The 62,873-nt window shown below is 40.7% G+C and overlaps 2 protein-coding genes across 2 annotated transcripts in view; one reads left to right on the top strand and one right to left on the bottom strand.

The window, feature by feature from the left end:
* Positions 1–4,367: 4,367 nt before the first annotated feature.
* Positions 4,368–34,044, bottom strand: col6a4a (collagen, type VI, alpha 4a; the record flags this gene model as incomplete). The annotated part of the gene is made up of 38 exons (XM_080857798.1): positions 4,368–4,557; positions 8,972–9,086; positions 13,475–14,152; positions 14,452–14,548; positions 14,715–15,208; positions 15,575–15,586; positions 15,789–15,825; positions 15,915–15,950; positions 17,336–17,398; positions 17,519–17,581; positions 17,722–17,757; positions 17,943–17,993; positions 18,245–18,307; positions 18,942–19,004; positions 19,472–19,534; positions 20,027–20,089; positions 20,624–20,659; positions 20,759–20,812; positions 20,974–21,039; positions 21,464–21,526; positions 21,817–21,870; positions 22,072–22,116; positions 22,333–22,359; positions 22,453–22,524; positions 23,302–23,355; positions 23,786–23,878; positions 25,276–25,421; positions 26,162–26,240; positions 26,885–27,234; positions 27,351–27,920; positions 28,377–28,952; positions 29,292–29,849; positions 29,973–30,533; positions 30,649–31,254; positions 31,665–32,219; positions 32,424–33,005; positions 33,228–33,836; positions 33,969–34,044. The coding sequence occupies 38 exons, from the start codon at positions 34,042–34,044 to the stop codon at positions 4,368–4,370; spliced, it is 7,956 nt and encodes a 2,651-aa protein (XP_080713924.1).
* Positions 34,045–48,935: 14,891 nt separating this feature from the next.
* The window catches only part of LOC308380080 (collagen alpha-1(VI) chain-like), a gene marked incomplete at both ends in the record, with an annotated part of 33,417 nt that continues 19,479 nt past the window's right edge, over positions 48,936–62,873 (top strand). The window contains 16 exons of the mRNA XM_080857359.1: positions 48,936–49,098; positions 49,454–49,583; positions 51,767–51,973; positions 52,256–52,412; positions 52,819–52,932; positions 53,290–53,310; positions 53,421–53,428; positions 53,528–53,548; positions 54,029–54,073; positions 56,152–56,205; positions 56,691–56,735; positions 56,884–56,910; positions 57,076–57,130; positions 59,132–59,185; positions 59,941–60,003; positions 60,352–60,414. Of these exons, the coding sequence (XP_080713485.1) occupies positions 48,936–49,098; positions 49,454–49,583; positions 51,767–51,973; positions 52,256–52,412; positions 52,819–52,932; positions 53,290–53,310; positions 53,421–53,428; positions 53,528–53,548; positions 54,029–54,073; positions 56,152–56,205; positions 56,691–56,735; positions 56,884–56,910; positions 57,076–57,130; positions 59,132–59,185; positions 59,941–60,003; positions 60,352–60,414 (1,227 nt within the window). The remainder of the gene's footprint in view (positions 49,099–49,453; positions 49,584–51,766; positions 51,974–52,255; positions 52,413–52,818; positions 52,933–53,289; positions 53,311–53,420; positions 53,429–53,527; positions 53,549–54,028; positions 54,074–56,151; positions 56,206–56,690; positions 56,736–56,883; positions 56,911–57,075; positions 57,131–59,131; positions 59,186–59,940; positions 60,004–60,351; positions 60,415–62,873) is intronic.

Below are 62,873 nucleotides of genomic sequence, written 5' to 3'. Positions count from 1 at the left end.
GGGTAACAAAGGTCAGACTAAACTTAAATACAGGAAGGGAGACATGTAATTGGTGGGGAGCAAACAAGTGGCAGGAGAAACTAATCAAGACAATGAATGAACTGATTAACGGACAGGTGTGGTAAATGGTGACAGGGAAATCCAGGAAGTGACAGGGCAGGTGGGAGCGGAGTCTTAGAACAAAACAGAAAACACAAGGCATAAGAAAAACACAAGGAGCACATGTCAAAACAAACTCAGGGAAACACATGGCAAACACACACAAGAAAGAGCAGGATCCTGACAGTACCCCCCCCCCCCCGTCTCGGCTGGGTCGTGGTTCAGGAACTGGTTGTGACGAGACCAGAGGTGGTGTTCTGAATGGGGTTGGCCGGCTAGCCAACCGACTACCCTCAAGAGAGTCTTGGCTGGGTCCGGGTTGGGGCTCAATGACGCCGCTCTCAGACCACTCACCCTCTGAGAACTCGTCATCGGTAACCCAGTCCTCTCCACTTGCTGAATCACCATCCCAAAAGATCTCCCACGGGAGCAGATGTATGGCCTCATTAGCTTCAAAATCAAACAATGTGCAATATGGGTCAAACTGTGTTTGTCTGTTCTCCATCAGGTTCGGGTCTGCTGGGTCCATCTTGGTCTGATCGTCCTGTTAGGTTCGGTAGGGAAAAAGAGACCCAATAGCAGACCAAAATTGCGAGCAAAAATCTAGTCTTTATTTGTCCACAAATGATACTCAAAAAGGCTCAAAAGTCAAAACATAAAAGATGCAAAAAGTCAAAGTCAAAAAGGTAACTCACAAAAGACCCAAAAATCAAAGCAGGCAGAGCAAAAGAGAAAAAATACAAAAAACAAGAATTTATCTCACACCGGCAGATAATCAGGGAAAGCAGAAGAGTTAAACTCTAGTATCCAGGTCAGACAGACAGAGTCTTTCATACAGACTTTAAGTGACGATCAGACAGGGTAACAAGGTCAGACTGAACTTAAATACAGGAAGGGAGACATGTAATTGGTGGGGAGCAAACAAGTGGCAGGAGAAACTAATCAAGACAATGAGTGAACTGATTAACGGACAGGTGTGGTAAATGGTGACAGGGAAATCCAGGAAGTGACAGAGGGCAGGTGGGGGCGGAGTCTTAGAACAAAACAGAAAACACATGGCAAACAACACACACAAGAAACACACGACAAAACAGGCGAACACAAAATGGAAAGAGCAGGATCCTGACATTCCCCTTATGTAATTGGAGTGATCGACTGCACACACATTATTATGAAGGCTCTGCCAGAGGAAATATTTGCTTATCGTTGTGCAGATAGTTGGCTGTCGGAACGGAAGTCATGTGTGTTACCCACTTATGGCGTGAGATACTGGGTTGTTCTGGTGGTCTGAGGCAACTGACCTGAATTTGGCAGTTTGACATTCACAGGGAGCCAATAGACAGTTCTGCAAATTAATTTACTACCTCATTTTAGTTGTAGATCATCCAGACTAAATACACTAACCCTGCAGTCACACTACTGGTTCCCATTGGAAACCCAGAGCAGTTCATATCATGGAGAGTAGAAATCAACTTTTGTCTTTATCCAATAACAAAAGACAACAGAAAAATGACAAACATAACAGAGTTTGAAGCTTTTATTCTCACAACTGGCAGTTACAGAGTAACAAAGGAAGGAAAAGAGATTTTCTTGGCACTGCTCACAGTGAGGTCCTTTCATACCTAAGTCTGACCCTTTTCAATGTACAGTATGATGAATTCGGACGTGATGTCATCCTTTTGATTCTTTAATTGTTTTCTTTTAATCAATCAGATTAGCAGAGCATAAGCAAGAGCACATTCAATCAGCACCAAATTATCTCACTCAATTATTTCTGAATGCATCTCTACAAAAGTAGATAATTGCACTTTTTATGTTTCAGATGACTGCAAAAATAAAAACAGCAGTTAACAGTCAGTCATGGAACACTGTCAAAAAAGTGTATACACTGACAGGGTGGAGATTCTGACAGCTCTATAATATGACATTCATGATTGATCATTTTAACATGAGTTAATTAATATGCTCGTCACGGTTAGAGCTGCTTTGAATTGAACAGCCTCCAATACTTTTTTGAGGTTTTTTTTTAAAGATTGGAGGTCCACCACTTTTCAGTTGAGGTGAGGAAAGACATTTACTTGTCACTTAGGCTTGTTAACCAGTCCAAAAACCCATGGTCTAAAGAAATGATTTACTACAACTGTAAAAATTTAAAACTGTAAAAATGACCAGTTAAACTATACACACTTGGAATAGCACCATTTGTAAGGGTATTTGGGTAATGTTGATTATACAAGTAATTATTTTGGTTTAAATCCTAAAGGGGTTCATTTACTGCCATTAACGTGTCCTCACACAACGAGCCTCACAGTCTGTTTTAGTTTCAAAACGGTTTCCATTGCCATTACACCCGCCGTACCAGAAGCGAAGGCATTCATTTTGCACTGTGTCGTAATACCACTTCAGAGTGAACTCTCTGCAGCTTCCCTCATCTTGCCTAAGGGTGCACTCGTCTGCAAAAGAGAAGTAAAAGAACACAGCAAACAGTTACATCTCCAGTTGAACTCTCAGCTATGTGAAAAGGTGACATTTTAAACCACTGTAAATATTACATTGATTGTGGACATCATTTATTATTGGATGTTTAAAACGTTTGGATATTTTCAAGTCATTATTTTATTGTTATTCATTTATTTTTAATTTTTTAGGGATTTTTGCTTTACCATTCTTGTGGGTAAAAATTGACTTTTAGTATATTTGGGTTGAATTAGCTTTTGCAGAGAACAGGAACAAACTGGGATAGAGCTGAGATGTTTTCTTACTACCTTGCACTACTGTCGGATCCTCTTTCTGTTGGGGTACATCTAGGTCTGTGAGCACAAATCAAATACCAAAATCATCTCATACGCCAATGGAGCAGAAATAAAGTAGCCAAACACAATTGACTACAGAGTATAATCAAAATTAGATATTGGCCCCTAATATCATTGATGGGCAAAGAGTAAAGCAACAAGTAAAGTCTGCCGTGCATGAACTAAAGCTATTGTGTGACGTGTGGGAGCGCTGTGCTGACCCACTCATGTTTGCGCTTAGGCTGTTGCTCATGTTATTAAATAAGTTGAATGACTTTGCCAAGTTATTAAAATAGCTTTAGATCATGCACAGTGGGCTGTGATCATTGCTATTTGCTGTACTTGTTGGCAGTTGTTCGTCAATGAACTTAGGGCTTGATATGTATTGAATTGCTTTACATCCTGTTTGGTGAAATTGTAGTATACATTGCCTAACAGTTTAGATGATGTCAGATTGTATTTACAGTATTTACTGTTCCTTTATTTTAACAGTTTAGGAAAGTGTTTTATTTTATTGGTGTTAGTTTAGAGGAATAATCTCCATGCAGCATGCAGTACGTTTTTATTACAATTTAGTTATTGAGCATATTGTTAGTGTGTTATTATGAAGTAAAATGATTATTTACAGTCTTTGTTTAGTTAGTGTGGACAAACTCATGTTTGTGAGGGTTAGAGGTAGTCAACTTACTGTATGCCCCGCACGTCTCGAAGCATTCATTTTCCGTGCTAAACTGGTTGCTGTTACCGTCACAACCGCCGTACCAGAAGGGTGAGCATGCACCAATCTCTGAATTATAATACCACTTCTGCTCATACTTTCCACAAAATCTGCCGGCGTCCATACTGAGTTCACACTGAGCTGAAAGCAAGACAATCACGTTTACGTTCATCCTGATACCATGCAGGGGAATAGACTAGTTTGGGTGTTAAGACAAACAGACATGCTAACTACAAAAAACTAGCAACAAACTTGCATCTTGCTCATTCAAAAAAGGACTTAAAGGGTTTGTCTTGTTTGTAAAGTATGTCATTTAGCTTTTACATCTTTTCTTAAGTTCAATTTGTTTTTTTTTATTTTAACCTCAAGAATTTTAGTTTTCATTGATTCATGATTTCAGAAGATGGTTATACTATTTCAGATTTATGCCATTCGCTTGCATCCAGGTGATGGCCGGCCTACATTTCCTGAAGTTGAGTCATATGGATAGTTTATGTGAGGAAATGAGCTGAAGTTGAGTCATATGGATAGTTTATGTGAGGAAATTAAGTTGAGTCATATGGATAGTTTATGTGAGGAAATGAGCTGAAGTTGAGTCATATGGATAGTTTATGTGAGGAAATGAGCTGAAGTTGAGTCATATGGATAGTTTATGTGAGGAAATTAAGTTGAGTCATACGGATAGTTTATGAGAGGAAATTAAGTTGAGTCATATGGATAGTTTATGAGAGGAAATTAAGTTGAGTCATATGGATAGTTTATGTGTGGAAATGAGGCTGAGAGCGATGAGCAGAAAGGGTACCATCGGTGTCTCCGCGGCCTATGCTCTGCTGAACTCCATCTCCGGTTTGGGTGCTTCCTGTCTGGTCAGTAGGCTCCACTCTCTCCTCCTCCTCCGTGAATTCCTCCACAACTGGCTGGTTGGAGTTGGAAGTTGGCCAAGGGACACTGATGAAAAAGAGCATGAATTTAATTTCATCTTTATGAAGTTTTATTCTGAAGGGTTGTTTGCAATCTGGAGCCTCTCCACTAGATGCCACTACATTGAACATACTGTACCTTTAACAAGGATCTGGGAATCGCACACCTGGACATTATAAGCATACCAGGGCAGTGGTAGAGGAACTAATTTCTTTGAGGCAGACAGGAGATGCACTGAAATCTCGATTAGTCATTCTTGGGGCCTCTAAACTCGGACAATTCTTTTAAAAAGAGCCAAGGGTGGCTCAATGCTGAGGGCTCAGTGGAGGCTGTCTCTGGATCCATGTTGAATGTTAACCATTCTGGGACAGGGACCCACTGGTGGGATATTTTTTTCAAATTGTCAAAACTCTGCAAGTTTTTGTCCTACAGACAGGGACGGACTGGCCATCGGGCATACCGGGCGTTTGCCCGCTGGGCCGGGGTGCAATATGGGCCGATGGTCCCGAATTTTAATTTTTTATTTTTTTCCCCATATAATGGTCTGACCGGCTGGCCCACGAAATTAGTTCATCAGCGGCCCTACTGACACTGGGCTGGCCCAATCACATCCCCTGGGCTGACCCAACACAAACCCCTTTCGATTTGGACCTGCCTACATAATGCATTAGGACGGTAAACAGCGTGGCCCATGGCCTTGACATGCTTGACACGCGCACGCTAGTCTGCGGCCCATTGGCCGTCTTCTTGAGTGACTAGGGTCTCGTCCAATCATATCAGCAAACACCTTCTACCTTTAGCTAAACTTTGCCATCAGCTCCCGTGGATGACAGTGCTGGTGGCTACAGCCAGGGAGATACGATACAACGACCTACGGTAAGCTTACTGATCATGAATTAAAACGTCTCTAAAATATGTTTGACTTAGAACCTATGTTCTATGGCCAAGTTCGTTTGCATAGCTAAATACAAGACAAGTCTGTAGCTGTAGTTCAAACGTTAATGCCACTGTCAAGCTAAAAGGGCACCGGATGCCTAAAAGAGCCCGGGTGATGTAATGTTGACTTTCGAACGACTCTTGAGTGACAGTTGCTATGCCAACGCCAATACGTCACCCTAACGCGATTTACTTCAGAGCATCTTGCATTGTACTTTGCTACCTGAGACCAGCTTGCTTGTATTTGACCTACAATAAACCAACCAAAACAACCAAAACAACCATGTGCTTGATGTTTGACTTTGGTAGGAAAGTGGTTGATTCGCTAGTTGGTTATAGTATCAAAGTAAGCACATTTCATTAGCTAGCTCGTGCTAGTGTAACGAGCTATCTTGTTAGCTTGAAGCTATTCATCTGTTGTTGTGCTTAAATTAAGAAAGTCCTTGAAATGTGTTGTGATTTTAAGACATATCTGACGGCACCCACAATTAAATTTGAACAAAACAGGGCATTGTTTGCACAACATTTTACTAAAGAACAACGGGGGCTTGCTAGCTTTGACATGCTAGCGGACATTGCTAACTTACAGGTTACCAGCAGGCAGGTGTAGCTTAAACTTTTTATTCGCTTAATATTGTGCCTAAACGGATACTATGTACCCCGACACTTTTTGCCTATCAGTCAGAGAGTCTCAAGAGTAGTTCGAAAGCCATCAGCTACGTTTTAGTCGCTTAATATTGTCGCACAAAAGGAGGAATTGCTATTAGCAATATAGATGCTAGCGCGCGAAACCTGTTGATGTGTGCTTACTTACAAAAGACCGGCAGCCAATATTAAGCGTGTAAAAAGTACCTGATGGCTTTCGAACAACTCTTGAGACTCTCTGACTGATAGCTAAAAAGTGTCTGGGTGCGTAGTGTCCGTTAAGGCACAATATTAAGCGACTAAAAAGTAGCTGATGGCTTTCGAACGACTCTGAGACTTAAAGCTAATAAGCGCCCGGCCTACGTGGTGACTGGGTTACGTAATGCTAACGTTGGCATAGAAACTGTCACTCAAGAGGCGTTCGAAAGTCAACATTACCTCACCCGGGCTCTTTTTGGCATCCGGTGCCTTTTTAGCTTGACACCACCTCATCAAGCGCGTTTCCTACAGGAGGAAATACACTCCCTTCTAGAAAAGGGAGCAATACAGCCTGTCCTCTCGGTGACGAGAACAGGGGGTTCTTCAGTCGCTATTTTCATGGAAAATATCGACCGATCTTATACCTCCGTATTCTGAACAAAGCTTTAAAGTGTATGATGTGTATTGCATTTAGATTAATTAAGACCACCACCTTAACACACAAACTCTTGTTGAACTCATACAGTAGTAGGTTCAGTGACGTGCGGTGAGACAGCTGTCTTCTGGAGCTTCTGCGAGCCCGTGAATCAATGTTTCGTTGGAATCATGATGTAACGTTGTTGTAGCGGGAATACAGCAATGCTATTTGTATTTTCTAATTGGCAGGTCATATGTATGATTTCTAGACTTCGCTAAGCACTGAAGCGACTGAAACGGTGAATTTTGATCACATTCAGCGAAGTTAACAGGTAAAACGGGAGAAAAATAGGGCGTCTTTAGGCCGTCCTGCCTAAAAGTAGGGCGTCCCGTTTCTTCTTATTTTTTAGTAGACTAAAGGGCAGACGCCCTGCTAGCTATAAGCCTGGTTGGTGTAGACATTCAAGATTAAAAATGTGTGTTATCGAATTTAGTGGGCCGGTCTGGTTCAAAATGCCCGGGCCGATTTTTTGTCCCAGTCCGCCCCTGCCTACAGACAACCCACATGAACCTTGGACCCTTTTCTTTTAAAATATATAAAGTTTGAAAATAAAATATAAATAAGTACTTTGTAAGAAGAATATAGTTGAGCAGATGCACTTTTCAGTCTGTCAGTGAGTTTTCTGCTCCTAAGGACCCACCCATTAGCAAATGACATGATATTGATATGATAAGTAATGGTGATTCAGTGATCTCCATTGGGCCATGGTGTGGCGTGAAAACCTTTGGGTGAAGTGAGCCACAAAGACATTCCAGGGCCATTATGCAATGGCCATTGTCTTTGTCTGAGGTCTGCCAGGTAACTCATCAATATGCATTTGTAGGGAGACACATTTGGGAGAGAAACAGGTTACTCTGCTATTATAAATATGTAGTAGTAAAACCACACACAGTTTCTGAATGCTAAACTCACATATGTAGAGCCAACACCTATGTTTACAAGTTTCAGAGTTCAAAGGTCTTAGCTCGAAATCTTTACAATGTTTTTTTGTACAAATTCTGAGCACCTCTGAATAAAGGTATTTGTAAGGGTGATTAAACATTTGATTTAAATACAATTTGATTGTACTACATTCCTTTTACTCTAATGTTGTTATTGCTGATGTCCTCTATAACATAGTCATATAAGCCACTTGTGCATCAATACTTATAGCTAAGGGAAATATACAAAAACATCAAGGCATGTTAGACTTCCTTAAAAAGTCAAACAGGCCTCTGTCCCTGAAGGGTTAAGGCTACATATGCAAAGGAGGCAAGTCTACTGCTCGTGCTGCCGCCAAATGTGGGATCTGCTATCGTTGGAGCTGATAGAGCCACCTGATTGGTTTAAGCTTCCCAGACAGCAACACAATCCATATTTTTGCATAGGCAATATTTTGGCGAAACCTATTCATAAAATGTAACAAGTAACACATATTGTACAAATATAGTGGAGCAGAAAGTATACGTAGATAATAGCTGCAAAATGTAATGGAGTAAAAGCCAAAGTATGCACTGTTATTTTTACTTAATTTACTTAAATACAGTAACAAATTACAAATACTTTGTGTCATTCCAGCACTGTAACAGGGTATCTAAATATGGCAGCCAATATACAATATAAAACGGAGAGCATGCGCAAACAAGCTAATGTAAAAATATATGCTATATGTTTTGATTGTAAAGACACTTTTCCTGAGGCACATCTTCTTCTTTTCCCCTCTTGATACCCTACTGCGCCAGACTTGCCTTAATCCTTGGACTAATTCATGCAGTTTTGATCAGTTCAATCAGTCATTGCAGTGTTAAGTGTTTTAACACATTTTTTTATGTCTAGACTAGATCTAGAACACATTTTAACATCAGACAACTGGATTCTGACAAAGCTAAGTACATCATCTACACTTTGCCTTTCTTTAAATTATTCCATAAAAATGAAAGAGACAGTTTTGAATAGATCAAAATAATCACGGCCAAACACACTCTCTCCTGTGGACAATGCATAACATTGCTGTTTTTCACAACCTCGATTCACACCTTAATTTGTCAGCCATCCTTTTTAAGGGATGACTTCTTAATGTTGGAGATGTTGCAGATTCAAAGTTACAAAGTGCCTGGGGACTATCTTGATTTGGCACTGGGCAAAACCACATTTGCTATGATACTAAACTATATTTACCTTTAAAAGTCAATGTCTCATTCTTACCTTTCAAGAGGGCGTTCTGCAGCTTCAAGCGCACTGCCTTGGCCTTGATCTATTTGTCCCTGGAAATCCCGACACATCCGCTTCATGGCTGGGGAAGGGTATGTGTTCACTCCCCCTGTGTAAATGGAAGCATGCACACCAGAATGATTGTAATGTAACACCACATGTTGCTGCAAGGAGTCATCTGTATTCCATGTACACAGCAAAAACAAACCTTTGGATAAAGGATTAGTGTTGGCACACACATTTTAACTGAGATAACACCAGATATATTGATGATGTGGGCCTAACAGAACATGAACAGAAGTGGAAGTACTAGAGGAAAAGGTTACTGTCTCATTCACCCACCCAGCCCCTTGGTTCTCCCCTCACCTACGTCAGCTGAAAGCCAAAGGGCGCCAGCTGGAGCGGCTTTCCAGAAGATCTGGACTCACTATCCACAAGCAGATCTATCATGCCCACATCATCAAATACAAAGACGCCCTCTCCTCAGCCAAATCCCAACACTTTACAGAAAAAAAATCACTGCTGGTGCTGGGAACACTAGGGCCCTGTTCTCAGTGGTCAACAGCACACTGCGCCCCCCAGATTCCCTTCCCCCACACTTCTACTCCGCTGACCACTGTAACTCCCTGATGTCATTTTTTGATACAAAAATAGCCACCATCCACCAGCAACTAACCCCTCACATGTCTAGTTGTCCACCCCCTCTAGTTCTCCACTCCCCCATCTCTGTACCACTCTCACGCTTCAAACTCCCCTCTGCCGCTGAGTTATCAGATGTCATCTGGAAATCCAAACCATCCACCTGCCAACTCGACCCCCTGCCATCCTCCCTGGTTATAGCCTCCCTCCCCTCTCTACTGCCTCTGATAACTGCCATTATCCATTCTTCCATGACCTCTGGTTCAGTCCCATCTTCTCTTAAATCTGCTGCAGTGACACCGACGCTAAAAAAACCTGGTTCAGACCCCAACAACTTCAAAAACCTTCGTCCCATCTCCAAACTGCCATTTCTCTCAAAAATCCTGGAAAAGGTAGTGGCACAGGTCCATGCCCATCTCTCCAACAATAACCTCTATGAACAATTCTAATCCGGTTTTCGCCCCCGCCACAGCACAGAAACGGCCCTCATCAAAATCACTAATGACCTCCTGATGGCAGCTGACTCAGGACTATTATCCATCCTCATCCTCCTCGACCTGAGCGCGGCTTTTGACACCATATCCCACATCACCCTCCTTGACAGACTAGCCTCCATTGGCATAACTCACACACCCCTGGACTGGTTCCGCTCATATCTCTCTGGACGTACTCAGTTCATCCAGTTAAAATCATTGTCATCCCACCCATCCCCCCTCTCCACTGGTGTTCCCCAGGGCTCTGTCCTTGGCCCTATCCTATTCATCATATACCTCCTCCCACTTGGACTGATTTTCCGTAAATACAATATTCATTTCCACTGTTATGCGGATGACACCCAGCTCTACGTTTCCACCAAACCCACTTCCACCTTCCCACCCTCCTCCCTCTGTGCCTGTTTACAGGAAATCAAATCCTGGTTTTCTTCAAATTTCCTAAAGCTTAACAGTGAAAAAACTGAGGCAGTCCTTATTGGCTCCAAACACACCCTCACCAAACACCCCAGTTTCGCCCTCACCATAGATAACTCCTTGGTTACCCCCTCTCCTCAGGTTAAAAGCCTGGGTGTCGTCCTCGACAGCACCCTATCATTCAATACCCACATCAACAACACCATCCGATCTGCCTACTTTCACATCCGCAATATCAACCGCCTCCGCCCCTCACTCACTCCCAACACCGCCGCAATCCTGGTTCACTCCCTTGTCACTTCCCGCCTAGACTACTGCAATTCCCTTCTCTTTGGTCTCCCACACAAACTCCTCCATAAAATTCAACTGGTACAAAATGCTGCTGCCCGTATCGTCACTAGGACGCCATCCATCAATCACATCACCCCCGTTCTGTATCAACTCCACTGGCTTCCCATTAAACACCGCATAAATTACAAAATTCTCCTCCACACATTTAAGGCAATCCATAACCTCGCCCCTCCATACCTCTCTGACCTCCTCCACATCAATGTCCCTACTCGGTCTCTCAGGTCTGCCTCCTCCATCACCCTGACCGTTCCCCAAGCCCATCTGTCCACCATGGGATCCAGAGCCTTCAGCCGCTCTGCCCCTCACCTCTGGAACTCCCTCCCCCCTGACATCAGGAGCATTGACCCTAACTCAATCGCTCTTTTTCAAACACAAATCAAAACACACCTGTTCAAGCAAGCCTATAACCTGTAAAGTTGTTGCTGTATTATGTACTGTATAATTCAATGTTTTATTCAATGTTGTAAGGCGACCTTGGGTGTCTTGAAAGGCGCCCTATAAAATAAATGTATTATTATTATTATTATTATTATTGATTACACTGAACAGTGTATGCCTCTTGGGAAACTCCTTGGAAACCTTGTCCAGAATCCAGGGAGATATTTCCATCTTGATCTACGTATATAGAATAATGTTCTGACACATTCAGTTTAAAGGGATTGCTTGTCAAAGCTATTGGTCGGTTTTAGTCAAACCTTTCACTAATTAACTTTGGCCTGGCTTTGGCCTGATCTGACCACACCTTTCTGAAGTGCTTCTTTTTGTGCAAAAGTGCGCTAGCTGTTTTCACTCTCAAACTAGGGGCCTAGGGCCTGGTTTACTAACATTGCGACCACAGCTTAATCTGCGCCTTTGCCAAGGCGCACATTACCGTACAGTGTTTTTCCGCATTTTCCGTGGTATTTATCAAACCAGATCCGCGCTGGGCAATCTGTGCCTAGTCCGCCCTTTAGTGTTAATTTGCGCGCCGTTAAAAGACGGAAGGAAATCGCCTGCATGTTACTGCCCATGGTGGTGGTGATTTGAGGAAGAGAAAACAAAGGTTCAGCGAAGAGGAGATACAGATATATTGGTTCGCGAAGTAACAGCGAACATTAACCTTTTACAAGGAAGGAATACACTGCCTCATCCGGCTTTTTAGGACACCACACGTTCGCTCAATCACTGCCATTGATTCAATGTGCGCGCGATTATATTGTTGTTCTGCTGCTGATGCTGGGTTGGGTATAGGTGTCATTATCCATGGCTGTTGGGGATACCCGCCATCACCTACAGCGAGATATAACAAGATTATAAAGAATATGCTATAGGGTGGCATTAATGCATAAACTGTCTAATACTGTATAACAATATACAGTAGATACATGGCGAGATTAATAATTTCTACAAGGGACATGGGTTCACTACAATATATCCCCACTGAAACAAATACATTTACCAAGTAGCCAGGCCTCTCCAAAATCCCCGTTGCTCAATCTTGGATAGACGGCACTATTCCGGAAGATAAAACTGTCACGGACAGATCCAGGGTATTTGGCTACCACGTTAGAAATGGTCATGTTGGCATCACATATGACCTGGACATTCATTGAATATGTGTGCTTTCTGTTTCGGTAAATGTGTTTGTGGATTGAAGGTGGGACTGTTTGGATGTGGGTGCAATCAATGGCTCCAATTATGTTTGGAACATTTGCAATTTGAACAAAGTCCTGTTTGATGTTTTTAATTTCAGCTATCGTAGTGGGGAAATGTATATTGACCAGTGCGCCGTAGCAACGCGTCGAGTACGTGGGTGAATATTTGGCTGAGTGAAGGCTGAGATATACCAACTGCTGATGCTATAACTGTTTGAAATGATCCGGAGGCCAATATTTGCAATGTTGCCAGGAGTTTAACAACTGATGGAATGGAATGTGATCGCCAGGTGGAGGGTTCGATGTCGTCTCTGATCTGGTTCAGTAATTGTAGTATTGCATGGCTGGTTAACCTGCACCGTCTAATGATTTCAGGTTCGCTTAACTGAAAAAGTGTTATTCGTGTTGAAAAAATTCCTTCTGCGCGTTGTCTTTGTCTCCGCCTTGTTCTAATAACTGCTGCAATATCGAAGTTTTCAGACTCAATCAAAGTAGCGCTTCCTGGTTAAGACGTGCTTTTATGAAGCGGAGAATTATCCCGCAAATTAGAGACGCACTCTCACCAGGCAGTTTTAGTAAATACCACGCAATACATCATTAGACGCACTTAACTTCTCTACTCCCATATATTAGCGGCTCACACCCACGTTTCCTTATACCCTCCCACCTCTTTGCGGCTCACACCCACAAAGCGTTAATATGCGCTTCTACTCAAATGCGCCTTCTTTGTAAATACCGTTTTATGTTTACACCCGCTATTTTACGCCTAAATTGGGCGCAATACTGTTAGTAAATCAGGCCTTTAGTCCGTTAAGTGCATGTCTAAAATTACAAATCAATACAACCTTCACCTCGTTATCAGGGTTTGTACAGGTATTAGACTGAAAGCCATGGAGCCCTCGTGTCTGTGGAATTAAAAAAAAAAATGTTTGTGATATTTAGTTTTTGCAAAAGGGATTCCTTACTCTTAAGGAAGCTCAGGAAGGCTCGCAAGAAGCGCTTGGCGTACTCCTGCTCTCCTCGTTTCACTTCTCCCAGGTGGACCATGTGTTGATCCAAGGGTAGGCTGGCAAGTTCCTCCACTTGTGTGCTGTTGAAGCTGTCCCCAACAGTCAGAGTGAACAGCACCACACCCTGACATCTTGCTAATTTGGCAGCAAAATCAAGTTGGGCTCTGTCCCAGTAGCTCGTTTCCCCACCAACAATGGCCAGCACCATTTTGTTCTTCCGTGACTTTGCGGCTGTCAGGAGGCTTCTTGTGATGACCCACTCCACTGCATATCCCAACCCAGAGGAGCCACCAAGCTGCTGCATACTCTGGAAAATGTGGTTTTTCATTAAACCGCTGTCCTGATACCTCATGAAGTCAAACTCCTGTTGGACAGGAACCTGTCCTTCTGTGGGTGCATATGAGCTGGAGACCTGCTGATACAGGGCAACTCTGGCCTGATTATCAGACCTGGATGGCTGCCTGCTCACAGCTATCTGCTCTATCACTGAACCCAGCACCTCCTTCATGCCCTCATACTGGTCTGCTCGTACATTGCGTGACCCGTCCACCAACACAGCCAGATCCAGGTCTGCTTGAATAGGAACTAGAGCTTTGTTCACATTGGAACAGCTGGATTCTGATTTACAAGGATCTGAAATGGGCGAAAAGAGCACATTTACAAACTGTAGGCCATTTAAAGTAAAGGTTTGGCTACAATGTACATCTCTATCTCACAAATTATCAATAATTTCTTGTTAAATATATTACTGATATTGTACCACTGTCACAATGCCCCCCAAAGATTTTCACCTTTTAATGTTTCACATCACTAAATTTCAACTTAATTTGTTAATTAGACTTAAAATGACTTGAAATGGTAAACACATACAAATACACAAATGCATACTTGAGATGATATGACCACTAAGAGAAATGATCATGCTGGCTTACCAAAGCATATTATACATTTTTGAACCTGACTCAACTGCGGTTTCAGTTCTTGATCACTCTCCACCAGTTTCACTATAAAGCTGTGGGTTTCATCAGCCTGTGTAACATCAAAGAATGCTCAGAAACACACAGGGATGGTGACTGAACACTTTTTGGCAATTTACATATCTGGGTTTGGGTTTTTAATTTATGATGACAACTTATGGTAACACATGTGAAGTCTTTCCATGACCAGGATTCATACCCATTTCCCCTCAGCTTACCTCTAAAGCCTTTAAGACGTTAGGGACATTCTTGAAGGAGATGACAGCAGGGTGAATGTCGTGGGCTTTCATTTCCAGGACAGCGGTGTTAATTGCGTTGACATCCTGAGAGGCCCCGTTGGTGATGAAGACTGCCACCTTCCGCATCAGAAGGCCCTTCCTCGTGCGTTTAAAGACATGTCTGGCCACGAAGCGCATGGCCGCCCCAATGTTGCGGCGGCTGGACGTGCGTTCGAGGGCAATGTTGTTCACCTCTGTAAGGAGATGCTTCTTACGGTGGTAGTCTGAGAACCGAATCAGGTACTTGACACTGGAGCTGAAAGAGACAACTGCCACCCGCGCGCCCCTGGGGCAGTTGCTCTCAGCAATGGAGATGTCCTCCAGTAAATGATGGACAGTGGAACGCATCCTTTCAAACACCTCAGCGGTCACGTCCTCAGACATGTCGAGGGCTATTACCAGCTCAGTGGGGTAGGCTGGGCACTTTATCAGACCTTAGAACACAACACAAGAGTCTTAGCACAGAAAATACAAGCTACATAGAAGAACAATATAATAGTCACCATGACGACCATTACCACCTTTAACTGTCAATTAAATATTTGTTTATGATTATTAAATGAGGAAAATAATGGAAAGGTCTGTAATGTTTTTTAGCTTGGCAAGTCTTTGGTAGATAAGGAGAAAGTTCTCAAAACCAACTTTGAACTGATTACGGTTTTTGCAAATGTAAGGTTTTGTGAGTTTTAGAGAGGTCATTCACCAAGTAAAAATCAAGATCCTTTCTAATGCTCATGACTTCAAATATGAAAATAACTCTATTGAAACAATAACATGTATTAAAAAAATTAGGAACCTACCCGAAGAGCAAGCTGTTTAAGAAGGGGATGACAAACCATTAGTCAAAATCCTTAACATGTTTAATACAGAATAGGGAATACAGAAAATTATACTTTAAATTTGATTTAAACTTTGTTTAATTAAAATAAATCCGTTATTGGAAAATATTAAGCTATATTTGACTTACTATACTGTGATTATGGGTGGCAAAAATTGTACAAAATGTAACCATACCACAGTTGTCCCGCACAAAGTTGACTAGTTCGCAGGCCTGTAAAATACAATGTTTACATTTCAGAGTAGTTATCATCTCACTAATTTAACCACAAATGAGCCAAGAACAAGGGAAAATGAACGTACAGTCATCTCTCTGGGTCCTGGTGTTCCTCTGGGGCCCTGAAAAGTAAACAGGATACATTTATTCTGACCTAAACTTGCCCCATGTTCCCACTGCTGCAGGCATTCAGACATCACTGAGAGGACCAGAGACTGCAGTCTGTTTGACTGAGCTTGAAGCATAAAAAGCCAGCAGTATACATTCCTTAACAACTCTTAACAGTTTAATATCAAACAGACAAACCCGTAATTTCTCCACTATAGGAATGCATTTTTTCTTTTGTAGTTGCCTCATAGTTAGTAATGCACACAGTTGACTCTGCCAGGTAAAGTGTGTATGGGTCACTCACTCTCCCTCCCTATCTCTCACACTCACACACACACACACACACACACACACACACACACACACACACACACACACACACACACACACACACACACACACACACACACACAAATTCCATTAATGTATCGCGTAACATCATCGGATAGGTATCAGATTTTCATTCACTCTCAGTCCCATTCAGTCTTCCATAACGATAAAGTAACGTGTGTTGTGTATTCCCACCATACTGTATTTAAAGGGATGCTATAGAATGGAACCACCACAAGAAGTATACAACATGGGAGGTCTCATGCCCCTTAACCTGGCTATGAACTAACCATCTCTAGCAACCATCTTCACAACTGATAGTTGCTAGCTTGTGAAATATGAACTGATTTTAATATGAAGTGAAGATGAACTGCATATTGAACTTTTAATATAGAGCTGCACAGGCATCCTAAGGGTTTTTACCTTTTCCTAATTTAGTTTGATGAGTTAAATCAAGGAGAATATAACATCAGCTAGATAAACAAGCTAACATATCAAACAAATAGAGCACTGCCATTTAAACCGTTTAAGTGTCTGTGTGTGCCTTCACATAGACATTAAAGAATCGCGAGAGAAATATTGGGACATCAATGGAGCAAAAGCTTTTTCTGATATCAATGTTTCCTTATTAAGTGAGGGGGGAGAAGTCCCTGTCGGTAGATAATAGGTGGTGTAGGTGCAGTCATTTTTGCTTTAAATGCCCATCCCTACTTCATACAACTTTAAAATGTTTAGTAGGCTTGCACCTCAACTACATGGCATGGCACAACATTGATTCATCTGTGGTTAATACTGTAGTGCGGTTTATGTAAGGTGCGGTTAATAGTCATGAAAATAAGGTATTTCTCCTTTTTAATGTATATCGTATAGGGTCAAACAAGGTTTATTCATAATACACAACAACACAACTGGAATAATTGTCTGGCATTTCCAAGACGCAACTCCCAAAAAGTGACACCTTTTCAAATAATAGTTATAATAATACTTTATTTTTATATAGCGCTTTTCTAAATACTCAAAGACGAACTTCGTTTTCATAATAGTGAAATTAACCAGAAATCAAACTTACCCTGTGCCCAGTTAGTCCTGTAGTTCCAGGGTCACCTTGGGAACCACTGTTGCCAGCATTGCCCTGATTTTATATTTTATAGGTCAATAATAAATATAATATAATAATGTCTTAATAAATATAATATGATAATAATTAATAAAAAAAAAAACATTATTGGAATGGGTGCAAGACAGTCCTCACCCCTCGTCCACGATTTCCTTTGGTACCAGGACCTCCACCTTGACCTTTTATACCATCCTCCCCCTATGGGGGGGACAAAAATTATCATTAAATTGTGTCTCCACTTATATTTCACAATATCATAGAATTCAATGTCGAAGAATTGTGAAGAATTGATGAATGGACCCAAACACTAAGTAGTGAGTATTTAAGAGAAGACTTACTTGTAGCCCTGGATAACCTGGAAAACCTGTTTCTCCCTTTAAAAGATTGCAATGATAAATGAATTTAATTTGTGGCCAATTTGCATTTCACATCCTACCAACTGACAACACAACACTGTCTTCTGATGGCAGGCATAGAGCCTTCAAACTGCATGCTGCGTTTACAAAAATGTCAGACAAAAGTCAAAATCTGTCTGGTACAGGAGCATTCTCATCTGTACCTTCAGTCCTTTGGGTCCAGGTGGTCCATAGCCATCTCTACCATCCAGTCCCTGAATCAGCACAAATGATGATAAATTAAATAGAGTAAAGGACGTTTTATGACTTACTGACAATCAGAGAGGAATTTTAACATTTGTTTTTGTCTCCTGTTTTTTTTCTTAAAGTGGTGTTTAGTTAACATGCAGCACAACTGCATCATTATTAAATATATTATTTGCTGCATTTTGGAAACAATTAAATACCCACTCACTGGAACAGCTGTTCACAAATGTAGGTGTGAGAACTTTTAAAATAGACAAACCGGGGGTCCTCTAGGGCCCACTGATCCAACGGCTCCTTTAACTCCAGAGTCTCCTTGTTGACCCTAAAAAGAGCCACAGCAAGTTAGACAGAGGTACATGATGAGGGTAGGAGGACGCAATATTAGGTATGGATAAGAGAGGGGATGTGAGGGCATCTGTGTGTTTTAGTGGTTGGTGGAGGGGTCTATATGAACAGCTGTGGTTAATGACATGAGGAGAACCTGAAAACACTCCCTGAGTGAAACGAGTGTGGATGTGAGTATGACTAACCTCCTATACTTTAATGTGAGTATGTGTGTGTATTGACTAACCTTCTATGCTCTTATGAGAGTATGTCTAACCTTCTATACTTTAATGTAAGTATGTGTGTGCATTGCCTAACCTTCTATACTCTAATGTGAGTATGCGTGTGTATTGACTAACCTTCTATACTCTTATGAGAGTATGACTAACCTTCTATACTTTAATGTAAGTATGTGTGTGCATTGCCTAACCTTCTATACTCTAATGTGAGTATGCGTGTGTATTGACTAACCTTCTATACTCTAATGTGAGTATGCGTGTGTATTTACTAACTTTCTATCTAATGTGAGTATGCGTGTGTATTGACTAACCTTCTATACTCTTATGTGAGTATGCGTGTACATTGCCTAACCTTCTATACTTTGATGTGAATATGCGTGTGCATTGACTAACCTTCTGTCCCCTCTGTCCTAGACCTCCTCTGGATCCTTTGGGACCTGTAGTTCCTGGTGGGCCCTACAGGAAGACAATGCACTCCATTACAGTGACTGGTGCGGTTTTCCATGTGGCTTTAGCTCAAATTGTTGTTGTATGACTCAAGACAGACTGACAGATTGATTCCCAAAGGGAAATTCACATGAATCAGCAATTCACATAAGTCACAAAATACACATAACATACACAAACATAGACATTGAGTTAGGTAAAGAAAACTGTGTAAATGAATGTATATATAGAAAAACTACTATACTACTAAATTCATTCAGATCAGCTATCTCATTTAATTTGAGCTCATCAGGCAATCACATTACACCCCTCTCTACGGCGCTTCAGAAGCAAGGTGTTGATCGGCTGGAATAGTGTAAGGCTTGGTCCAAGCACCATTTTTGTGACTAATCTGTATTTTTATTCAATACAAATCTTGACAGCATAGTTCAACACTACACTCTGGGATTAACAATGTGGGTCTCTATGACAGTTACCTGAGGTCCAGGTAAACCAGAACTGCCCCCTGGTCCTTTTTGACCTATGGGTCCTCTGTTCCCCTGAAAAGACATCAAGAATTAGGCGTGAATAGCTCTAAAAGGGTTGAATAATGATCAACAATAAAACTGTAAATATTTCATGTTGGCAATTCACAAGTATAAACTGACATCTCTGACCTGTGCAGGTGCCCTACTGCACACACAGCTTATTATATGAGCTCCAGTGCAAAATATAATTCATTTAGCTAATTATGCCTTTAGCTATTATACATTAATGTTGACCAGGTTTAATTGATCATTCCAGCCAGATTAACAATGGAATTAGTTTATTGTCCTCATTTATATGTTGTGTTATGGACATAAATATATACACAACATTAAGATCGAAGTAGTCTTATTAGAAACTAGTCACTGAAAGGTAGTGAAAATTGTTCAGTTTGAGGTCTGATACTCCCCTTTACAGATGACATATTTTAGCAAACCCATTTCAAACTGCAACTGAAAAGCCTATGTAGTGTTTGATTGCATGTGCAGTGCAGCTGGGAGTGTTACCTGGGATCCTGATGGCCCAGTGCTGCCCTGAATCCCAATGTCTCCTGGATCTCCACTCGATCCCTGTGGCAATGCAGAGATGGATACTATTAATCAAACCTGTCGATCTTTTTAAATATTTGCATTTACAAGAACATATACAGACAAGTACATTTTTCATTTTATATTTATTTAATTTTTATATTGCTATCTCACAGCATTCACAAGTAAATCTGCATCTGACCTGTCACTAGCAATCATAGAAACATTTTAATCAGTACTTAGTTAAAAACTGAATAACTCAGTATAGCCCTACAATAGAGTAGACTTAGTCCAGTCCATAGAATATCCAACATGTGCATATTATTCCACACCAGAACCCTAGAATTCCCTCAGCTAGGTAAGAGACAACCACTTTCCAAGTACCTCAGATTTAGACTTGCACAGCCAATCACTAGGGCTTCCTTTTGTGCATTCCTGTGTTGTTACTGAAAGAACACTTCTGGATTAAACTATTCCAGTTATAGGACAGTGTGCACATCTGAAATTAAGTCATTTTATGCAATGCTGCCTCTTTAACAGCATTTTGAGAGTCCAAGTCAGCAGTTGGAACATTACCTTGTCACCAGGGGAACCTCTTCTCCCTTGAGGGCCCTTGAACACAGAAAATCAATCAAAATCATACCAGTGAATTGGGTACTACAATAAAACCAGAAGACACTATCATTTCTAAAGAGGAGATGAAAGGCATACCAGGTTTCCAGCATCTCCTGGTCTTCCCGCCTGACCATCTGCTCCTGCTTCTCCCTGTAAGAAGATCAGAGAGCCAGAAAGCTCAGCAAGTTGGCTGTCTTCTTAAGGAGAGTAACTGTCTGTTAACACTCATCTTATCTAATCAACTTTTAACATGCATTCTATTTCAGTTGAAATAACGTTTCACAATTGATTGGGTCAGTTAATCCACAAACCTGCATTCCTCTGTTACCATTTTCCCCCTTTTGGCCTGCAATTGTATTTTCTGTCCCAGGTTCTCCCTGAACAGAGGGGGAAACAAATATTGTTAACAATAAGAGACACCTGGTCTTCTGATGCCCTGTGATATTAGCCTCTTATATTACATTACATTGCAGAGACAAATAACCCAATAAACACACAATTAACAAACAATAAACAGACAATAAACAAATTCCATGTGTACAAACAACCGTTTGTGTGAATTTTGTGTGTGATTTAATCAGGAACATACATGTGGTTTAATCAGGAACATACATGTGGTTTAATCAGGAACATACATGTGGTTTAAACAGGAACTTATGTCAATAATGTTCATCGCTGTGAGAGAAAATACTTTGTTTTTTAATGACCTGTGAGTCATTGAACCTGTGAGTAATGAAAACTAAAATAATTTCAATTGAGATAGTTATTAAAGATGACTAAAGTGGAGTGATTCAAACCTACAGGATCCCCTCTTAGACCATTCTGTCCCTTTATGCCAGGATCCCCTCTGATGCCTCTGTGACCCTGAAACACACAGGAGGATGATGGGATATATCAGATAGAATACTGCCTCCAGTGTTGCAAACTGGATTTGATGGTAATGAGTTCTAATTGCATACATACCGGCTAATTGTCTGTGTCATTGCAGACATTTACATTTAAAATCAGCATGCTATAAAAGGTCATGCTGAATTTGAATTTGTGTGTGTCAAAAAATAATAATCAAACCAATTGCTAAACAACTGTTCTCTATGATGAAAGTTTAAGAAAGTTGGGTGCATGTCGCAGATGCATTTGTCAGAAAGAGACTTTACATGGTTGCCAGCCTCTCCTCTCTCTCCAGAAGCACCAGCCACTCCAGTAGTACCCTGTATAAAATAAATATCAGATTGTCAATGAACAAACATGTCACAATATATGAGGTGACTATCATAAAACTATCTGAATGTCTTTTTTTTGCTTGCAAAAACTGAGGGAAATAATTGATTACATAAACTCTACATGATTGTCTAATAGTCAGAGACAGAAAAGAAAACAGTCTTGTTGAACAGAATTAGGAGAGGAATTACCTGTTCACCATGAACACCATCTAGCCCATGCTCTCCATCATCTCCCTGTTAAACAGAAATTGGATTCATAAACCATAATGACTCAATTAGTATCATCAATACAGTGCTGTGTTAAACAGACATTACAGTGTACTTATAACAGGATAGTATATGCACAGCATTAAAACTATGAATTGTATACTTTAATGATGGTATATATCATGTATTTTGTTTTCTGTGAAGATGAAGTGAAAGAACATCAATGAGTTTTCTTATACTCACAGTATCACCCCTGTAGCCTCTTCCACCCTGCAAATGTCAACATCCATATATTAATTCTTTCACAGTTTTTACCCAAACCATTGATTCCAAAATATTTTAGAATTCTTCTGTGTACCCTACCTTCAGGCCTCTTCTGCCTGGGCACCCCTGCACTCCTTGGGTTCCATTTGGGCCTGGAGGTCCCCTCTCTCCCTAAGGACAACAAACAGGTGGTTGGACCCTTTTGTCTGAGGGAAGATATATGTCTAACTGCTTCATTGAAAGCAACTCTGAAGACAATCACATGGTAAACAGCATGTTGATGTTTTTATTAGTGATATTTTTGAATTGCATACATCTATAACATACTGTATATACATGCATACACACATACAGTTCTCTGGATTGACTTTCAGACCTATGTCTCCTAGATGATTGCAAAAGATATAAACATCTTAAAAATATAATGTTCCATCCATAATGTCTTATTTTGATCTTAAAAACATCAGTGTGAAAGGCATATTTGAGTTCTATGTCGGGTAAAGATCATAACATCTCAAATACAGTAGCCTATATTGCACTCCAGTTAAAACACATTACCTCGGTCATTTTAACTTTGTTTGACTCATTATGACAAAGTAAGGAGTTTCTGGAATACTTCAGCTAAGCCTAGTTTGAAAATAAGAATGGGACGTTTGAGAGACGCTTTCTGAATGAGCAAACAATCTCTAGAATACGTCTTCCAGCTGTTCCACATATCATTTGCACTCAAAAACATAAAACATGTTTAACAAAACTTCTCATTGCCAGACATTATTGCTGAAATACATCAGCTAGCTAGATTATATGCATGCAAACTAGGCTGTTAGTTAAAGTACCTCTCGTTTTTACAAGATCTTTGTGAAGCCTCACTGGAGTCCTGGTTTTGACCCCCCCATCTCACAAACACATTTACACAGGTATGTAATGATCAATCAAAATTACACTTACAGGACCGCCCTCTTCTCCAGGGTATCCTGCATGGCCCTTTGACCCTGGTGGGCCCTGCTCAGAAGATGACCAACACATTTATTGGAATCACATAAGAAGCACAACACTAATGTGTGAAAGGGTCATAGCACAAACAGGTTAACAAACAAGTAAAGTTTTTTCTTGAATATATATAAGAAATGTGTTTATTTTACACAAGGACAACGAGAGTCTTGGATCTCATGTTGCACCGCAAGTTGTTTAGTGTCATAAGAGTGTAAAATAGAAGAGAAGATTGAACTATGTTAAGTTGATGCAATGCAATGTTTCTTTTATTACATTTGACAGACAATAAACACAGGTGGACATGTCAGATATATTTTCATAATATCTATGAATGTTTAGTGGACTTGTAGTGGATCTTCATGTAGTGTAAATAATAGAACATTATATAAAAAAAGCTATGGTCATGTGAGAATTTCTGAGCCATTCAGTGTGACCTTACCTTTGGTCCTGGTGGTCCTCGTGTTCCTCGAAATCCATCTTGGCCGGTGCACTTACACATCACGCCACAGCACACCCTCTCTGTCGCTGTATCCTACAGAGGTCCAGACAGAATTTACACAGGGTAAAAAGTCAAGCAGGAATGACTCAAAGGTCGAAACAGACAAGCTGAAACTAGACATACAATACCATGCACAAATAGTACATTTTAAGCTTGATTTCACACCAGCAATTGAACCTATACCAAAGTGCCTTTCCCAACTCAACCACACAGTTAGCAATTCCCTCACAAGACCCTGAATGAAACCCTAAAGAGTAACACCAATCATTTGAAACACTCACATTTTCCTTATATTGATTTAATATTTTTACACCAACACGTTTCAGAAGTGTAGTATTTTTGCTTGAAATGCCCATCTGTACTAATGTCTAGTAGAACTCGCACCACAACTACATGGCTTAATTTGACGTGACACAACACGTTACAAATAACGTGACATTGAATTAAATGCGGTTAATAGATCGGTCAATACACTGGAAAATACTAATAGTGTGGGGGTTGTGTGGGGGTTGTGGCGCGACTGCACTAGAATGGCACACTACTGCCCTGTATAAGCAACTGCAAGTGCACACAAACACACATGGATTTGCACAAACGCTCATACACAAACTTACAAACAACTGATTGCGCAAACTTCTACAAAGTTGCAACCATTTATTTAAATGAACTAAGTTATCGCTCATTGAATACGTAGATGGACTACGAGCGAGTTTATGCCATCTGCTAGCTGGTCTGTCCGCCACAAAGAAACACAGAACATTTATTTTGGTTCCTATCTTAATTACACAGCTAATTCCCTGGAATGGCAGTAGGGACACTGGAAATGGTCTGGGCCAGACCACTTTGATAAGGTTGCTTTTTACATACCTAGGATGATGATTATTTGTTGCATAGTTATTTCTTGGTTGTTTTAGCACACTGAGAAATATCATGTTTACTGTATGTTTCAGGGTCTGTCTTGTCATTGTTTGATTTTTGTGTCTACCCTCCTATATATGTTCATTGTTCTGTCTAGGGGAAGTGATGTCTTGTCAGGTATGTGTGTATGTGTGACCCTGGTCCTGCTGATACAGCTGTACCTCTGTTTTTGAGAGGATTAGCAGGTTTTCTTATTAGACTGCTGAATGTTGTCTTCTGCTGATAGAGGCTTAGCAGATTTTTCTTTTTATTAGACCGCTGAATGTTGTCCTCTGCATATTTTGAGGCAGGTCTTTTTGATATTTTTGGAAGAATATTAAACCATATGTGTACCTTTCTGCATTCTGTATTCCCCTAAAAAACAGTAGGCTATGTCTTTTTAGTTAGTCCATACGACTTACAAAAACAATAAATAAGGGCAGGCAAAACAGTATAAATAAGGGCAGGCAAAACTGTACATACAAAACATAGAAGAACAGTGAAAGCTAAAGATTTGCATAAAAAGTTCTTACTATTTGTTTTAGTATGGAGCCATCCACATTTTGCATCCCGATGGCCAGAGGATCCTTGTAGCCAAAACCTCGCCCAAACTCAACCATCTGAAGCTCATGGACATTTTTGGCACCCTCCAGAGCCACCGTCAGAAGTGCGTGCACGCCTGGTTAATAATTACAGGAGCAAAAAACTGTTGAAAACTGTGGGGGGGGGGGGGGGGGGGGGGGGGTGGGCCACTCATGCAGACACTACATTTAGTGTCATTCCATCAATACTACCCTGCATCCATCCAATGTGTACAACACAACATCCTTCAGGTTTCCCATCCCTCTGTCCCATCATGCTTACATATAACCACCCCTATAGCCTCTTTGACAGGAGTGAGGCCCTCTATCAATGGCTCATAGCATTTCTCTTCAGATTTAATTAATCTATTCACAATTTCACAAAGCCTCAACTTTAAGTAGTATCAGCACTATTACAATATGTTATAACATGTACAGTATATTGCCATCTCGGCAGGTCAGCTATGACTTTATAATGAGACTCTGGAAACAACTTGTTGCTTTTATGGTATTGCAGACTCTCAAGAGTCAATAGGGTTCTGGCTGGTTTTCCTCCTCAAATCTGGACGCACCTTTATAAAAGCTTGAATCTCTTTTGCTGTTTGAATATGTACTGCTACTCTAAACCCTACCTACACAAGGTGTTGGATTGTTTTAGAATGTTTCAGACACACTCCAGACATCTTTTGCATCCTTCATTTGGTTAACTTCAAACATGGTTGTCTTCAGACATATATTGTAATAAACATTGTTGATCTCTTAGGTGTAATGTTACGCATGTCTTATGTCTGGCGCCACAGATTTTTAGTACGTCACCAATCCGTATTTTAAGACATACCGCTATTTCTCAGATTTTCAGACTGCAGCTGAAGCTTCTCAATCGAATCATCAATCCCATCAGAGAAGATGATCAGCACCTAACAAACGTTAACAGATCACAGTACAATCAATGATGTGCATGCAGTTCAATTAAATATATGAATTAAATGATTAAATAGGGTAATGTTTTATCCTAATTCATGTATAAATGTATCTGCTTGTTTCACTTTTACTAGTACTTAACTTGCACTTCCAGTAGTTACGTTTCTGCACTTTCTCTATTTCTTATGTAAAAAAAGTATTTATTGTTACACTAGGTCTCTATCTCCGTAGCTTGATTGTTGTCTCCCTTGTACATCACTTTGGACAAAAGCGTCTGCTAAATGACTACATGTAAATGTAAATGTTGTTTCTGACTCTCTCTCTCATCTTCTCCTCCCATCCCTTCTGCACCGACGCCCAACCCCCTTTCTATCTCTCTACCCAGGTGGCCCTTAGCAGATGGGTTCCCCGTGTGTGTGTGTGTGTGTGTGTGTGTGTGGAGTGCCTTAAAACTATTTAAATTTGTATTGGCAATATGTAAATAAAGAACAATATTTTGAGTTGAATTGAATTGAATATGTGTTCAATGACTCTGGGTGTTTTACTGTATAATAAGTGGAACAAAACTGATTAATAATATTTACTGTATATGCATTATGTATAACTACTTCATCTGTTCCTCACAGTTCAACTTGCTTACCTTAACACGAGCAGTTGAACCACTGAACTTTTGTTGAAACGCCATCAGCAACTCGGCATTGAAGGTGATATCCTCGTTTGTATTTAACGCTAGCACCTTTGTCACCACATCTTTGTTGAATATTTCAAAGCCAAAGTCTTCAAGCATTTTGCCCTCTTTAGAGGCCAGATAGAAGCCCATGTTTGTCTTGACACTTGACCCCTTTGAGCAACACAGGCTGTCTAGAGAGGAGATGCGTTCAACGATCTCAAGCAGGTAATTCTTCAGTTTCACTTGTCCACTGAATAGTGATGGTCCGGGCCTGCTGGAAATATCAAATCCGATGCCAATGTCTACACTGCATAGGGTGGCTAAAAAAATTAAATGGAAGTACATGTCAACATAATCACTGACTCATACAAACTAAGAAGATAAATCATCAGCCATCAATCAATCAGAAGGAAAATCTTCAACTCAAATATCTTACGTTGATCATTTTGCTCACAAACACTTTCCACCACTTTTGCCTTGATCTGGTCGAGGACACCAAAGTCGTGCACAATAAAGACCCTGGTCTCATGGCCAGCGATCTGAATCAGCTCGTCCTTGTGGAAGCTGCCCACTCCAATGACAAACACCTCAACATTCATGGCTCTCAGCAACTGAGCCTGTTCTACCACGTCGTCCTGTGAGGAGCCATCCGTGATCACAACAAGGGTCTGCGAGACGCCCTTATTTCTCCGACTTCCGTTTGCTTCCTTGAAGTACCGCTTCCGAGTGAACTCAAGGGCCCTTCCGATATATGAGCCTTGTCCTATTTGATCAATGGCATCAATTCTCTTTTTTGCCTCTTCTTCGCTTGCAGTCTCATTGAGGTGGAACCCTTTTAGCGGGAAGGCGCTAAACTGAGCCAAGGCTACCTGTACAAACTCAGGTTTGATGAGGAAGCTGCTCACCAGGCTTTTCATAAACGTCTTCATGAGGGCGAAGTCATCCACACTGATAGTGCCAGAGCTGTCTGCCAGCATGACCAGGTCCACCTTCTTTTTATCACATGCTAAAGAAAACATGTATCATTCAAAATTATTACACTTAAATTATCAAAAATAGAAATGCCTTTTAAACTGCATTCACGTTTCAATACTTAATTAAACCTTACTTTCCTAAAATAATTCACTTAATATGCTTGACAATCATTTCTTACTGTCAGTAACAATGGCATGTATTCATAAAGCACCAGTGAGCATTAAACATTAAGGGACATTGAACATTAAGGGACATTGAACATTAAGGGGCATTGAACATAAAGGAGCATTAAACATTAAGGAGCATTAAACATTGAGGAGCATTGCCCTAAAATGCTTTTCAGAAAACAAGGCCTCAACTCCGTTAGACCCAGCACAAAGGCATCAGCAGCAAAGAAGAAGAAACCTTGAGCAGAACCTGACACAAAAAGGGGGAACCTATTTGCCTGAGGCCGTTCATTTAGTTTAAAAAAAAAAAGAGGTCTTACCTGGTTTGACGTCTGTACAAAGCTCGTTAGAGATGTTCTTGTGCAGGGAATCCAAAGCATCAAAGTTGTCTACATAAAATACCCTTCTTTTGTCTCCTGTCATTACCTGCAGCTCTCTCTCTTTGGCCCCTGCCACCCCGATGGCATATATCCTGATGCCATAATTCAGGATCTCCTTAGACCACACAGGCAACACAACAGGGTCTGTGGCTGCTCCATCAGTGATGATCAAAAGGATCTGGGTTACGTCTTTGTCACGACGGCCGCCATGTGGTTGCCCAAAGTATTGCAGTGCATACTGAAGGGCAGCACCTGTGTAAGTGTTCCCGCCTGGTTGTGGAAGGTTTGCTATGGCTGTTCGGACTTCCTTTGCTGTTTTGTAGTCATTCAGTGTGAACTTAGACTCTGGGTTGTCGGAGTAGACGATGGCACCAAAACGGACCTGGTCCTCACCAACATCCGTGTTATTCACAAGTGAGGTCATGAAGCGTTGCATGCTCTTGTATTGGGTCCGATTAATACTGCTGGAGCCATCAACCAGGAAGATCATGTCGGCCACCGCTGTTCGTTCGCAATCTAAAAGGGAAAAAAAACAAAACATGTGCAGATGTATGTGTGTGAGAGAGTGTGACTGTGTGAGAGAGACAGTATGGACAGATTCATGTTGAAGATGATTGCTGATACTTATAGCTATAAACATAAGAGCATGACATCGTATAGAGATTGAAATTTAAAGTTAATAAACTGACGATGTAATCCATGAGCAAATACGGAATCAGCCTTGATAAAGAAATATGACTCAAAAGCCCTCTGACATTTCAGATGTCAGATCTCTTTCAGCTTAGGCCAAAAGTAAGTATATTTTCTATCTCATTTTAAATGCTAGTCATTTCATTGGGGACTTCAACCACTTACTAGATTCAGGGTGACAGATCTTAAACAAGATCTCATTCTCCAAAAACTGGAGGGCATCAAAGTCCGTCTCAATATACACCCTGTCCGGGATGCCACTGATCTCCTTCAGTTGGGTTACATTGGCGCCCCCAACGCCAATGGAGTAGATCACAACGTTATTGTCCCTCAGTATCCGCGCAGGCAAGGCCACGGCATCCTGAGCCTCACCATCTGTTATGACAATAAGGATCTTTGGGACATTGGGACGCCCACCCTTTGAGATGTCAAAGTACTGGGAGGTAAAGGTGAGCGCTTGGCCAGTCAGTGTTCCACCACCCAGTTGCTGCATGGCGTTCACCTTTTGAATTAGGTCATTGTGGGTTTGGAGGCTGTTGAGAGTCAGCTCCTCCCTCTGGTAGTTGCTGAACTGCAGCACACCCACGCGCACTGCGTCTGTTCCGATAACCGAGCGCTGAATCGTTTTGTTCATGAACGCCTTCATCTTGAGGAAGTCTTCGGGGTCAATGCTCCCAGAGCTGTCCACCAGGAATATGACATCAGCCAGCATCTCCTTGCATGCTGTACAGGAAAAATCAAAGCTTGATCAAATTAATTCAGTCCACAGAGGCTTTAGATATCAATATTAAGTAATTGGTAAATGGTGATTTAAAAACTTGTAAAGAAACAACAAATTTGGCTCACCTGCTGTAGAGCATATGTCTGTCACAATATCGTCCTTTATAGGTTTGAGGGCATCAAAGTTACTTACAAAGAACTTCCTCTTAGGGTCACCACAAATGTCCAAAAGCTCTTTCTCAATGGCACCCTTTATACCGATGGCATAGATGGTGATGCCCTGTTGGCGTAGCTGTTCTGCTGGCACCACAACCTTGTCATGTGACTCCCCATCTGTGACTACAATGAGGTACCTGGGCACCTCATCACCACGGGCCAGTTTAGCATCCTCAAAGAGTGGGCTCATGAAATTTAAAGCATCTCCGATATAAGTGTCACCGCCAGTTTGCTGGACAGCAGCCACAGCATTCTCCAAAGTTTTTTTGTCTGTGTACTGGGCCAGGTTGAACTCCAAGTTTGGCTTGGTTGAGAACTTGGCCAGGCCAACACGTACCTGGTTTGGTCCAATACGGAACATCTTTATGAAATCCTGAACAAACTTTTTCATGCGGTCAAAATCATCATAGTGAATGCTGGTAGAGTGGTCAATCAAAAAATAGAAATCCGCTTCCTCTGTTTGGACACAGCCTAATAGAAAAAAACAAACAGCACATTATAACTATACAAATATTCAAATGGCAAAAAATATTCCTGATCGCATTTTCATCATATTGCTACTTTCAAGCACTGCAGAGACACCAACCTTGTTTCTTTGGTTTCTTTGGGGTTATTTTTGTGATATCATGACAAATTCTTCTCGTCAGATTCTTCTCCAAGGAGTTAAGTTTTACAAAATCATCAATTGTGAACACATAATTTCTAGTTGGGTAGGAGGCAATCTCTCCAAGTTCTTTAACAGAGGCATTTTTAATTCCCAATGCATAGACATTAACTCCTGACTGGCGTAGTTCCAGGGCTGGGGCACTGACATTGTCATGAGACTCGCCGTCCGTGATTATTATAGCTATCTGTTGCACGCCAATATCACGCCGACTGCCTTTGTCCCTGGTAAACATTTGGTCCTTTGCAAATTTCAGTGCATGCCCTGTGTATGTGTTGCCTCCATTGTATGGCAGCAGCTTTATGCTCTCCAGGACATCAGCTTTGTTTTCAAAAGTGTTCAAGTAGAACTCAACCTGAGGTTGATCACTGTACATAACTAGGCCCACTCTCACAGACTTTTGGCTGACTTCAAGCTCCTTGAGGAGGCCGGAAAGGAAATTCCGCATTAGTTGGAAGTTTGCATGATCAATGCTGCTCGATTCATCCACAATGAACACAATGTCTGCCACTTTGGCTGTTGTACACTCTGTAACACAGATGACAAGAGGAGTGAATGAAAAGCAATGAGTATTCAATCAAATAGTTATCAGAAACTAACTGCATAATACATTTGCTGAAAAACACAGAAAAAAATGAATGAATGTTTGGTCCTCCTGGCTCATTAAGAAAGCACATCTTGTAAAACACTGGGTCAGTGGACCATTGATTTATTTCAGTGGTTGTTATACCAATTTTAGCCAGCAGAGACTGCTATCCGCTAACATAATATCAAGTAGTGACCCAGACAGAGAGGCAAGTGTATGCCAGTGTAGTATACATTTAGATTATATTTTGAATATTAGATTTGGGATCTGCATTTTGCTCATAATGTATGGTGAAACTGGCCACATATTTCAGGAATACAACCCATCATAAATACATTATAATACTACTTACCACTAGGAACTTTGAGGATCTCCACAGAGTCAATAGCAGTTTTGATGTCTTGTATTGTTTGCAGAGGGGTTTGCCTTAAATAGATATAAGGCGTTGTTGTAATGGTGGAAAGTTCATCCATGTCAGCTTGGCCAAGCCCAACAGCAAGTACAGTCACACCTTGGTCTCTGATAACTCGTGACGCTTTGATCACATTGTCATCTGATTTTCCCGAGGTAATGAGCACCAAATACTGTTTATATCCACGGGCCCCATTCTCCGAGGAGAAAAGATTACGGCGGGCATATGTTATTGCCTCTCCAGTGTTACGCATCCGACTACCTGCCAATCTCAATCGTTTCACGTGTTCCACAACATCAGATTTTGCGCCGTACTGGTTCAGCCGAAACTCCACTCTAACAGTATCGCCAAACTGAGCCAAGCTCATGCGATTGCCATCAGTGTTTATGTTGAGTTGGTTGGCAAGTCTAAGAAGAATGGTTCTTATGGCCTGAATCTGTGACTGGGCCGAAGCATCCACAAGGAAGACAATATCAGCATATCTTGTTGCCAGACCTGAAACAAGTCAAAAAAAGAGAGATTTTTTTTTTTACCACAATTATCTTATTATCCACAAAGGGAAGAAAAAGATAATTACAATGGAAATGTATAAATAATGTACCATTTTCACTTTAATGTTTTAGGTCCAGGCAGGCTTTATATAATAAAGACCTTATTAGTCTGTAAGTTTCAAAGGAGTAAGACCACAATTGACTTTACCCTCTGTTTGGATTTCCACAGAGGTGCAAACTGTTTTCAGCATGCTGGCCATTACAGTCTGCAGCTCCTGGTAGTTGTTGATGCCGACCAAGAAACGCTTGCTAGGACTGTTGGCGACAGATTGCAGCTGCGTGGCGTCATAGTTGCCGACACCTATGGCGTAGATGACAACCCCTTGTCTCCGCAGCTCCAGGGCCGGCCCTGCCACGTCATCTGAGGAGCTGCCGTCTGTGATCACGATGGCAATTTTAGGAACATTTTCTCGGCTGCCCCCCTCTGGAGTAAAGAAGGATGTCTGAAGGAAGGTGAGGCCCTTCCCTAAATAAGTTCCTCCTTGACGATACCGGAGTTGGGTAATTTCTTTGAGGACATCTTTGCCATTGTCATGATCCTTCAGCAGGAACTCCTGGTAGGTCTCATCAGTGAACTGTGCTAGGCCTACACGCACCTTGTCTTTGGCCACAGTCAGTCCACTCACAAATGAATGAAGGAACTGCTTCATCTGATTAAAGCTATCATCACCAATGCTACTGGAACCATCCACAAGGAACACAATGTCCGCAATAGTTGCCTGTTGACAACCTGGAAGGATAGAAAGATGAGTAGGTAAACCTCTGAGATACTATAAACTATTGAAGCCAGAGTGACATAGTGATTTCTTTTACAATCTACTAAACTGTTTTAATGACTCCTAACTTAGCTTTACGAATTCTTCCTTAGTACTTTGAGTATTTGTATTTGCAGGATAAGACACTGCACAGCCATAACATCATCTTCTTTATGATAATAAGTGAACAGCACTACCTTGAGGGACTTGAGTGATCTGCCGTTTGGCCTCCTCCACGGTGGTGCACAGCTCCTGGACGATGTTCTGAGAGATGCCCTGAAGAGCGCTGAAGTCAGAGACGCTGTACACATGCTGGTCATGGGGCTCACTGGCCATCTCCTTCAGCTGCTCTTCATCCGCGTCTTTGATGCCAATGGCGTAAATGGTGATCCCCTGATTCTTAAGGTTCCTGGCATGCGGCTCAACGGTGTCCTGCGACTGACCATCTGTGATGACAACAGCAATCTGAGGCACATTTTCTCCGGCGCGGCTTCCTGCTCTTTCCACAAATTGCTCCTTCAAGATGAAGTCCAGTCCCTTGCCAGTCATTGTGCCTCCGCCCAGGTATGGCAGCTTGTCAATGTAGTCGAGAATCTCTTGTTTGTCCTGATAGGTGTTGAGGTTAAACTCAGTGCGGGGCATGTTGCTGTATTGCGCCAGGCCAATGCGAACATGATCAGGAGCAACATCGAAGCTGTCTACCAAAGTGCGGAGGAAATCCCGGATACGCTGGAAGTTCTCAGATCCAATACTCCAGGAGCCATCAACCAGGAAGACAATATCAGCCACAGCCTCCTGTGTGCATACTGGGAGAAATATACACACTCATCAAGGTAAGAGAAAACGCAATCGGATTGACAATTGTAACATTCACATTTTTACCGTATGGTTCGTAGAACACATCTAATCTATCTGTTACATGATGGACATACATGTACCTGTTTTTTGTGAGGCACTGAGGAGAAAACAAGATGCTATGAAGACAGCACCCAAAAGAAAAGGACTCTTTCCCATCCTCACAGCGTTTCCGAAACCCTGCAGTAAATAAGAGGCACAAACGATTTTGTGTGAGAAAATGACTGATATTTGACTCACTAACATGGATTTAAAAAAGGATAGCCATCCCACCCTGCATTTCAAGCACAACCCATTTCCATTTTTCTCTAAGCTGTAAGATAGAAAGCATCTGGCATGCACACACTGTGGATCTGGAGGGAACAAACAGAAAAGACCACTGAGAGGACAGCAGAAGAAACCACAGCTATGTGAAGCAGGGAGATGCACGCCATTTGTGAAAGCCAGCACGCACAATGTGAACAATGGGTTAGTTGAAGAATAGTACATACTTTGTGTGAGATGCACAATTTATTGGGGGTAAATGGAAATGACACTTTTCGATAATGCTCTCAGTATTTAGTTTTTTCTGATCAACATTAAATCTTGCTTCAGTTTCCCTGTTCGAGGTCCAGATAAAAAGATTTCCCACCTGTGACGCTATCATCTTCAGAATTAAACAAATGATCATGAACTGTGAAGGCCAGAGTTGAGTAAATCTTGTTCAAGCATACAAATATGTCAATAGAATATGGTTGTTTTAATAAATTAATCATCCATATATGCACACATTTCCAAAATGATACAGATGTCCTTTATCTTCATATCTCATCACATTTTCAAGTGTACCTGCCTCTTGAATAAGTTCTCAGCTTTGAAACTTGTGAAGTAATTATGTTAATTACTACTACTTGTAATAACTAAGCCAGTATTATAAGCAGCAGCCCAGTCTCGCTATGGAGAGGCTGTACATTTGTGCAACTATCACCAGCACTAAACAGCTGCTAGTTCTCCTTCTCAGTTACTCGTTCAGGAAGTTCTTGCACTAGCTATCAATGTACTATGCCATTCAATATTCTCAAGACCGGCCAAGAAAGCACAGAGGTTTTCTGGAGCCATCCAGATGCCTCCGCAGTGTTGGTATTAAACTTTCCCAAGTCTGTCAAGTTGTCAGCCCTCTCTCACTCTGTGGAGTTCTCATTTATCAAGCGGCAAGACTTGGCGTGCAGTTGAGTGGTCTTCTGTAGGCAGTTGCCTTAAACACATCTGTGAGCATTTGTTACATAATGCTGTGATTTCTTTTGATGTTCAGCATTAGAAAAAAAAACTTAATTTCCTCTGGAGCAGGTCTCACAGGCCAAGAATGCCATCCATCACCACCACGAGGAACAGAGGAAAGGTCCATTTGCATTCTACTCCTAAGCTTGGATGGGGTCTGCTAATGTAAACCACTCCTCATGAGGGGTTATTTCTCTATTTCTATAGGAGAATGAAACTGAACTCTGCAAAGGAAATTCCTGCAGTAGTTGCCGTAGGCCAACTTTGAATGATAGTAAGTAAAAAAATGAATAATGTGGATGTGCTTGCTGTTGTATACATTAGTGGGTGTAATTAGTATTCAGCCAAGTCATTTCTATCAGGCTTGGTGCAGGGTATGGTCAAAATGACCGTGCACATTTTTCTTCCTAGTATCAATCAAGCTCACCTTGAAAAGTAATAAATACTCTGTAAGGACTGTGTTTGACTGAAATTTCAAACTGCCAAAGTAACATCACGTGCCCTCTAAGCCTTTGGGCCTGTGTTTGGGACTGCCATTCCTCCAGATAAGGGCCAGCTGGACACCATTAAGAATGTGTCTGAAAAAAGGGAAACATTATGGGGGGTTGCTGTGGGGTCAATGGCCACAACATCCGTCTGTCATCAGAGGACCAAAGAGAAGTCTACTCCAAGTAATTCACTGTAGGCTTGGATTCACTCATCCAAACCTTTGCATAATTACAACATGTTTATTTATTCTCTACAGGAAGTGGTTTGCCTCTCTACCAAGACTGATGGTTTTGAGTCCAGTTGGCCAGAGTCTAACTACAAACACAACAGTCCGTCATAATCAAAAAGCCGTACACAGTGAGCTTGTTCAAAATTAGACAAGTTAAAACGTTTAGTACAGTATACACAACTCATATGATAAAAATCAGCAAGCGTAAGATGTTGATAAAACACCTTGCAGTGATTAAAACAATAGGTAGTTCTGATTACAAACGGCTTCTAAGTTTCACTTCAGATAGAATAGCATTATCCCATAGTTTGTTCATTAGACAGAATGATTAAATGATAAAAAAACAAAACATCATCAGGCTTTTGCCATCAGCCAATTAGCTGCAAAGACCAGGACAATGTACAGACTATGCATGCCCAGAGGAAGTGTAAGCTCTTTTCATGCACGTACTCTGACATACAAAATGTATACCATCAAAACATTTTCCCTTTCACCATATGAGAAAATGAAGGGGTGCTAATCATCATTGCTAATCATTTCTGATATGCTGACTGCCAGATGTATAGTGGACACAGATGTTTGAAGTTGTGAATGCAAACAGATGTTGCTTGGTTCTCTGTATGTCTGTAAAAAAGACCAGCAAAAAGAGGCCACCCGTGGGCAAACTGAACATGCTTTGAGGTTTTTTGATTACTCAAATAATCTATCCAATGCATGAAGTAAACATCAATTCACTTAGACCAGCCTTTTAGATAAATACACTTTGAAATGCACGTGAGACTTTTTTGATGTAACTAGGCAGATGAAATATCTTTGAATATTTGTCATGCTTTTTCTGCTTCTATATGAAATATGATCAAAGACAGAGGAAACCATTTATGAATGGATGCTGCTCTCAGGCAAGCTTTGCATAGAGAAAGCTATCCTACTGTGTGAAGACGAAAGGTATCTGCCAATGCACATTGGCATACAGAACAGGTGATAAAAAGTTATAGTTATAAATATGGCACGTGCAGAAATGCAGTAGAGAGTACAAATAAATTGCATAAACTGCTGTTGATTCTTTCAGAAAGCTTTCCCGATACACTTGACCGCTTTAAGGGGAGTGATTCTTGATCTGCTGCACACTGTATGGACAGGAAACCCTGGTCGCCCACTAACATAAGTGCTCCTATGAACTATGAACTAGGCATGTTGCTGGACTGCAAATGCACATTAAATACCACAAAGCCATGTTTTTTTGTTTGTTCATTTCCATCTAAAACATGACCGGTTGTACAGCTAGTCAGTTTGATAATAATCTCCCTTTAAACACAAGCACTCAACACTAAGCATATGCATTTACAAATAAAATGCAATCAGGCACTATACTAACTTGATTGAAAGGAACCCTTTAATTAATGTCAAGCATCAAACCGGACTTAGTGATCCAGCATTTACTTAGGTTGATACATCCCCTACACAGGAAACCGACGCTGCATTTCTTTAAAGGAACAAATGTATATTTGTTATATTGTATTCCGCAGATATTCATTCAAACATGTTCCTGTGAAGAATATTAAAGATGAGCATTTTTTTTTTTTTTTACAGTTTTAGGATTTCATAGTGAAAGAGAGCCGGCGTTTTCTCTAGTAAACATCTTATTAAATTCCCTGAGCCAGTACATATTTTGATTTTCCGATGTTTAGGGTAGCTAATTGGCGATATCCTTGGAACAGGTAAAACAGCTAGGATTATCTGACATCATGAAGGTTTTACTGGTTTAACCTTTCCTAGACATTTAATATCCTTTTGCAATAAGACAAGTGATCTAACACAATCTTAAGAATAGATTTTCCAATTCCCGTTGAAATACTACTAAATCTCGTTTAGTCCTGTTCGTGACTCTGACTTGCTTAACTAAATGTGTATGACTAACGTGAATATACAGAATTACAGGTGATTATCTTCTCTGGTTAAGTTTAACTACACAGCTACTCCTGCTAATTTGCAACATCGACACCAAAAGGAAACAGACTAGAGTTCACTTACATTGGCTGGTGTACGGTTGATAAACTCCGTATTCTTGCTTCCTAGCCTGGGTCTCAGATTAACTAAATGTGGAGAGGGTAGCACTCACTCACACCCCGCCCAGATATGTAGGTCTTTCGTAATAAGGAATCATTCCCCTTTTCTCAAGCATAGACTGTATGGATGACGCTTTACTTTTAATAGGATCTCCTCATAAATCATTAAGGACGTTTTATTGGTTTGTTAACAATTGCAGCTGAATGATATGGTGAAAAAAAGATGGTGGGTATGCCAAGTTAATTTGCAAAGTTTTGCACGGCTCTTCTAAAGTAGGCAATCAGTTTCAGTTGTGTGTGTTTCATGAGGAACTCAATAAATTAGTCTATGCATTGGGGAGAGTCTTCTTTTAAGATGTAAGGTCCCAAATCAACGACAGAAGTAGACCTGTATATGTAACTTCATATTCCTGTTCTTTGAGTTTACAGTGTTTGACGACATCAAATTAGGGCTTTATTGATGAAATCCACATGGCTGCTCTTTTAAGATCAAAGATCACATAACTGAACAAGTGCAGGATGTGGAGCTTTTTGCATACAGGTTCTACACAGTTGGACTAAATCAGCAGTAGATATGATGCTATCAGCCTACATCACTGACCTTGTACAGCCACATTCAGTCCAAAGGTCCCTCAGATCCTCTACCAAAGGGTTTCTGCATGTGCCACGCTCACGGCTCAATCAGGACATTAGATCCGCCCCCTCTATTTCTGCCTTCAAAAAAGATGTCTGCTAAAAACCCAACCCAAAAAAGATTTCTGCTAAAAACCCACCTTTACTCCCTGGCCTTCCTTTCCCCCTGAACTGTTAACCCCCTGTTCTTGCCTATGTGGGGTGTCCTGTTATTGTAGTATTGTTATACTGTATTATTTGCCTTTTAGTGTCATTGTAAAGCACTTTGGTCAGTTTATGCTGTATATAAATGTGCTCTATAAATAAAGCTTACTTACTTACTTACTTCACTTCTTGAAGCAGATCTGTGCATCACAATCCACTTAATGCTTAGGGCATGACATGTTCTTATAGAAAATGCCTCAACAACCTTTTTATATATCCATTTTATTTGAGCAAATGAAGCGGAATTTCATTGCAAAATATATTTGACAAGGCTTGGATTAATACGGTGTTCATGCCTAAGGCTTTTCATACCTCAGTGCAGTTGGACTCTGATGGTTTGAAAATAACCCCCTTTTTCCAAATGCGGCTGTACCCATACAAATTTCTGCTTAATTACCCTATCCGATTATGGCAGTAGCTGAACTGATCACATCAGACAGGCTTGCATGCATAAATGCACATGTAGGCAGACACATACAATAATAATTTGATCAGATTCACCCTTTCCACTTAATGTTCGTAATGGTTGAGTGGAGCCCATGGAAGGTATTTGCTAACGGCAAACATGCTAGTTGTGGTGCATTTTTAAAGGGTCCAAAAAGTACACAGACCACAATATTTCAGCAGAAATTAAAGGCTTATTTATGAGTACCTCATTAATGTCCAATAGTATAAAGATTGGATGTGGAAAGTTGATTTTAACTAATGTCACAAGTGAGACATCACGTTCCATTGAGAAAGAGAGACACAGAGAGAGAGAGACAGCCTTCCATTTCTTCCTTCATGCCATGGATCTGTAGTTAAACCCAAAAAGCTTCAGGCTGACACTTCAAAAAGCTTGGCAGACTGACGCTTGACCCTTATTTTGGCTTCATGGCATTATATATTAGGGAATTTAGGGTTTGTAACGAACATTTTATTATAACATCTAAATTCCAGAGCAGACAAATTTGTGTTTTCAAGAAAATCCAAGCATTATTGTTCCTTGCAACTAAAATCTCACCTGCTGCATGAGATGAACTGGATGGACTAATTATAATTGGTGTAATTCTTTGCAGTTCTTAACAGGTACTTGCTTAAACAAGTATATAGATGTAGTCCTCAGAGCGCAGATTGTGCCTTGGGGTGCTTTTATACCCCTAAATAATGGAGAATGAATGGGTTTCATTCTTTTTGAAAATAACTGAAAAAAGGAGTGTTACCTCCCGCACCTCCCCATGCATGCATGAGTGCACACACACACACACACACACACACACACACACACACACACACACACACACACACACACACACACACACACACACACACACACACACACAAACACACACAAATACAAACATACACATGCGCGCACACAAAACTCACCCTTCATGGTGAACAAGTCACAGCCCGCTCCTGGCTCCAGAGTTTCCCTTGCACACAATGCTTAGGGAAAGGAGAGAAGATGACAGAGTGCTTAATCCACCAGTTGACATCTCAGTCGCTGTTTCCTAAACAAAGGGTATAGTCTCAAGGTGAAGGTCGAAAAAAAAAGTTGTTGACATGTAAAAAATAGACAAAATGGGGATCTATTTTTTGATGGGGGATTAGGGTCTTTTAAGGTGCCGATGTTGCCTGTAGGACGTGTTTCAAATACATTTTTATGACACTCATCGACACAAATTTGGTACTGCATTCAGTTAAAGAATCGCTGCAGTTTTGCAGTTCTACAACTGTGAAGTTGATGTCACCTTTAAGGGTGACACTGCATCTGTCAGCATCTATCATGGTGAAATGCAATGCACTCATTTCTCTGTATAAAGAGAATTCTCGCTTATAAAGACAGATATATCGTCAAATGTAAGGATATGGTGAAGTTGGCTCTTCTTTGCTTTGTTTAAGTCAGATATAGCTTTCTGTAATGATTTATCTATAATAATACAGTCATATGTGCTTTATTATTATTATTATTATTTTCTTTATCCACATAATTAAAATAATTGTCAGAAGTACACAGTCCTTTGCGCTCATACTGATAATAAATGCAAAGATACTGAGATGGCAGCTACATTTAACACTTTCATCACATCACTCAGCGCTCAAACCTGACACAACCTGAGGATCATGAATTCAGACTACCCTCATGTTTTTAAAAGACCTACCCACTGTTTTCCAAGCACCTTCCTGGTCACTGTAACTAATAAACACTGCACTCTCCGTCCCTGCTCAAGCGGTGACAGTCCTGGCCTTTTGGTGACTCCAAAACATGTCTTTCGCTGTGACTGACAGAGGGAGAAAAGGAGGATATTGTTTCTGCTTCTTTTCTAAGAGAACCTGGCATGTGTGTCAAGTAGATATTTGTACATAGTTGCCTTTTCTTCTGGTCAAGTGACTTGAGTTAGAATGTCCTGTCTATATGTTAAGACTTGCAGGACTTCTAGACGCTGGAGAGAAGAGTTGGTGGAAACAAAATAGGGAATTGACAGAAGGATGAGTGTGTATAGAGACAGACACAGGTATCTACATGCTGACTCTCCTGCTAACATCAGTTCAGCCTGAAGATAAGATAAAGATAGTTTACAAGAGAAAGGGAGAGAGACCAGGAGAGAGGAAATAGTTATCTAAACCTGGATTAGTTCAACTGTTTCTCAGCACAGAATGTAGAGAAGTTTAAGTATGATACTGTAGCAGAAAAATTGTGCTTCTCATGCCATGGTAATCCAAATTACAATGACCGGACACTTTAACATGCTGTGATGCTTATCCATTTATCCATTAATGGGTAAGTTGTATTTAGTGCATACAAACATAGGGATGTAACCAAAACATTCAGGTAATATTTATCTTTTAAAGACTCGCTGACCTTTGAGAAGGGCCGCAAAATATTTGTGAGAGTAGCTTATCTTATTTTGCATGGCCAATGCACAGGAGATATACAGTACATTCAGTAAGTATTCAGACCCCTTCACATTTTGTAATGTCAATCTACACTCAATACCCCATAATGATTAAACAAAAACAGAATCTTAGACATCTCTTGCAAACGTATTAAAATGGAAAAACTGAAATATCACACTGTGATCAGATATGGTTAGCAGATGGATATCATTATCATATAATTGTGGATATTTCAGTACAGTTCAGCTTTAATTCAGCTTTCCCACAACCCTGACCAGTTGCATAGTCCCTGTCACAGCTTGATGCTGCCACCATCATGTCTGCCACCACCATGTTTCACCGATGGGATGGTATTGGGCAGGTGATGAGCGGTGTCTTGTTTCCTCCAGACATGACGCTAAGAATTGAAGCCAAACAGTTCAATGCTAGTTTCATCAGACCAGAGAATCTAGTTTCTCAGTCTGACAGTCCTTTAGGTCTTTTTTTGTGGGTTTTAGGGTTTTTAGGGTCTTTCACTGAAAAGAGGCTTCTGTTTACCACTATGCCATGAAGCCCAGGGCCTCGTTTCCCGATAACGACGTATTTTAACGGCCTACGTGGATTTTTAAGACATAGTAGACTCAGTAACACTTTCTATTTACGAGCGTTTCCCGAACATCATCTTAAAGTCAGGTGCACGAGCGCAACGTGCACAAGTTCTTAAGTATATCTTAAGAGCTGTTTACGTCAGGTTAACCTGTTTACGTTAATTGCTGTGAAATTAGCTAGCCTATGCGTGCATCGAACGTGCACTGTGCACGGAATTCGGGGCGGGGATAGTAACGCCGAACGACGCCCCTGGATAAGGTGTCGAGGGGGTTGAAGCGTACGTCATGCGTGACTGTATGAGCTATGAAACTAGCGATTTAAAAAAAGTTTCAATGAAGAACATGGTTGCAAATATATATGTATACAACTGTGTAGAGCACGAAACAAGACTGTCGTCATTTTTAAATTAATTATAAGCCAAAAATACTTACATGTAATGTATTTAGCATCTAGCTAGAAAGCTACCATATAAGCCAATGGAGTGGTGGCATAAGCGCTAATTGTGCCTTAAAACTGCTGTTTGAAAGCTTCAGTTAAGACATACATACTCTGCATCGGTCGCGTAGCACATTTCAGATCAAACCGAGTCATTATAAACATATAAAAAGTTGTGTAGATAGCTTTATTAATGTAAAATATTCCTCACTTCAAGGAGCCATGTTTTTTTTTTTTATTCCCCTTTCTTCCGAACGACGGGCGAATGACGCCCCTGGTGGATTGCATCGCTAAGTGTGAAGTTAAGTGTGAAGTTAAGTGTAAAGTTCGCTAAGTGTGAAGTTACTACTGGTCCTGACCACACGTAGAATTCTTCTCAGTGAAAGAACAATTTAAGCTAAGTGCGGCGTCAGGAAACTGCTCTGCAACGTAGGATCCCTCTTACGACCGATTTCAAGTGCTTTTCACGTTCGGGAAACTAGGCCCAGATCAGTGGCGTGTTGCAGTGATGGTTGTCCTTCTGGAAGTTTTCCCTATCTCCACACAGGATCTCTGGAGCTCAGCCAGAGTGACCATCGGTTTCTTGGTCACACTTGAACATCTAAAATAATCTAAAACATTCCAAATAATCTCCAATCAATAGAATTTACCACAGGTGTACTGCAATCAAGGTGTAGAAACATCTTAAAGATGATCTAGAGAAATGGGAGGCACATAAACTGAAGGGCCTGAATACTTGGGTACTTGTCAGTGTGATGTTTCAGTTTTCAGTTAATACATTTGTCATTATAGGGTATTGAGTGTACACTGAAAATAGTTTAAAGCTGCAAAATAACAAATTTAATATGAAATGAGGACAACACAATTTTGAGTTTCTTAAAAAAAGAAGCAGCCTATCCACACTAGTGACCCAGCTTAGTGTGGCTCGCAGTGCAGTTACACTGTTCAAGTGACATAGTTTCCCGAACGCTAAAAAGGACTTGAAATCGGTCGTAAGAGGGATATTGCAGAGCGGTTTCCCGACGCTGCACTTACGGCAATGATGAGTCTATGATGTCGCCAAAATCCACGTAGGCCGTTAAGATACGTCGTTATCGGGAAACGAGGGGTGTGTCACTCTCACTCAGATAATACCAGAGACTTTTTATCATCTCCAATTCCAATTGTCTCTACAAAATCTCAGAGTTGAAAACATGTCAAAATGCTAGTTATGGTTATATGGTTTATTTTCCCATATCCCCCTTCCATCAGTTTATGTAGGTGTAAGAAATGAACACAGATGTTCTGTGCTGATGCCTGAAACACGTCTGTACCTGGCCGGAATAAATGGGAGGATCCTCCATCAGGTGAGCCACAACCCGTTGCAGGTTAAACTTGTCTGTTATATTTTCAGAGGTGTATCACGTGGCCAGTGAGGTTTCGCGTTTTCAATCAGTTCCAAATGAGGTGAAATCCTGGTCCTTATAGTTGCCTACCTGTACTTCATCGTTTCTACAAGGTAGGTTTTGTGGCTAAGCTATCTGTTATCTTGTCCTCTACAGCCAAGGTGATTTTAATTTGCTTTAGCAAATCATGTTAAATAGATACGCGCTTACAATTTCAGTCATAGGCATCAGGCTCCTTCAATAAAAACATGGATATTTCATACAATCTCCAAACTGAATATGAAAATATAGGCTAGGGATACTACTGGCTAGGGATAAGATTCATGATCGACTATGTAGCCCGCTTCAGTGGCACCCTATCAAAATATGTGCTGAAACTCCCCGCATTTCACATTACTATCTCTTCATTTCATTGATATTTCAGGTGCTACATCTCCAAAATCAGAATGAATAGGCCCATAATCGACATTATTCTGTTCCTGTCATTGGTGACCACTGCAAGTTTCCTCCGCCAAAAGGATTTTGGAGATGTATATGGTAAGAGCAGGGTTTCCCCCTGCAACCGATATGTTTCCATGTGTAATCTCTGTATAATGTGACTGTCAGAACGACGAAGTATGTTATTCTATTAACAAGTGTCATTGTTGCTACTATTGCTCTAGGCATATGAACGAAATAGCTAAGATGCACATTAGTTACAGAACTTTGTTCTTTTGCCAAACATCTGAATTAATGATCGAACAGGTGTAGGCTACTAGGCTTTACCCCAGAGAAACATCTTCGCCCAGTAGTAGTGAGGTAATGGCTCTGAATGTAATAGGTTACTAATAATAATTTGAGGCAATGTTTGCTATAAATGTTGCTCTTATTTAGCGCTGACATTTCTGACTAAACAGAGATATCTTTACACAGTACACAGCCAAATCCACATGACGTTTTACCATGGAATGCAAAACAGACGAATAAATCAGTCTTAAATTAAACCACATTCATGCTCGTTTCAGTACACTTTAGACTTCCCATCTGATATCGCTTTTAATAGTTCAGCAAAACCTGTCCATTTCAAATTAAACAGGGTTGTCATATTAAGTACCCTCTTAAATTAGTATGACTGTGTTTCCTTGTTGTCAGAACTGTAATGATTAGCTGAATGTAGAGATAGTGGTGTGCAGTGCAAATTTAAATTCTTGAATTACCTTTTGAGGTGAAATTCAGAATGCCAAATAAGTGAAAATGTGTAGTGTGTCTGAATTAATGTGTTCTTGTAGCTCAGATGGTATAACAGCTAGTAGAGCAAAGTAGTAGGGCCATTCTACCAAATTCGTGTAATATGCAGTCCCTCAACAATAAAAACTATTTACAAAACAATTAGGTATTTAGGCATAGATATTTACTAGGAAAATGTTATGGTCTATATAAACCCAATGCATTAAATGAGATAGTGATAAGCTAAATATATACAAAATCATCATTTATAGGGTACTTTCTATTGGGAAGTAGCTGTCCCCAACCCTGACATCTAAATTGCAATGCCTTTAAATAACGCTTTTCAATTGTTTTAGATTTTTTTTCAATTATTTCATTTCAAAGATCTTTATGATTGGGTTGAAACAGAACTTGGAATATTTGGATTTATTTTGGGTTTAATTTTTAAATCAATCAACTATACTCAAAAAAAATCATGTCCCTAGTTTTCATGTCACTACCGAAACTACCGAGTTTTAGTCCATTGGCTGAGCCTGTGTTTTAGCCACGACCCTGCATTTTTGACCATGAAGTGACACTGCATCCCTGTCCCTCATGGTTGAATGGTAAGTAGCTAAATCCCATAGTTTTTATATAAATGTGTTCCAAAGTCTGAAAATCGACGTGTAACCTTAAGAATTGTCACTACCGAAATGTTTTCTTCAATTAAGTAAACCTTTTGGAGTTTCAAGCAAAATCGTATGTTTGTATGTGTGTACACCTCTTCAAAGATGTGTTTGCAAGCCGTGTGCTTGCTAGAATTCTTTATTTATGCTTAAAGTTAGCTAGAATTGTCACTACCGAAACATTCACTACCGAAACATATGGTAGTGACCAGATGATTTCCGTAGTGAAAAAATGAAATGGTAAGTAGTTCAATCCCATAATTTTTAAATAAATGTGTTGTGTGGACTAAAGGGCGGCCCAGAGCACCTTTTGGAAGATTTTGGGAGAGAAATGAACATCCATCCAACAGTGCAGTCACTACCGAAACAGTGCAGTCACTACCAAAACAGATAAATTGAACTTGAAAATTTGGTAAAAATTTCATTTTTATGGATTTCATTGTGAAAACCTTCAAGAGATATTTGTAAAAATACTCTTCAGAGAAGGGAAGGAAACGCAATCTGAACAGGGCCTCGTTTCCCGAACGCGCACTTAGCCTAAAAAGCACTTGAAATCGTTCGTAAGAGGAATCCTACGTTGCAGACGGGTTTCCCGACGCGGCACTTAGCTTAAGTGTATCTTTCGTTGAGAAGAATTCTACGTGTGGTCAGGACCAGTAGTAACTTCACACTTAGCGATGCAATCCACCAGGGGCGTCGTTCGCCCTATTATAGAAGAAATCCAAAGGATGTTTCTGTGTATAGCACATCATGAGAATGTCATTGTTTCACCTGCCTATTCCATCAAAATAGTAATAAAGAATATTGAGTATTTGAAAATAAAGATTAGGCTATACAAAACTAGTGCAGTGCCCGTAGGAATTATGCATTCTGTAGTGTTAGCAGACGTAGAGCTGTTGGGTAGTATAATGGCAAGACATATTTGCACTCCACATAGGTACAGGTTACACTGAAGTATTATTGTGATGCATGTTTCCTTTTCATTAAGAAATGTGTTAATGGTAGCCTTTTTGGAGAGTTACCAACAAATAAAGTTTGAGATTATGTAGTGGATGCAGTTGAATATAGATGTCAACGTTGCTGTCTAAACTATAAACTAAATGTCATAAAGAAAGAAATTATTTAAAATGAAGTTATGGTTGAAATAGGATCCCTTCTTTATTGTAAGGGTAAGTGTAGGGTAAGAATGGTCATGCAGTTGGACTCAAATGTAGGTTAATTTTATTGAATGTATGTAGCCTAGTGTACTGTATGACTTCGATGATGCTAGCTTTGACAGCCCACTCTCAGACAGATCGTAATAAATGTCCTTACAATGGGAACACAGTTTAAATACTCTGCTGGAGATGGCGTTACTATCCCCGCCCCGAATTCCGTGCACAGTGCACGTTCGATGCACGCATAGGCTAGCTAATTTCACAGCAATTAACATAAACAGGTTAACGTGACGTAAACAGCTCCTAAGAGATACTTAAGAACTCGTGCACGTTGCGCTCGTGCACCTGACTTTAAGTTGATGGTTGGGAAACGCAAGTAAATAGAAAGTGTTACTTAGTCTACGATGTCGCGAAAATCCACGTAGGCCGTTAAGATACGTCGTTATCGGGAAACGAGGCCCAGGTCAATAATTATACTTTTTTACTATAGTAAATGTGATGTTTCGGTAGTGACAATTTTTGGAAGAGGAAAAACATTCCAACACATTCAGAAAATACAATATAAAAATTGACTGTTCTTTTACTAGATATGTGTACTTTAGATATGGTACAATATACATACGGACAAAGTTTTGGGAATAAAACATAAAAAATTCAAAATATTTCCGACGTGACTTTGCACCAATTCGGTAGAATGGCCCAGTAACAATACCAAGGTCATGGTTTTAAAACACTCATACATACTGATCAAAATGCCAAAATATAGATCAGTACTATAAGTTACTTTGGATGAAACTGCTAAATGAATGAAGTGTTATGATTGTTGTATTTGAGTTAATTAAACTGAAATGTCCTCTTTCCATGTTTAAGGGGCCTATCCACATCTCTCCCTGTTAAAGGGGCCTATCCCCATCCCCACCTTTATGTTTACTTTTAACACCTCTCCTCATTTGGCTTCCACAGCACCAGATGTTTGCCCGTCTGACAAGAAATATGGCAGATATTGAATTATTTGTGTTACACTGTACTTAGAATCACAAGGTTGTTTTGACCTCACTCCATCAGTCCATCTCAGAGATAGGGCCAGAGTTTGGCTTCGAAAGCAGCAGGCGGGTGCTGAGCAGGGAAGCAGTGAAGGCACAGAGTTTGTTTCTATGTTTTCTCATTAATCGTCTTCCTCTGGTTTTGGCAGCCCCTTGAACCGTCTGGTAAAAAGTTTTGAAATTTGGCACACTGATTGGGCACAGTCCCCGGATTCTTTTCACCAAGTTCCATGTCAGTGCCTCAAGCGCTCTGGTGACACCAGTGAAACAGATTAGAGGTGCTTTTACGCACATACATTTTGAACCATGTGCTCAATTTTAAAACCTGGGCTTCTGTAGGATTCCTTGAAGTGAATAAACAGGAAGAAAGATCATATCTCAGCATATTTTATTTGTGAAAACAAAACTTGACCTGGGACAAACTTGGGAATCCATTGAGAGGAAGCTCAAGAAACCTTTTTCATTTGACCACTAGGCAGTGTTGCAATAAGCACAAATGTGTTTTGGCAAATAACTGTTGATGTGTTTCCCTTAAAAAATCTTGTCGTAATTCTAGTAATACTGTGTGAGATTCCAAGGCCAAGACATGGCAAATTGGCATGTCAACCTGTTTGATACAGCCGCCATATTGTATTTTATTGAAGGATTTTTCACAGGCCAAATTCTTTGTTCAAATTTTCCCCAACTTGGCTACAGATAATGTTCAGACCAAGCTTCATAAAAGTTATCAGATGGATTTTAGATTTTCAAAACTGTTTGTGCATGTCAAACAGAAAGTGAGATCATATCCTGGCTATTCTTTGGTCAGTTAACATGAAACTTGGTGTGAGTGCTTATGGCAATGCCCTTGACATAGTGACATCAAGTTCCCATGGCAACTATGCCCCGCAGGGCTGCTTGGCCCCCTCATCGCTGCTTGCCGCTATACTTGGAAGAGTGACGCATTATTACATACTTGATTGGGCAGAACCGATTGGTAATATAGTTGGTAAAGTCATGCTGTAAAGTTTTTCTTACATTTTTGTAGGGTCTCCAACCCAGACCATAGAACTACATATAGTTGCCTGGGAAGCTAGTGGTACTGACAGATGTGATTATCTGTCCTTCACATGACCATATACCATCTCAATGAATTTGAGTGATAGTGATAGTGAGTGATACCAAAACTGCATACTGTTGCTTTACCCAGATAACCAAGATAGACAGTTTGAATAATTATGTTTTTCTGTGCTAATAATGAAACTACATTGTAGCTGAATGTATCAGTGATTTTATATTAAGTACTTCCTACCTTATTCCAACTGGTCACTTGCATATTTATGTGTCCCTAGATTGTCCAGCGGATGTCTACATTGTCTTGGACACATCTGAAAGTGTGGCCTTAAGGGCGAAACCTTATGGCTCGTTTGTGGACGATATTAAGCAGTTTGCTCTTGACTTTGTGGACCAGCTGAATGAAAGGTTTGCAACACTCTCGGACCATTGCTGACATATAACACACTTTTCAAAATATTTCAAATGAACATGATGAAGTTGCTGCCTGTGTGTTTTCAAGGCCTTAGGGGAGACAGTTGTAACACTTTGGCCCCACTTCTGTTCAGTCAATAAAGCAAGTGGTTAAGGGGTTATCAAAGGCACTAAGTGGAGCCAGGTCGAAGTTGATTAGTGTAAGGTTTGGTTAAAGCTGACCAAAAGCATTGGCTGGCAACAGATAGTTACTGTATGGGACAATCGTGTTGAAAACTGGCACACAATCAGTGTGGACATTCTCTGCTGGAGCACCCAAATGCCAAGGCATAGAAGAACAGGACTTCCAGGGATATCCCATCGACAGAGAAAAAAACCTGATGTGTAAAATGCAAAAGCAGTATGGGTCAGAACTGATTTCTTCTTTTGCCTGAGTCTAATTAAACTACAGTATGTGTATAGAAATGTCATTATTGTGACAAATCTTTCAAATCTTTTTAAACATTGGATCCTTTCTTGAAAGCATGCCAGGTTATGTTTACTTCGAGGATATCCAAGATTAATTGCATTAACCCATAACACAGCTGTGCTCCTGCTTCCTTGCTAATACAGAAATGTGTAGCCATAATGCTCCACTCTTCCAAGAATAGGGTATAGCGTGATATTGTATGCCAGACAAATACATCGCACTTGGGCTATGCTGGTTTGTGATTGGCACATTCTAATGTTCCCTGTCAGAGAAGAATATTTCGCCACACCCATATTCAAAATTCCAAGCTTCGTGGAGAATTTTGTTTACCACCGGGGTTTAGACAACCCGCCCAGGCGGAATCAGCCATTCCAGCAGCCGTTATCAGCCTTTTATATTTTGTCTTGTTATAAAAAATTGGGCGAAGTGACACCTATCATTTTGACATAAATGCAACATACATTTCTCGTCTCTGTACTTACTTCTTTAATTCCAGCACACTCATTCCTCTTATTTTCATCTAAATGCAGTGATGCCTTTGTTACAACTCTCCTCATGTCGAGGACAGTTGTAACAGTGGCGGAGGGCAATTGTAACATAGCAGTTTCAACAGCAACAGCCATGCATTATTCAAACCAAAATAGTGATGGATAAGGGTTTTTCTGTAAGTTGTAGTATATACAGCACTTGTTTTCAAACTGCCAGTGAAATAGTTGCTTACAAAGAGAGGCTGTTACATTTTTGCCGCACCTCTCACCCTGCTGCCAGTGGACCAAAACATAAAAGTTTACAAATTTGCCCCACAAAACCACTTCTGTCTATAACTTTTACAGAGATTGAGATGACACATCACACATGTTGCCCTTGAGTTTCATCACATTAGATTCGACATGAGCTGAGAATTTCAGCATGGGACAACTGTACTCAGTCTTCCTTAAATTGTTTCGCAATGTCATGGCCCTTTCCTTGAGAGGAAAATAATGTATGATATGATATCAGATTAAAAATACAAACCATCTTAGCCTTATCTTACTAGTTCATTTTTACAACCATTGGTCTTTGTATAGCAAGATGTGTTTCTGATGAGTTCTCAGACCTGGAAGTTCTGGCAAGTTCTGTGTTCTCTATTTCCCCCCTTTCACTCTGTATGTTTGAATACATGTCAAGGCAAATTCTGCCACATGCTTGAACAAGCTGAGTGAATATGAACAAGTGATTGGGCCATGACATAGAAATTGCTTCCCCAGAAATGTTCTCAGGTTTCCCTCTAAGGCAGAGAAACACATTCCTGACCCTTTAGTGTTAAGCAGGAACTATAACTCACACTATCTGCAAAGTGGCATCCCTTAAGACACCTTTGACAGTTCTTGAGAGACGTATTGACAAATGGCCTGTTTTTCATGCTTTCAGGCTAAATAAAGCACAGCCTGGTCTCACCACTTCAGGTCAACTGTAGGAAACCAAAATGTGGCTAGTCTTGTTATGGTATTTTCATTAGTTCTAGATTAACCTCATCAACACTTATATTCATTAATCAGCACTCAGATTAAGAACTACTCACTTCCGTGCAGATGATTTATGGAGCCCTGAGGGGGTTCACTTGTGGGTGTTACTGCGGTTACCAGTGCTTTGAATCGAGATGGTTACACCAGATTGAAACTGGTAAACACACACTTTCTCTGAGTCTGTCTCCCACTGCCACCAAAAGGTACTACCGCTGCGACCGCAACCTGTCTTGGAGTGTGGGTGTCCTGCATTACAGTGATGAGGTGAAGATCACGAGTGAGCTCATTAGCATCCATGAGGCTGGTGGTAAACCCAAGCTGAAGAAAGCTATTCAGGACATCCGCTACATTGGCAAGGGCACGCACACTGACTGTGCCATCTCAGCTGCGACAGGTCAACTTATGACTGGGTAAGTTAACTAACAGGTAGACCGTAAGCTGTGGGAGCGTGTTGAGAGAGAAATAAACCCCTGTTTCATGCTCCAGCAATGTCTTCACAAATGCTGGAACTTGACTGAAATGCCTTGGCTTAACTGCATATCGTCAAAAAGTGTTCTATTAAACTGAACTGTATAGAATTCCATAATTTTAAATATCTCCTTGGCTCAAAATTAAATCTAGTCTCTATCTCTGTATCCAGATCATTTTGACTTCCCAATCTAACCGTGCCTCACTTCACATCAATTGTTTAGCTCCCCCGTCCAAGGGAACAAATACATGGTTGTGGTAACAGACGGCCACCCTTTTGATGGCTACAAGGAGCCATGCGGGGGAATCAGTTATGCTGTCTCTGAGGCCCGGGGCATGGAGATCAAGATCTTTGGGGTGGCCATCACTCCCGATCACATGGTAATGTGGAGAGCGAGAGTTGTTTTCAATGGAGTGCACTGCATGAGCTGCATGTCTGAAATGCCTGTGGTTAGTCATGGTTTATCCTTCAAATTAGGTTCCCAGTGATTGTCATTTCAGAATCAGAATCAGAATCAGGTTTTATTGGCCAAGTTAGTTTGCACAAACAAGGAATTTGACTTGGTAAGCTGGCTCTCAGTGTACTTACACAAAATATACATTATAAATAACACAATACAAAACAAACACAGACACACAAACAACAGTGCAATGGTCTAAGAAGTTTAAGAAAGTATATACAGGAGCTGTGAATTGTTACAACAATAGTGCAAAGAAGAAGTGGATTGTGCAAGAAGTGCAGGCATAAATATATATATTTCATTCTGTATCATCTCTTATTCCTCAGGATGATCGCCTCAGTGCCATAGCAACAGATATCAGGTACCGTTACAACCTGTCTGCCACCAGCAATAACCCTGAGGTGGTGAGGAACACCATCAACACCATCGTCTCCACCATTGTGAGTGAGGATCTGATCTTATCTTTATAAAGGGGGTAGAACAGAAGAGCCATTTCTGTTTAAAACAACCAGCTCCTCCAAAATCTGTCTCATCAGTGTGATTTTTTTGTCTTCCATGCCTTTCATTCTTCTCCCTCTCCCTCTATCTCTCTCTCACACACACACACACACACACACACACACACACACACACACACACACACACACACACAAACACAAACACACACACACACACACACACACACACACACACACACACACACAAACACACACACACACACACACACACACACACACACACACACATACACACATCTTCTCCCCCCTGGCTTTCCTGTCTCTCATGTAACCCCACAGTACAAGGACTCGGAAACTTTGGTGAGTCATTAAGCATTGACACATTTTTATTGAGTTATAAAGAAAAACAACATTATCGTGGCCCCTAGTTAAATGTCTGATAAACATTCTGAAACTCTGTTCTTGTCCAGCAATGGCTGTGAAAGGCGAAATGTAAAGTCTAAGCTCTGGCCTTTAAACATTGCTATGCAGATTTAAATTGCAGCGTGATTCATTTTCATTTTTTATTCTGTTTCAGTGCTGTTCATATGAATGCAAGGTGAGTGTTCTGTTCTTTATCAGTGTACTGTATGTGCAAACTGTTGTTAACATTACAAATACTGAGGGGCTGTGGGGTGTGCCGGGCACCTTTCACCTCATACAGCAATCGCTATTCAATCTACGGTATTTATTTCTGTTAGATGTAATAGGGTACAATCTCTTAAAACCTCATTTGTTATAAGATTATAGACTCACAAAAGTGGTGCTTACTGTAATCAGTTTTAGTTTCTCATGCTAGTTCATAGGAAAATATTACTGTAATCATGCGTCATGCCTCTCGTGTCATACTAAAAGGATGTTTGTAAAGTAATCTCATAAGATTCAGTGAAGATTTCCCCTTAAATGTATGCACAATTACACGTGATACATTGCAATGTGGCTAGCATAAATCTTAAGGACCTGCATGACAGTGTGATAGGGTTAAAACATTGAGATGATGTAAGGTCAGCTCTTAACGGACATCTGCTCATATTCACAGGCCCCTAGAGGACAAGCCGGAGGTGAAGGAGATGGAGGAGAAGTGGTAACACCCCCTCTTTTTATTGTCTTTATATCCTAATGCACCATGACAGGCATTTTGTGTGTAGCACAAGCATTTTCTGACGACACAGCTTAAGGCTGAATGTCTGGAAAGTCACCTTTCTCATCTGACGGAGTACGCATGGCTATTTAGGATAGCCATGACCACCACTGGGGCATTTGCACAGGTGTGGTTGGGAGTTGATGGAGGCTGTTTGGGGTTTGTGTAAGGGCATGTTTGACAGACGTCCAAACAGGCAGTCATCTTTGAATGTGTTCTGTAAGCACAGAGGGGGGCCCTGTTCACTTCTCATATTTCAGCCTATTGGAATGGGGCGAACCACAATGCCTGGGGGTGCACAGGGGTCAGTCTGGTTTTGTGTGGGGGATGTTCGTGTGTGCATGCATACTGTGTGTGTGTGGTTGGGCGTTCATGCATGACTTTGGGGTATAAAAGTGTGGTTGTATTTGTACATTACTCTGTGTGTGTGTGTGTGTGTGTGTGTGCTTGTGATTCTTACCATGCAGGGTCTGCATAGTTTGCTGGACTTAATTTGGTTGTTTTCACTCAAGTTTGGAAGCATATGTTGACACCTTCTCTTAACCTATACATGCAGTAAACTATTTTATTGAAAGCAAATGTGGATGAACAGGGACCACCTACTCAGCAAATGTAAATTAAACACAAGTGGCTTGTCGATTTATAAACACATCCCGGTAATGTTTCAAATGTTGAAAAGTAATTTTCTACTGTAATGACTGACCTTTACATATTAAATTATAAGGCAAACACCATTCTTTTGAAAGTTAAGCTAAATGATGTAATGTGAGGATGCTTTAAAAAAATTATGACTTGAATAGTTTTAACTTCAGACATCCCAAGGCAACAAAAAACACATATGCATTTTAAAGTAATTTGCTAAGGCTTTTGTCTAAGGTGCAATTATTTTACTGCAGTCATTTGTGTCTGGTAGGCATTCCATTTGATCCTTGAGGGCAACCAAATTCTAAAATCAGATCTGATGATGTCTTTGTCCTTACTTAAACCACTTTGGTATGTTGGGATTGTTTTAGATTGTAGTAAGTGTGACGGTTGGATGCGACGGCACATGAACACCGTTCACCTGCCTCGTATTTCCGACAGTTAGCGCACACCAACACTCCTGTCTGCATGCACACCCACACACAAAGCACAAACCGGATTACACTAACCGTATTACACGAACTTCAAAAGGCTATCAAGTAGGCTAGGACACCAATCTTGGTTTCCACCATTTATTCAAGTGCACAGAGTTGGTGCACCAACGGAGTTTAATGAAATATGGATAAATAGATTACCGACAGGTTGGCTGTTCGAGTCCTCAGCTAGCTGGTCAGTATGAAGCAAGAAACGTCTGCCGGAAATCCAGAACATTTATTTTGGTTCCTACCTAATTACACTGCTAATTGCCTAGACTGGCAGAAGGTACACTATAAATGGTCTGGGCCAAACCATCTCGATAAGGTGTTTTTTTTACAAACCTGTAGAAAGTGATTATTTATTACATAGTTATTTTTTTTGTCTTAGCATACACTGCACCCACATTCTGACGGTAAACCGAGGCTCGGTCCGTCACAGTGAGGTAACCTGGTATAGGAAAAGCTCTTCTGTGGAGAGTTTCCAGAATGTAATCTCAGTGAAAACTGACATGAAGTGCAGTCTAGCAATGCCAGGCTAGAGGTTTAACCAATCTGCTGGGACATCATCAATAACCTTCCCTAGTATATAACCTAAAACAATGGAGGTGGTACTGCTGGAAGTTTGTTTTTAAATTGCTTATCACAATTAAATCAGCAAATGGTGGAAGAGGGATATGCCTGGGGGCTTTAATCTGCTCAGATCTTCTAAGCCATGGTGACTAATGAGCCAGTGCTCTGTTGGCGCTCTTCAAACATGCCTGCCAGATGTTCTTGGGTTTTTGAGTACACAAATGTGATGCCTAAAACAGACCATCTACAACAAATACACAATCATTTAGGGCCATCTGAAATGGTTAACACAGTAATGTTTAATTAAAGTGTTGTATTGTTTTGTGTTTGAAGGGAACTCCAGGAAGACAAGGGGTTGCTGGGAGGCCTGGTAGTCTTGGAGCTAAGGTTAGAAATGTTTATAATTGTTTATATATACTTACAAAAAGGGTTTAGTGTTCCTGTACTTTTCAATATGTTTTGTAAAAAAAAAGTTAAATGTTTTGGTTTTGTATTTAAATGGCAGGTGTACCTCTGAAAAGAAACAGTCACAAATGCACAGTAAATGAGGTCAAGCATCTAAATGGAAGCATGTTCGGCGTCTAACTTCAACAAGTTATTACATTTAGGAAGCACTCTCGCCTATAATCTCTGAAAATATTTTTAATTTTGTAAGGCCGACATGGCCTACCCACATTAAAGTCATAGAAAGTACTCAGGAAAGGACCCAGATTAAGGCAGTGTCGATGACAAAACAAAAAATGATACTTTTTTTGTGTTTGATTCCGGTTCCACTGACTTTGAACCTATGTGTTATCAAACTACATATTTTGTTGATGTATGTGTGCATGCATGCATTTCCTACTTATTGTTTTCCCATGATCCTCTTCTAGGGTACTTCAGGTGACCAGGGACCTCCAGGACACAGAGGGGAAAAGGTCTGTGTTTTAGTTTATTGGACATTTGTGTTTCACAATAATTTTCCCAGACAGTGAAATCTAGTGCATTGGCTCCATTAAGTCCCTAGCAATATTAAAAGTGAAATATGCCACCAGTCTCTTACTAACCTCTGTCTCTTGCCTGTAGGGAGACAGTGGTCCAACTGGTGACAGAGTAAGTTACTTTAATTTCTTAGTTTGATTGTGCAAGCAATTATGAGGAATGTAATAGTAGTAGTATACAGGAGGGACATACCTCTTCCAATGTCTTTCCTTAGTCTTTAAAAGTCTTAGGTTTCAAAAATGATAAATATATATTTGTTTTCTTTTTACCTCACAGGGTCCAAGAGGCTCATCTGGACAAAAGGTTTGTTGTAGCTGCTCTTAAGAATAAGGTTTACTTTGGATGTTCAGGTCACTTCAGTTAAGTGTTTCTTTGTTTCTCCATGCATTTAACAGTCTTTTTATTGTTTCATTGTTTCTTGACAGGGAGAGAAAGGGCAGAATGGCATGGATGGAAAAGATGGAATGATGGTTGGCTGCTTTTGTCTTTTCATCAGGGCTGATCCGCATATGGCCCTTAATTCTGCACATTTAACAAGGGGCCTGGCATATAAATGGGGAAAACAAAACAGTCTTGCAGCCCAGTGCTCATAAACATGTGTTATTACATCAATTACATGTTAATTACATCTTAATAATCTGCTTTGATTAGATTTAAAATCATGCACAGCACACCATGCAAATTGTGCGATGCCCAGCTTCTTATGCACAGCTGGGGGAATGGAACTCACATTGATGGAAGGAGAAAAAGCAAAGACATTGAAAGCAAAGCATTGATAAAACATTGTTTTGAAGAAAAATGTGATGACATCACCAGCTTTATCAGTTGGAACACCGACAATGTTTTCACAAGACGCCTATGGAAGCTTTTAGAATGTGAGACTGAGGACAACCAAGAGGCTATAGGAAAAAAAAGACTTTCCTGTTTCAGTCCAGTCACTCTGCAAATGACTGTTATGTGAAAAACAACCATAGCATTTGGCAGTTACATTGACCAAATTTGCTTATTTTACTTAGATAAAGGAATATTATTTCAGGTGTATTTTTGCTGGTTCATCGTTAATGACGATGAAAACCCTCACACATTGTCATGGTAACACCTTAAGCTCTTCACCATTCCCTCACACTCTAAGGTAACATGTGGAGGAAGTAAACCAGACACTAACAGTCGCGATATCTTACCACCCATTTTGTATTTACCCCTTGATGTGGGTGTTTACAGTTACCTACCAGAAGAGTTTATATAGCCGTTTAGGATAAATTCTCTGTTGGCCTTAGGCCAAAGAACAAGAGACCAATGAATTGTGTTTTCACGTGAGGCTTGCAGTGATCCCAAGTTTATGTTGCCAAATGTTTCCAAATGTGTCGCCTGTGCATTAGAGTTCCAATGAGAGCAGACAAGTCACATGGTTGAGAGGTTGAACAAATTAGACATGTGGAAGCATTTTTCTCTTGGATTTGGCCAAGCACGGGAGACATCCCCCTGCAAGTGCAGTTGGTCTGCACACTGTCTGACAGCATCTTGATTGTTGTCTCAGACAGTTCAGGGAAAAGGAGGTGCAAATGAAAAACTGTAAAAACGACAGCTACATGGAAAGTTTATTGAAAGCCTCAGAGCAGCTTTGTAAACAGTGACCCAAAGAAACACCTGGTAACTTCTCCTACAGCAATCAGGACTCGATTAGTTCCACAACTGACCTTTGACATGAAGGGCAACTCAATCACACTTGAAAAGGATGGCAGTAATCTATACAGCGTGACCAGAATGGTTTTGAAACACACATTCTACTCAGAGAGTGCATGAGTTTGTACTCTGCTATAGGCATTCAAGTCTGGCCATGAAATCAATGAACCTGGGAAGGAAGTGAAAAGAACAGAAGGTTAACTTACTGAGATCAGAATGAAGAATGTTGCAGATAAAACCACTACCTTGCCAGGCAAAATTAAAGAAACATATCATCCACTGTCCCTCAGCCTCTTGAACGCGTGTGGTAAGAGCAGGTAGTAATAGCTAGCCGGTGTAGACTTGCTATACTTGATGGACTGAGATGCAATCATGAAACCTTGTTTTATGAAACCTGTTTTGTCATAAGTTTGATATATAGAGTTCTCATAAATGGCAGGTCCTTTGATATACTGTAGTTATTAGACAATAACAATCACCTGGGTTTTACAGTCATGACATTTTACAAGACTCTGGCACCAGTCAGAACATTATGGACATAACATTAAATGACAGGAATTGTTATGTGTGAGTTTTTACCACACACGCAAACACAAAAATACACACATACTGTACACCCATGTAACTGTGTTGTTATATTAATATGCAGGGGGAGCCAGGAATGGTTGGCTTGTCAGGCTGCAAAGGAGATGATGGAACCGAGGTAAGTTTCCTTTGATCATACCCAGTTTCCCAGTCCTACATTACTGTGATTTTCTCCCCCAGTTTTCTCTCTCTGTCTCCCACACACACCTCTGTGCTTATTCATCTGGCTGCTTGGCTGTCTCCTACACACTCCTCCACTTGTTTATCTTGTCCCCCCCCCCCCCCCCCCGTTTATCCCAAACTGCTTTAACTTCTCTTCCTTTTCAACCTTGACGTTGGTCAGTCTCCCATTCTACACATTGACATGCAAGTCCAACAGCCACTTAAAATTTGCATCCTTTTATGTTTGGTTATCCTCACTAATGGTGCCTTGTTCTGTTCTGTGTGCGGGTGTGTCAGTAATGGTTCACTGATTAGTTTGTTTCTCTGCCAAAACATTTTTTGGCATTCAAGAGCCTCCCTGGGGAGAGAAAACCTTGTTTGGCAATATGCTTTTCCTTGCTATTCATTCTCTGATAGTGCAAACAAACATGGCAATCGTCGTTTATAGTCAAGTATAATTGTATGTATTTTCATGGGCTGCTCTTCTGCTGTGTATAACTGCATTATTTTTAAAGAGATAACCTACGATGAGTAATGTATTCTCGATCTGTAAATGTCCTGGGTTGTCCAGGAATTGGAGTGCTGCTTTCGGTGTCATCAGGTCACATTCCAGTCCTATCTTGGATGTAAAAACTCATTACTGACTGTATAGTCATTTCAAATCAAAGTAAGGAGCTGCCGCCAATGTCTGTATTGTACTATTTTTTACAGGGTGAGCCAGGCCCTCCAGGACAAAGAGGAGACCCAGGCTCATTTGGAAGTCTAGGCGAAAAGGTAAAGCTTTGCTAAATACATCATCATCGGCACACTTCGATTTTGATTGCCATTTCAGTGAACCCAGTGAACCGAACGATGTAGAACACATTCATAATCCAATTGTTAAATTTACAGCAATTTCAAGACTATATAGAGACTGTGGTTCACTCTTATCTTTTTACATAATCCCTGAGAACCATATAAGGATTTTACATTTTTTTTTTAAAGACCAAGTAAGGTACAAGCATTTTTCGAAACAGCTTCATACCATACATATCCAAATGAGCTGCTCAGGGAAATATGGAGGTGATTCACCGTAGATTTTATTGATCTTGCCCAAGACCTTATCTCAGTGCCTGTGTCTAGGGAGAAACTGGACCAGCTGGATCTCCAGGACTGCTTGGGGTACCAGGACCCACTGGAAAAAAGGTAACCCCCAACACAACCCCTCTCATCCACCCAATTATGCAGTTATAAGATGTTCATTGTAAAGAATTAATTACGAAAAACATAACTTTTATCTTGCATCGGTAAAGGGTGATCCAGGCTCTTCTGGCACAAGAGGCAACAAGGGAGACAGGGGTGATGATGTAAGTGATCAGGCTATGTTTTTCTTTTCTTTCGAAAGTTTCATGCAAAGTCTCAAAACATTACACCATATGCCAACATCTATTATTTTGATATGAATGATATTACCTTCAAGAACCCAGTATACTGTAGGCACTGCTACACAAAGAGATGTTACATGTATTGTACTGGAGCAAACATCTGCCAGATATGTGACCCTCAAACGATTAGAAAATACTTTCTGAGGATTATGTAGTATGAAGTCTCAAACCAGCCAGCAGTTAGCAACCATCACGAGACTTTTACCAGAACATCACCTTCCTCTTAGACCGTGACCAAGAATGCATGCACAACAAAGCATTCTGTAGCCTTTGTGGACTTAACTATTTTGTTTGTGGGCTTAACTGTTATGTTTTGTCAAAACGTGACATCAGAGAAAGCCATGGGAATGTGGCTAACCCTTAGCCATCTGGACCACAGAGTAGTTTCCTGTTGAGACAGCCTTCGTCTCAACTTGGGCATTGAACGTCACAAACAATCACTCTGGTGCAGTGACAGTTATGTTAGGGATAATGTATTGTCGAGTCCAGATAATGTTTAGTGCCTTATTGTATGACTCCTCAGAATATTGCAGTAAGTTGAATTGAATGGGCTATCCAAATGTTTGGAGGTCTGATATTTCTGCAATTGACCACTGCAAAAAATGAATGACCACTGCTAATGGTAACAGCTTTTGTGCTTCTAATTTACATCTTTCATATAATTCTGCAAGTAGTCCATTCACTTTTCATAATGGATGTTCAGTGTAACTTCAAGTCAGCAAACTTTTTTTCTCAGTTAAAGCCAAGAAACAGCAACATTATCTCTCAAAAAGACATATATTGGAGGAATGCCTTTTATTGCTTAGGCAAGTAACCGTACAATCAGCAGGATGTTATATAATCAGTCAGTATCGGAAAATAAATCCCTTCAAGACAAAACAAGTCCTGTTCATCATACTGACCAGTGGACTATACATTATCCAGAATCTAGAATGGTTTTACAAATTATTTTCAAGTTTATAGTATAAAAATACAGTGAACACATGGTTTTGTATGTACCTGACATTAAAATATAAAGTACAGTAGATCAGGTCTGACATCATTTCTGATGGTTTTATGATAATATTGATTCATGATTATAACAAAGATTCATAATAGTATTCAATTAAAGGTATTCAACTAGTCTCTCACGTACTTTCATAGTCATTGTGACTGTGCCACTCCGAAGAACTGTTATCCCAAGCCCCAGATGTGTTCCACGATATCAGACTTAATTGATTCCAAATGTTCTTCTTGATAAATCAGTCTCACATTTCTGAGGATTATGTCAACAGGTGGCGTATTACAAGGTTTTGTATAGTCATATGCACGTGTAAGCACAGTACTATAAAATTTCATTCCCAGGTTCACTTTGGGCCCTATCTTGCACCCAGCGCAATTGACATTGTCACCGACGCATGTATCATTCCTATCTTGCACCCGGCGCACAGCGCGATTTTCCCTCCAGAGGCGCGCTTCGAAATGAACTTGCGTCGACATGGGCGGGGGCGGAACAGAGAAGGCGTTTCTCTGGCGCAAGTGGTATTTTGCAGTTTAAAAAAAAACCGCCGTGCGCCGTGCGCCATTGACCAAAAAAAAGCTGGTCTAATGTGAGGCGCAATGTCTAAAGTCTGTAACGCGTATTCAGAACGCTATTTTAAGGGCGCATGTGCTTGCCCGCACAGTATAGGACCTGTAGGCTACACTTTACTTCTGTCGTCTTCACGAGAGATTAACACCAATTGTTTGGCAAGCCATATATAATTACAAGGAAAATAAAGTATTTACCACATGAGGAAATCATTGTGATATCCGTATCCAAGACATTTAAAAACTAGGCATACATCTAGCGTACACAATTGACCCAAATGATTCAGGTTAATTGAAGCTGCGTGACATTTGATTTATTGTATGGCTTTGTTGCATTTATTTAATGCCAGTATTATTATAAATCTTGTAAACTCATCTCTGTGTATGTGGACTTTATTTATGTACCTTGGGTTTGGTCAGCTGGTGCACTGGCTTGGGTGCCGATTTCCATGCCCCCAAATCCCTGCACGCTCTCAGGCGTGAGGGTAGACGTGGCGATGTCCTCTGCTGCCGTCAGATCCTGGGTCGAGGCAGATCCACCTCCCGTGAAGGCACGAGAACGTGTGTTACCTTCCAGCTTGGATGTCCCACGTCTCCGGACGTCATTATAGCGTTTTCGGCAACGTTTTCGGATGCCCCGTTGCAGAAACA

This window comes from Sprattus sprattus (genome assembly GCF_963457725.1).
Source record: "Sprattus sprattus genome assembly, chromosome: 19".
NCBI classification, from domain to species: domain Eukaryota; kingdom Metazoa; phylum Chordata; class Actinopteri; order Clupeiformes; family Clupeidae; genus Sprattus; species Sprattus sprattus.
This window is presented reverse-complemented; position numbering and strand designations above follow the sequence as displayed.